We start from the raw sequence: 72,089 nt of genomic DNA, 5'->3' as shown, positions 1-72,089 counted from the left end.
ACGCGCGCCCATGTCAAACCTCATCCGGACACATAATGCAACTTTGCACCGACCCATATCAAGACAGTTAAATGTCTGTTTGGCATTCAGCGGTTTTCATATCAACTGATTGCACGAGACATCCAGGACTTCACAATGGTTTCTCATTGACAGAGAACGACTGGGTCATTTTCATGGAGCAGGACCTGAGGGAATAGCGGAGATGTGAAGGGCTCAACCTTTATGCAGTCTATGCAGTTTTCCTTGACAAACATTTGGAAATATTTCGTTTCAGGGAATCATTTCCTAATGTAGAGCAGTGCGAGTGGAATTCCACGAACAAGTGAGAGGCAGAAAGAAAACGGAAGGGTCAGCGATGGAGAATGTGAACTTGGAACTAGGATTCGACTTGGCAGCAAAGGGAAATAAGTTATGTGTAAGAAAGTAGCAACATTACAGCCGTAGATGTGCCGAGAAAAGGTTAAGTGAGGGCGCTCGGTGTCTCTGAAGCAGATCTTTGATCTCCGACTCGGTGCCGTGAATTAAAATTGCAAATCTATGGAGAAATCGTGGTGACTGCAGAAAGCACGTTGGACTGACAAATCCAGCAAGGACATGATGCGCCGAAAGTCTCCAACTGTGCATTGACCTTTCCACTATTACGTAACCGATTAGGCTGCTGCATGGTGTTAGAAATTGAGTCAAATTTTCTTGTCAATGACATTTCATTGAGGAAGGAAATGTTTGTTGATATTGCAACGGGACCAGAATCACCTCAAGCCCTTCATCAACATTCTCATATTCAGGGCGACCCAAAACATTCGGCACTTTAGTTTTGTGTTCGGAAGCGGACGCAAAGAAGCTACAAAGCTTGGACAAGTTGCTTGACGCATTAATGCATGGCAGATTCAATATATCGTTGATAAATGTGATGGTATCCATTTCGGAGAAGGATGTGAAAGATCAGATATAATGTAAATGTTGCCAGGTTTGGAACCACTGATGTACAAATGTCTCCTGGTGTTCTTGAACACTCGTCAGTGAAGGCCGTTGATAAGACAATGGGTATGTGGACATTCACTGATAGAAGTTTTGTATAGAGGAGCAAAAATATCCGATTACAATCACAGAGCACCAGTGAAATACCGATTTTGTACAGATTGAGTCGCATTATATGAAACAATGGGAACTGCTTTCATCGAACGAATGCAACGACAGTTGACCAGACTGATTGAAGGGATGCTGGACCAGCAGTGTGAAGAGATATCTGGTCTCCAGTGAATTTATTCACGGGTTTCGAGGAACGAGAGGAGACATGGAAATCTACAAAATTCTGGAAGGTCTCGACAGACGATATGCAGGGAGGAGGTGTCGTGTTGCTGAGGAATCTGGAACCAGGGAATGGGTATTGAGAATCAGCGGCGCACCGGCTGCGATGGCGATGATGATGAATGTCTTCTCTCAGAGGTCGATGGATATGCAGGAATCTTCAAGATAGGATGCTGTGAAGACCAAGTGACAGAATATATCTGCGTAGTCATCAGATAGATTACTGGACACAAATGCCTGAATGGTATAGGAACTGAGCCGGAATATACACTGACATCGAGGCCCCAATTACCGAGTCCTGCATTGATTCTCTCGATATTTCCACCTTACTTACTGTCTGTTCAATAAGAGGCTGTGATCAGTCAGCATGTATTTTAGTTTTGGAACTCTTCTCCCCTGCCCAGTGCCTGTTTCAAAACCACATATGTACCGCATCCAATTAATGCCTGATCAGTGGTTTTATTTAAAAGGCTCCCTCACCATCGAGTGAGAGAAAATATAACACAAGAGTTGCGAAGCTATTAAATAGTTAAAGACCATGATACAATCATACGGAATATTGAACTCACAGTATTCAACGTGTATTAGTTTAAGATCCTGAATCATACATAACTTGCTGAACAAATTACAAGCCCAATATCCTGGATTGTATTGCACATGTTTTCGGAACAAGGAACTGAGCAAACCGTTGAAAGGTGGAACACAGGTCGAATTAATTTTGCACAAAGGTAGTGGCGAAACGTTCCCTAGAATCGGAGAGATGGGGCTGCGCCTAGTTCTCATGTTAGAGCCATGCACCAGATACCAGCATTTGGTGTAGAATTGGAGAGAAATGAAGTTAATATTATACTTCACAAGTGGATCAATATGATGCAGCACAAACGCTCTCTCAGGTGCCTGGAAGTAATGTTTATGTTTCTGTATTTCTTTTCTGATCCCATGGGAAGATTCTCCCTAATACATATGAAGCCTGTCTCTGTAATGCGCTGCCAGTAACATTCCAGCACAGAGGACAGAGATCCTCCATCATATTACGCCAGGATGGGAGTTCCACCCAGCGCTTATCCATTTTACCTGCTGCCTCCAATCGTACGGGCAGAGTTAATCTACTTCCCGATTATAATAGCCTTTGGGTTTCCTGGTAAGTTATTACATCGAAGTAGGAAAGTTACGAAACGGCTATTGAAATGTTCCCCGTTATTATCTTGGCAACAGGATGATGTTTAATGTTCTTGACCCGAAAATCAATTGAAAGGCGAAGAGAGCAGTGGGCGTTCATTCCTGATCTACCTACCCGCTTGGTTTACCTGAATATCTGCTTTTTACCTGAAAAATCTTACAATAATTTCGTTTTCTCAAATATTCCAGGAAATTGCGTTTGATTGTAAACCAATGCCGTCTGTAAAAACGGTGATATTCACTTCAATTTCTCCATGTATCAACTGATCACCTGTTCCTTTCCGTTACTCTCGATAATGTCCCGTCAGCCAATCCTCATGTGCAATTTCAAAATTGAACAACTTCCACATGTCTCAGTTGAGGACCTCGCCAGCGCTCATGCCTGCACGCACGCCTGAGAGTCTGGGTCGTCAGGTAAGCGACTGCAGTGCCATTGATCGTCATATCTGACTGTTTTAAAGTGGCGTGCCGAATATCATTCAAAGTCATCCCAAACCCTGCCGACAGTGGGTTTACACTTCGTGGTGGAACAAAGATTCTGAGATCCATCTCCTAAAGGATTATTATACTCCTCTTCACATTTCCCCTTCCGAGCGGTGGCAGACAGCTGCCTTCTGCAACATCCTCTCCAACATACTGCTGCTGACGGTATCAATTGCACAGAGAGAACGATTGAAACATGGCACAGCCTCGCCGTGAACCTATGCTGACATTGTTTCACACATCAATGTGACATCCCTTTCTGATATCTTTCCACCCCATTCTGTCCCACACGTCGAATAAATGCCGGAATTACTCGCTTTACTTCTCACAAACACTTCCATTTTATTATCAGAACCTTGCGGTCTCATACTGGGCCTCCCTCGCTGAATAATTTTCTCCCCCCTGCTTAAATACTGCTCCAAGTAAATGTATTTTAAAATATCCCCAATTACCCGTTCTTCCCAAAGACTCTTCAACTCTGCTTCCCAACCGCGCTTTTCTAAACTGCTTCAATGTTTGCGGAGTTGCTGCCTCAACCACGAATTCAATCTGCCAGATCCCCACTGTCTCTCTGAAGACATTCCAATCCTCCCATTTCCACTGATTTCTGTTTGCTCCTGCAACCTCCGCCGCTTCATATTTGGCAACAAGCTCGAGAAATACATTTGTTTCTCTCACAAGATGTTGTAAAGTTATTTTCACCCTGACGTCCTGAATTCATCGATTCGTTCGTGTCAAACGTTGCGTCTGTCCAGGACGAATCCTTTTCGAGGGGATAATAAAATGGAATTAATGCAGGATTGGTGTGGGTGGGGGCGGCGAAGACACTTGTGGGACAAAGTGTCCGTTGCTCTGCTGGTTGTCTCTATCTTAGTTATCACAACCTGCGGGACAGTGTGTGCACGAAATAGGATCTCCTGTTTGGGTCACATACTGCCCTTACCATCGCGAAGTAACTGTGTAAATGCGACTTTGCCAAATATTTTGATTCAAAGGATGAGGTGAAGTTTCCACGGTTCGTTCGTCAGACCTTACCGGCAAACTAATCACTGGATCCGTTTGTTCATTTTAGCATCAACTCGTGCTAAACTTATGAACACAGAACGTCACCTATCCATGAACAGGCACCTTTGTGCGGTCTCAGACATCACCGAGTTTGGCGCTGATCTGTCCGTTACATTTTCACTCTGAAAACTCTTATTATTCGCCATTCCGAAATTCAGTCTCGGCGGGTACAGTTTTGATTCCTGACTCTTGGTTTGACAACAGGATTCCCCATTTGTCCCTGTCACGAGCCCCGCACGGAGAAAATCACATAAAATGCGAAGCACTTCAACTCCTCACCTTCCATGCCCCTCCACTGCTGCTCACGGATTTAAATCTGCATTCTCCCCTCGGACGACTGCAGTAGCTTCCCCTTTCCCAATGTACTGCTGATGATTTTAATGGTCCTCCATAGTATTTGACAACGGACTGTTTCCTCAAATCTGCTGCGAATTTTCGCGGACTTCACAATAGTTCAGAGACGATATGGGCGAATCACCAAGGAAGTCCCCGGTGCAGCCTTCGTTGCTCTTTGTTCCGATTTACAGTTGATACATTGCATTAAATTTGAGTGTTAAATATTTGCTTCAGTGAGCAGTAGCACCACAAGTAAATGTCCATGTTCAACCCGGATCTTGGAGACAAGTCAGTCATTAAATGACACACTGTGTAACTGACACCATAAATGTGTTCTTATCAGCGTCTCTGATTGTTCCCATCTCACAGCTAACGTGGTGTCGATTGTGATCCTGTCCCGGGGTAAGTGCTGTCTCTCCAGATGTGTCTCTCGCTACCTTGTGGCCATGGCAGCGGCAGACCTGTTGGTCGTTGTCACTGACGTGATACTGTTCGGTACTAATGAATTATATTTCCCAACAAGTTTCCTGTTCATTACCCAAGTGTGCTCCTCCCACAAGGCCATTCATCATGCGGCTGCAGACCTCTCCGTGTGGTTGACACTCTCCTTCACATTTGATCGATATGTGATGATTTTTTGCCAGAAAATGAGGTCTAAATATTGCACCGGGTAACTGCAGCCAGGGTTATAGGAACCGTGTGTCCGCTGTTCTGTTGCAAAATCATCCCCTGGTCCTTCGCAACTCAACCACTAGTTGCAGTACAGAACGTACCATGGGGCTGTGCAATGAAACTAGAATTTTATACTGATCCCGCATGGATAATAACCAGATGGATTCATTACATTCTTACCCCCATTCTCCCAATGTTCCTGATATTGCTGCTCAATGCTCTGACCATTGGGCACATTTTATCGGCCAGTAGAGTTCGCAGGAGGCTGAGAGGCAGCAAGAAGGATGCGAGTCACAATGATGCCGAGATGGCAAACCGAAGGCAGTCCATAACCTTACTCTTTGCTGTATCCGGCATCTTCATATTGCTTTGGTTCTCGTATGTTGTAGTTTTTATGATAATACAAATTATGAAGCGCTTTCAGTCAACCGGTTCGAATGACCCGATTTTTATCGCGGACCACACCAGACACATGCTGCAGTTGCTGAGCTGCTGCACAAACACTTGTATTTATGCAATGACTCAGTACAAATTCAGAGCGCAGCTGAAGAATGGACTAAAATTTCCGCTGATAATGATGTTAAAATGCGTTAAGGAAAGAAAACAACGCAGGGATTCCGGGCTTTAGATCTCAGCAGCATCTCACCTCCCTTTTTCCCTGAGACCAAAGTTCAGATACGTCTCTTGGTAACGTCCGCTGAATCTTGCGTTTTTCCAAAATTTACGTTTCTGAACATGATCGACGATTTCGCCTCAGGTAAATGCGGAGTGACCAAGCTGGTCAGAGAGTTACATCATAAATCAGCTCACCTGGGGAATCAAAGCCTTGTTTTGTAGATAGACAAATATGATAATTCAATATTGTGTTCTCCGTCCGTTAAGGAACAGGAAAGCAGTGGGAAATACTTAACGTCTTTAAAAAGGAAGGGAAGTTCAAACTTGTAGGGATTATGTTCAGCAGATAAAGTACTGATTATGGTACAGGTCACATTTTGACTACACCTTTCCCTTTACTGTCGGTAACTTCGCCGTCAGCAGAAGTGTTTTGATTGGTCACCAGTTCACTCCTGTCTGCGGACGGTGGTTTATTTATTGCGGAGAAACATTGTTTACAACGACCAATTTGTGGCCTTGCCCATCACAACAGTAATTTTATGTTGAGGTGTCTGGGGTGTGACCAGCAACACTGATGTTGCCTGTTATCAGAGGATAGAATGCATCTGTGGACGCGGCTCTTCCTGCAGCAAATGCTCTAGAGAGAGTGGTGACCTGCTATTTTTCAGGTGGTCCGTCTCCTGAGTGCTGTTTTCCCCAACCAGTTCAGCGAACACGATGAAAGTGGCGTCCCGTTTCTATGCTCTGTCGCCGATGAAATCTGTAGTTAAACAGAAATGTAGCGCAAAGGACTACAGATGTTGGAATCTTGACCTACAAGCAATCTCCGGGAGGAAATCAGTGATCGAAACATTTGCGTTGGGAGGACGGGCTGTTGAGATGAATTCTCAAGGTTTCGGGTGGAAAATCTGCATCAGGACTGAGGGCTTAGAGGAAGGATAGGCAGTGTAAAGCGAACAGGAGGAGCGGTGAAACAGGTGCCAGTTGGTGACTGTTGGACTGAAGGTTGGTGAATGGTGACGGGCAGGTGAGGCCAGGCAGGGGAGGGAGAGGGTTGTAATGGGAGACAAAGGCAGGTGGAGGATAGCTGGAGACAGACAGGAAGTGGCAGTTGAAGCCGGGTTGGGGGTGTGAAGGTGGAGACAGCAGAGATGGTGATAAACAGGAACTCAAAGGCGACTAGAGCTGGAATATGACAAGTAAGGAAGGTGAGAATAGGAACCATTCTGGGAGAGGTGAAGGGCAGGTGGAACCAGGACCTGTCGGGGGTGGGGGGAGCTGTGTGTGAAATTTGTGGGTAGGAGTGGACGGAACCAGGCGCGGCTGCGGGATGACAATGAATGATGGCGATCCGCAGAGATGTGGAAAACGGGACCATAAAGGAAGGACAGCGGGATGGTTGGAGAGAGGGTGTGGCGGGCACACGAGATGAGGCTGACATTGGGAGATTCACTGCTTTTACCACCAGCTGGTAGCCTACACAGGCGGGTCACGAGGCGTTGTTCATCTCATAGATTCGACCTTATTCTCGCAGTGGATAAGGCAAAGGATGGACAGATTTGTATGGGAATGGGAATGGGAATTGAAATGGCATGCGACCTCGCTGTTTAGGTCCCTGAATGGTGGTAAAGGAAGAGCTGTGAGAAAACCTGTTGCACCTCCTGCAGTTGTAGTGACAAGTGCCAGGAGTCAGAGAGAGGCGGGTGGGGTGGGCTGAGGGCAAACGACTTGGAAACCCGACTTCCGTCGGTAGAACCTCGCTCTGCCCCGTGACCCTGAGCTCCCAACAGTTCGCTGGATCTTCCCCCCAGTATCCGCCGCCGCCGTTGTCACCACAGACCCCAAATTCTGACCTCCCATATCACCCCTACACCACTCTTTCTCCTCACCCCTTTTACCTCTGCACCCCCTACTTCCATCTCTCCCCGAGTCCGATCTCACATTCAATTCCGTTATCTCCCTCCTGTAACCCCACAGCTTGCGACAGCTCCAACCCCTGGAATGTCTCAACACACCCCCATCCCCGACCACCCCTGCCTGATGCTGGAGTGGTCAGTGCTCAGCCTTAGCCAGCCGAATTCCAGGTTCGTCATGATGTCGAGCTCTTCTTCCGTCGCCTCTGACTCCATGTCCGTTTCTTTGGAAACGATTCCTCACATCCACCGCCCACACCGCGAACCCAATGATGGTCTCATTTGATAATTGTATCCAACAATCCCCTTGGCCACGCTTTCGGGCCTTCTGTCCCCTATAGATCTTTCCATCTTTTATTTCCGTGGCGATATCAACCGCCTCGACTTGTCCACTCCCCTCTCCCACGCCAACCTTTCCTCTGAACGCGTAGCACTCCAGTCACTTTCCGCCAACCTCCACCGAGTCATCAAACCCGCAGGCAAGGTCGCTGCCGTTGTATTCTTCCGGAGAATCCTGCACCTATCAATACCAGACCGCCGATCTCGGATCCCTCTTCATACCTACTCCTGGACCAGGACTCCACCAATAAACACCAGGTTACTGTCTCCCGCATTGTCACAGACCTCAGCACATAGGGAGATCTCCCTCACAAAATCGAGGAAGTTCTTACAGTTCTCCTCTTTCCGCACAAAGATCCAACCACTTGCCCTCCACCAACACTCTCATCCGCCTGGCTGAAATTGTTGTTGCCCTCAACAAATTATCTTTTGACTCTTCGCACTATCTACAAACCAAACGTGCAGCCATGTGCAGTCGCATGGGGCCCAGCTGTTTCTGTGTTTTGTTGGCTCAGTGAAACAATCCTTGTTCCAATCCGTCTCCGGTACCACTCCACAACTCTTTCTCCGCTGCATCAACAACAGCATCGATGCTGTTTCATGAGCTCTGCAGAAATAGATGATTTCATCACCTTCATTCCGAGTGTCAACGCAGGATACAAATGGTCCAGTGACGTTTACTACAAACTCAAAAAATCCCACAGTTAAGTTGACTGGACCTCTTCACACCCTGTCCCTTGGATGCACGTAATTCAATTCTCCCAGTTTCACTCCAGATGAAACATTCCATTCCAGTACATCTGAAATCCGACCCCACCACCCCAAACGCGCACACACACCTCTATTACGGTTGATGGAGCTTTCGCCCGCATTCCCTAATTTCCCGGACTTCAGCTGTCACGCCCCTCCATTCACACAGAACAGATAGACTTCTCTTGTTCGTCACTTTTATCCACACCAGCTTCCTTACACAGTTCTATATCCTTTATCATTTCCGCCAGCTGCAAAGGCATCCCATCACCAGGCACATTCCTTCCTATTTCCGCATTTGGCAGACACCACTCTCTCTGTGATGCCCTGATCCGCCAATCCCTCTAAACCCACCCCTCATGATCCGTGGCACGTTCCCTTGCAACCGCAGGAGGAGCAACACTTGTTCCTGCACCTCCTTCCTCACCAATATCTCAGGATCTAAACAGCTCTTCCAGGTGAGGGAACGCTTGAAATTCACCTCTTCCAAACTCGTCTATTGCAGACGGTGCTCCGGGTGTGACCTCTTCTACATCAGCGACAGCAAGCGTACACCAGGCCATCGGTTCGCAGAGCCCCTGTGCTCTATTCGTAATGGCCATCCCGTTTTCCCAGTTGCACGTCAGCCCAAATCACCTTCCCATTCCAACTATGACCTGTCCGTCCTCGGCCTTCTTGGTTCTACTGAGAGACCAACCGCAAATCTAGAGAACAACACCTCATACTGCGCGTGGTGTATCTCCAGCCCATTTGTATAAACTTTGAATATCCCAGCTGAAGTCCCCTTTACCCCGGCTGCCTCGCCCCTCACTCTCCTTCCTCTCCACTTAGCTCCTCCCACCCTCTTTTATCCACATCCCCTCTAATCTCACGTCCCCAGCTGCTTGTTTTAATTCTTTGTCCATTTCCACCCCTCACCTCCAGTCTTTGTGCGCAGACTCAGCATCTTCCGGTCATCCACCATTCTCCATCAACCTGTCATTCCTCCCCCACTGTATCTGCCGTCTCCCGTGACACATCCGTCCCCTCTCCCATGAAACACATGATATCGTAGTGATGGGAGAGTCGGGCGGTGGGAAATCATCCTTCCTCAATGATCTGGGCGCGCCAGGCGTCAAAGTTCGTTGGCCGTCAGCGGCTGACAAGGAAGGAGGAATGGAGTCGATACAGTGCCAGATCTCGAACGATGATGCAGACAGTATATGGGAGCAGTCTGGGAGCCGGCAAGCAACTTTGAAGCCGATGCCTTCTTGAAGAGTCTAACCTTTCACAAATACAGTCCCATTGCTTTATTGTCCTCAGTGGGGCTCAGTTTGAAGGAAATACACGACAACTGAAAAAGGAACTTCAGGAGCAGAAGAATAAACGTTATGTAGTGCGAAGTAAAATAGACTCTGGAATATGTAGAACAGCGAGAGGAAATCCAGTGCGACGAGAAGAAAGCTCTCGAATATCTCTGGAACCTTTCGACTGAGCACTCCAAGAAGGAGGGACTGGAATCCGTACAAATATTGCTGATATCCAGCCTACATCGAGATAAGTTTGACTTCGGGAAACTACAGCAGGTGCTAAAGGAGCAATTCCTTGCCTTGAAGCGGCGCGTCCGTTTGCAGGTTCTGGAGAACCACGTTTCGTCACTAATCGAGAAGAAGAAAGACTTCTTGCTGGTTGAAACTTGGAAGATTGGTGTCGCGTTGCCATCAGCCAGAGTCGTGGCAATCCCAAGTGCTGGTGTTGTTTGTGACATTCCATTGTTGTCCTATTGCATTTCCTCTTACCGTATCTCCCTTGGATTAGATACCGATACCCTCAAGATGCTTGTGTCAATGGTTGGGAACGAGATCAAGGAGCTAAAGGCTTAAAGAAAGCCGATATTTGCGCAAGAATTTAGCCTCAGCAGCATATGGCAAGAGCTGCTACAGATGGCAGGAGAAGAGATACTGTAGAGCACCAATTCGTGCCGCTGATAGGACCGGGCATATCACCCAGCGCTTCTGCAACACAATCACCGTGTTTTTGGAGAAGGCGCGACAGGATGTGGCGGAAGACAGCAAGAGGAGAATGAAGAAGGTGTTACAGCTGGACTAAGGAGAAGAGCTGAGTCACACCCAGAAGATCATTGTACAAACGACGGGAATACACATAATTAATAGCTCCTTGGAATTCAGCAGGATGTCACAGAATGAATGACTTCCGCTGTACACACAGATGAGTTAAAAGTAATGCCACGTAATGACAGGCAAACGTATTCAAATGTTCGGAAATCCTCTTCCACACTCAGAACACTACAAGTGTGCGCACATCCTCTCAGACACACACAGACACACACACAGACACACACACACATACACACACACACACACACACCAACACAGACAAATAGACTCAAAAAGACACTCACACAGACACACAGACATACACACTCACAAACACAGTCACAAACAGACAGGCACACATACACACAGAAACACAGGCAGACAGAAACACAGAGACATGCACACACATACACAAACAGACACAGACACGCGCACACAGGAACACAAAACGGACACGACAGTCAGAAACGCAAAAACAGACACACGCGCACACACAGACACAGACACACACACACACACACACACAGGTCCACACGCGAACGTACACACACACACAGACACACACAAAGCTGCTTAGCAAAACATTCGCAGAATGATAAATGGAAGAACATAACAACAAGAGCGCAGAACGAAGGGTGTTGCTGACAAACATCAATGACACGGGCAATGCGAATGGAATATAACGGATGCGCTCATTTTTACATTAAAATACTAGTTCATGTGATGAATGCACTTGTTGTATAAAACGATAATTTTAGGTTACCGTGTGTCGCGTATAATTGCTGCTCATATTTTTGATTTAAATGGGTGAACATGGAGATACCTTCCCAGATTTCAATATAAACCGGTTGCATGTTCAAGACGCCATATGTCCGGATTTCCACAAGGTCACTATGGTGAATGGGGAAGTGATTGAACAAAATAAAGCGACACTTAACCCGCAATTGCTACCCTGTCTTTGTTTATGAGAAATATCGGAACTCAGGCAATTGTGCCATCGGGAGCCGCTGACTGGGGAAATAAGACTTCTCCCAAACTCCCGTCGTTCCTCGTAGTTATTGCGTATCTTACAAGGGGAAAGGAGTTCCTTCAACAGCATAATTCGAAAGCGAGTGCTGGCATCTCTGCAAAAATTCCAGGATTTTTTTTATCAATTTGCTCAAGTCTTTCACATTTTCCTGAGGTAAGATACAGTATTCTCGCTGTTACCGAACCATTGGGGTTAGCAAGGTCGATCCTTCCATGTCCTCCTTACCTATCCTCTCGCATACGTTCTTCCGTTGATTTGTGTGTGTTGGAATATTTTGAATTTCAACTTTCCATCAACCATAATGTATTAAAGTGAATAGTATCCACGACATCCACGGTGATTGGTCCTCTATCTGCAATAAACGAAACAGAAAACCTGAAGACAGCACAAATATCCGGCTGATTCAAGAGCTGACGTTCCACATTACAGCTCTGCTCGGGTCTTCTCGGTACAGAGGTAACACGCACTGCCTTCGCATTTGAGTGCCTCTCACGGTGGCCAGAACGACGGTCAATTAAAGTGCAGAATGACTTGATTTGTGGTGGATTTCTGGTGGCCATGATTACACTCCCACTGCAAATTTGCAAACAACACGTGTCCAGTGGAATAGGAGGTGTTGTTCCGCAAACGTTCATTGGGCTTTGTTACAGAAGTGCAGGAGGTCACAGACAGATTGATCAGTGTGGGAGTGGGATGGTGAATTAGTGCTGCGGACAACTGGAGGTTCGGGGTTACTCCGGCGGACTGAAAGCAGGAGCTCTGCAAAGTGATCCATCAATCCGCGTCTGGTTGCTCCAATGCGACCTCCGTATGCAGCGCACTGGATTGGAAGTTTGAATCCCTGCTTCGTCTGAACCGACGATTTGGACCCTTGCCTTTTGAACTATTTGGTGCCCAACCAGAACGAGCTATTAGTCCAAATAGAAGATTTTTCAATTTGGCTGGATTTTCCGAATATTTCTCGCCGCCACACAATCTCCTCCCACTGTCCCGCTGTTCTTTTTTTTTAAATGGATTGTGATACAATTTCCAGGTTTAAATCTGTACTCAGTCCTGGTCCAGTTTCATGTTCTCCGGTGCTGAGCATTCATGCCACCATTGCCGTTCCCCATTGGTCTCCTCATGAGTGCGAACAGTGCCGACAGTCAGGGCCGAAATACCTCAGTTTGGAGAGCGTTAGACTGAAGACCTAAAGGTCCCTGGTTAAATCCCGGGTTTCGGTAGTTTTAATATTTTCTTTTGAATCTCGCTGCCTCACGGCACAATCTACGAGAAAGATTTATCAGTGAGCTGATTACTGGGTTCACAAAGGTACTTTCAAATTCAATGACATGATGGAGGTTTCTATTTTTTCTCAAATCGTAAGCTCCTTCCGTGATCGATTGGAAGTTTCACGGATGGAAAGTCCTTCCCTGCGATTCGACCTGCTGAACGTGCCACACACTCCACCGACATATTCCGGCTTCCCAGCAGCGGCTCCTCCCGACACCACATCGGCACAAAGTGTATCGGTCAGTTGGAACAATGTCCCGTAATCAAATGCGCCTGAACCGCAGACCCTGAGATCGGAAAACTCCAAAGCGTTCACCAGTCCTGATTCATACGACAGAAGGCTGGAACCTGCTCCTCTATTTCGGACTCCACTATTTCCCGCTGGGAGACCTCCTGGTTGTTTCAATCGGAGAAGTTGTGGGAGGGTAAATGTCCTCTTAAGCTTTGCGTCATGCCCCAGGAGGAACGTATTTCATTGTCATTACGGTTGGATGATGTTCCTGAATGTTGCTGTTATGTCGGAAGATGCAACAAACTGCTACCTTCGGTATCACCTAAGCAACTGACCAAGTCCCGTCTGTGCCAATCGATGCTGCTGGAGATGGTGAGAATGAGACGGCCCCAACAGGGAACTTTGTGCGGAGAAATAACGCTGCCGGGTTTCTTCAGCCAATCGGTCTGTCAAAGTCTCATGTGTCACAGAAATTCTCAACGCTTGAAAAGAATAGCGATCCAATGGCTCGTCAAGTTTCCAGGTGGATTCCTGTCAAACAGTGCGGGTCAACAGAACGACATTTTTTGACTTACTGCTTCTCGCCGTCACACAACCGCCACTGAGAATGGAAATGTGCCCGATTTGGTGAACTGATTCTGAGGAGTTCCTCCTCGCCGCTTTGTTTTCCCACATTCCTGTTGACCAGTCACCCCTCCTACTTCCTCATCCCGCCTTCATGACCTGTCGATCTGTTTCCTTCCTGCCGTTTATTACATGGTCTACTCCCCTCTCCTACACGATTGCACCTTCTTCGGTCCTTCGAATCTTTTGCCTGTCACCTCTCAGATTCTTGTATCTCTCCACACCCCCCACCCACCTATCTTCCCCCTCCCGCCTGGGCTTAACTGTCACCTGCCACCCTCGCCCGACCTTTTATCCTGACTTCTGCCTTCTTTTCCTCCAGTCCTGTTGAAGGATCTCGTTCGGTAACGTTGACTATTGATCTCTGCTATTTCCCGCACCTCCGCTATCACCCCCACCGCTCCCAGACCCAATCGGGATTGGAACCCCTTGTCCTCACATTTCAACCCACCAGCCAACGTATCCAACGCATCATTCTCCGCCAATTCCGCCATCTCTAATAGGATGCCACCACAAAGCATATCTTCCCCATTCCACCCCTTTCTGCCTTTCGCAGGGACAACTCTTTCCGCGACTCTCATTTAACACATCTCCCAACGCATCCCGTCTCCACCGAGGAAAATTTCCACTGCCTCCGCCACAGGTGCAACATCTCTTCCTACCCCGCCTCCATCACCTCCATCCAGGGATCCAAACAGTAATTCCAGGTGAGACAGAGATTCACCTTCACATCCCTTAATATCATCTACTGCATTTGGTGCTCCAAGTGTGGACTCCTCTACATTGGTGAGACCGTCTCCCAGAACACATGTGCTCTGTCCGTAACTGCCATATGCATCTTCCCGTTGCCAGTCACCTAAACTCCCAATTCCACACTGACATGTCAATTCACGGCCCCCGCCCCCCGCCCCCCCCCACCCCCCCCCCCCCATTCCGCACAAGGAGAATTCCAAGCGCAAATTGGAGGAACAGCACCACATTTTCCGTCTTGGAACGCTCCAGACTAACGGCATATATTTTGAATCCTCCCACTTTTGGTAATCCCCATACCCCTTCGCCACAACACGCTCCCACTGTGCTTCTTCTCTTCGTCCGTTTTCCAGGCCTTTTTCCCTCTACCTTCTTACATTTTACACATCGCCCGGTGGATCTGATCTTCCCTCCCCGGCACCTGCCAATCACTGTCTCTTACCCGCAACTACCTATCACCTCCCCGTGCCCACCCCGCCTCCCCTCTTTTGTCAACCGTTCACTGTTCTGATTTTCCCTCCAACATATTTTGCATCCCCTTTTTCGGTCCTGAAGAAGGGTTCTGACTCGAAACTTTGACCGCCTGTTTTTCTCTACGGATGATGCCTGGCCTGCAAAGCTCCTGCAGCATCAGCTTGTTTTTCATCTATCAACTGCTGGCTTGTGATTCCCGCCACCCCCTACCATTTTAATCTGGCTTCTGCTCGCTTCCTTTCCAGTCCTGATGAATAATCTCGACCCGTAACGTTTACTATTCATTTACCTCTGTAGATATTGCCAGAACTGCTGAGTTCCTCCAGCATTTTGCATGTGTCGCTCCAGATTCCACCATCTGCAAAATTTCTTCTGACTCGACAGTTATGAAGGTGCTTGAGGAAATTGATTGCAAGCAAGGCATAGACAATAACATTTTGCGAGCGATGAAGGGGCGAGATAATGTTATGATGTCTATGAGGATGGGTGGCTGGAGTACACGCAGCGCAGGATACTGTGGTCGACGCAGACGCCTTTCGATAGGGTGTGTTTAGAACAGATCGGACAGATTTGGTGGAGAGAGTGAGCGGCAGAATGGAGACAAAAACTTAATGTCGGTGAAATGACCGTGACAGGACTCGAACTGACGATCTTCTGATGACGTCACATCAAACACCAAAGTCAAACGCCTTCCCCATTGGGCCACACGATCCTTTCTTGCTCAAGTATTCTGAAGAATGAATTGACAATGATGTCGGGGCCGGCGGTTTTTTAGAAAGTGAGAGAAAGAAGGGCGCATTTTTCAAGCACACGGACAATTAGTCGGTATGAAGTGCTTTGAGACGTCGAATGATTCCGTGACGGAACTGAGAGAACTCGTAGAAGAGGTGGCGTTTTCATTTCCGCTCGAAATTTTTGAAGTTCACTTTCCACCTTTCACCCCTTTCCGCTGACGGATACGAAGGTTACACGCCGGCTCGGTGCGGTGTGTGGGGCGAGCTGTTTCAGTGTCGCAACCAATTGTGAATGAAGCAGACTACCTGAGGCAGACATGACGTTCCCTTCTCTGTGGGTCATCTGAGGCACCACACGGTTTCCCTCATTCACGTCACCAGTGTTATGACGATAACGTACTCAGGGTCCAGGTTCCCGACATGATGATTAAGGACACATTGCATGAGGTGGGATGCTTTCGACACTCCATAATTAACCTGTTATTGTTCCTCTCATTAGCTAACAGCAACCGAGGATAAGTAGTTTACCTTCATCTTTCCTTGACTCCATTGTGGAGGCGAGTTGAATTGACAAATGCCACATACGGAAGTTCGAACAGTGTGCCGATCAGTAAGAATTATTGTCTTTAATTGTCTGCAGTTACATTTTCACAGGACCTGAACTATCGTTTGAAAATTACAGTAAATGAGAACAGTGAAACTCTGGAATTGTCTGCCCCACCTTTTCATTCAGAGATCTGTGGGATACAGGATCCACACCATGAAGGTTCACTCGTAGTACAGCAGTAGCTCCTCGTTGAAACTGTGCAGAGAGATTCCGCCCACAGGGCTACATGTTGAGAGCTGGTAATGAGATTACAATGCAGATACAAGACAATGCAGATGCTGGATTCTGGCAGAGCAGCACATGAAAGGTTGGATGAACGCAGCAGGTCAGGTGGCCTCTATGGAGGGAACACTTCGTCCAGCGTTTTGTGTTCTGCTACTCACATTTCTCGCCACAGATGCTGCCTGACCCCTTGAGTTCCGACAGCGTTTTGTGCGTTGACTGAGATTAAGACAATGAAGCAAAGTCTCGTGCGTCTACATATAACATAAAGCATTTCGTAAATTAATCTGGTAAACGCTCGATAAAGTGGCTACAGCGACTTGCACTCACCCCACTGGATGAACATTCAGTCCCAATTCTGTCAACAACGGGAGTCCGAACGAACAGCAAGAGACCTGTAACAGAGGCAGAACTTTCGGCATCCTACTTGAGCTCCTGGGTCGGGATGATACACTGCTGTACAGATCTAAATGCTATTCACTTTGGGAACATTCTGCTGTTGATATTCACAGCGATATTTAATTTGTTCAATCCATTTTGTTGTCATCGAGAAACAATCATTAAACTGACAGACTAAAAGGAAGACGAAACTGAATGCTTCCATCTGGGAACAAAATGCGAGAGAATCAGCAGTTTAATCTGTCTCCATCACAGCTGTCATGAAATTGTGCGGAACATCCCTTCAGACAGCCTTTCCCATGTTAGTTTCGAAACTGTCCGGCAACGTTTGCTGATCGGTGTTCTTCGGTCCGTATACTGACCAGCTCTTTCGCTGTCGCCTGCATTTCATGATATGGACATTATCAGATCGATCTGCCTTGGGTTGCAAGTCGGCGGCCTCGCACATTGATCTGCTCCGCTCTCTGCTCAATTATTCCTCACGTCCGATCTTCAGGAAGCTTTCAATTGCACCTAATTCACAATATCTATACTTCAGCAGTTGCCCCAGTCGACATTCATTCGGTGTTCACATCCGCGAACATAGAGGGGAAGAAAGGGAGGAAGGGGAAATCCAGTCGTCATCCCATCTTATCTCGACTTTCCTTCTATTCTCATTCCACCAAACTTCGTGAAAAATTCTCGTTGTGAACATTCCTTTTCACGAATCATAAACCGCAACATCTTGCGTTTCGGGGAAAAAACTGTGGTCTCGGAAGTATTCAAATGAACGCGTTGTGAGCTCAATATCCAAAGCAACAGCTGACGAAGACGATGGGATTCCAACCCACGCGTGGAAAGCACAATGATTAGCAGTCCATCGCCTTAACATCTCGGTCACTTCGTCTGTCCCTGAAACATCGTGCATTATTTACAACTCTTACAATCTACTGCCATGTTCCAGACGTTAACTTTCACGTTCTATATTCTATTTGCAATGCACGTATCTTGGTCACCTTTAGCAGAGCTCCAAATCGTTCCCAATACCAAGGCATATTGATCTTTTCCCGCAACGTTTTGAACATTTCAATTGATATAATATAATATATAACTTCTCATGTCAGTCATAGTTTAAACTATTCTCATTTGTGCGTTTGTGCTTTGCGATTCATGTATTACATCTTGGTATGTCCGTTCTCATGAGGTTTAATGAAGTTTCCCAACCTTCCTCAGACAAACTGCCGCTGCTTCCGGCATATCTTCCTTTGCTAAGTTTCTGTCAGAGTCAGCTTCAACCTTCTTTTTCCAGGCGAACGAAGCCTTCTATCCAGGTGAGAATCGTTTCTCAGGTTGGAAGCTGAATGTTGAATACCAGGAGACCTCCAGTCTATGAACTGGGCCATGCACTGTATATTATCTCCCTTTATGCATTGTGCTGAATTGCATCAGGCCACACTTCGCATTGTCTGCAGAACAAACACAACGACTATTCCCAGGTCAGGTTATTGTCGGATGAGGCAAGGCTCGAGGATGCCTGCAGTGAAATGGCGGTCAGAAAGAGACGAGTTTGACCTATGTAAAATGAAAGCAGTGTTATGAATTTGGAAAGTCGACACTGTTGCAAGGGAGAATGGGATTGGCCATATTTCGTTTCAGAAACGGGTTGCGCAATGCGTCATCGGGTGAAGTGCATGGTAAGGGAAGTTTCGATGTATATGGCCCAAACACAGTGTAACTGGACTTGCTTCGGCACCTTAGTACACATGGATGAGTTGGTCTGAATGGTCTATTTCCGTGCTGTATACTTGGTGAGGTCATTGAGTTGTGGAAAGAGCAACAGCTGTGTTTAATTCAATGAGGGTCTGGATTTGTCCGGTTTACGTCACTTAATTACCAGAAAAACGAAGACCACAATGTTTCTACCTAGTTTCGAACCAGGGGCCTTTCGCGTGTTGGGCAAATGTGATAATCACGACACTACAGAAACGCTGTCCATCGCAGCAGCAAATCCGAGAAGCCCAATGCACAACACACAATGCCACATTCCCATGTTTGTCTGTCACCTACGGCTGAAATAGCTGGGGAAAAATGGGTTTTCTGCAGCAAAAAATGATTTAATACGTCGGACTATTTCCACTGACCCCAACACCGGATATAATCCCGCCACTAAAGAAGATGGCTCCCGCTGAATCGACTGGCTCAACTCCGCCTCACATTCCGCTCAGTTACCTCCATCGTTCTTTCGCAGAAGCTGCAAGTCTTCCGTCACGCCACCGGCGAACTCTTCCACTCCTGCACTGTCTGTATTCATCTGGTTTTCCGTCTCTCTGCACCTCACATATCACACAAGCATTCTCATTCCCCAAATGTCTAATCCACCATTCTCCCCTCTGGGTCATGACTGCATTCAACGTTGACATCAGAGGACTGCTGTACATTTATGAAACAACGGATATGGAGGTGAGACGGGAGAGTGAGGAAAGGATTACCAATGATCTTACTGACAGAGTGGGACCAGGTGAAGATCGCGAAGGTCGATAAGCCAGATAAAATAGAATATGGAGACACGCGATCTGAGGAAGGGAAGTATAGTTTCAATGTCAGAAGCGAGGATGGAACGAGGCAAAACATGCGGTAAATGGACGAAATAAGGAAACAAAATGGGAGAGAATCATGATTCAAAATCGTTTACTGTTAGGAGTGGGACTCGAACCCACGCCTCCAGTGGAGACTGCGATCTGAACGCAGAGCCTTATACCGCTCGGCCATCCTGACGACTATCGGTAACTACGTGTTTAATTTCATTATTTCTGCCAATGAAAATATTAAAGTGCATTCATGAGGATCACACAAAAACATTCTGGAGGAACTCTGCAGTCAGGCCGCACTATGGAGCCAAATAAACGGTCGACGTTTCATGCTGAAACCCTTCATCAGAACTGGAAAAAATAGAACATAAAACGAATTAAACGGTTGGGGACGGAGAGGAGCACGAGCTGGCGGGTGACTGGTGGATCCAGGTGAGAGGGGCATGGTAGATAGCCGGGCTAGGGGAGCGTCAAATGACGTGAGAAGCTCGGATGTGAGATCCGGAAGAGGCAAATGATTGACAAAGATGGAATATGTTGGGAGAGCACAGTGGACCATGGAATAAAAGGAAGGAAGTGGGGAAACAGAGGGAAGATGTTATGGCTGCTAGACAGGTTGTGAGGGCGCTGGAGTGGAAAGAGAAAGGGTAACGAGGCCAGCAGGATCAGGCACAATAAAGGGGTGGGCAGAGGGGAGTGGTTACCGGAGGGCAGATAACTCGATGTTGACGCCGACATGTTGGAGACAACGAGACGGTCTATGAGGTGTTGTTCCTCTGATCTGCATCTCGCCTCAACTTGGCAGAAGAGGAGGCCACATACAGACATGTCAGTGAGGGAATGGGAAGTGGAATTAAAATGGCTGGTTACTGGGATATCTTGACTGTAACGGCGGACGGGGCGAAGTTGCACCGTCCGGAATATTCATGATTCCGAGGCTGGAATCGTAGATAGCAATGTCTTCATTTGCAGCCTGGTCTGTGTTTTGGAGGCACGAGCTTTTTTCATGATCACAGGTTCATAGGGGGACTCGGCAACCAAGAGTTCACCAACGCTCTGCTCTCACACCTCTGACTGAACCCCGCCGTCTCCATCTCCATCCGTCCGTCGCCGTCTGTCATCCTCTCTTCAAATGTATCCAAGCTTCCGGAGTTGGAGCAACGGCACCTGGCGCCACCGAACGTGTCGATCAGGCCACGCCCCAGCGTGCGTTTCTGCAGGAAGGAAAACGTGTCTTTAAGATACTACCACGATTGTTAGGCAGGTTCACTGTGGTGTCTCCTCCGCTGCGATCTGACCTGTAGAATGTGCAGCACACTCCGCCTTCCCAGCAGCCGCTGCTCTCGACAGTTTGAGGAACTCCACCCCGATGTTTAAGAGACCGCTTGCAGAAATGCATCACAGACAAGACACATGAGATAAAACGTTAGGTGAAACGAAAAGTCGACATTTCGTTTTGTTGCCCAGAGGGCGGAGTGACCAAGAGAAAACCGGCGCGGGACACTGCTCGAAGCCGAAACGCTGAAAACGCATGTGTTCGAACCATTTGATATGTCTATGGTGGAGGGAGTGAGCGACAGAACAGGAGCAAAACCAGTATTGGTGAAACGACCGTGACAGAACTCGAACCTGCAATCTCCTGATAACATCGCACCAAACACCGAAATCAGACGCCTTATCCATTAGGCCACACGGTTCCACCTCGTTAAAAACGCCAAGAGAAAGCTGAGAAACCTGTTGAGGTCGATGTCGTGCCACAGAGTGAGAATGAGGAAGCCATTTCTCAAGCACAGAGAATTAACCTCTGTCAAGAGTTTTCAAATGTGGAACGTTTCCGCGATGGACCTGAAAGTACTTACACATTGAACAGCCTTTTTTCCCGCTTGAGATATTCGGAAGTTCACTTTCGCTGCCCCGCCCCTTCCTGCTGACAGATACAATACGGTCAAGCTGGTTCAGTGTAATGTATGGAGTGAGCTGTTTCACGGTCGAAATTAATTGTGACTGGGGCGGACTACTTGAGGCAAACACAGCGTTCCCTTCTCCGTGGGTCATCTGCAGCACCACACGGTTCGTCTCATTACCGTCAACAGCGCTGTGTCGCACAGGACGGAGCTGAGGAAGGAACGAGTGAACAGAAGGAGGAAGAATATTTAAAGCTGAGCAGCAGCAAGAACAGTCACGCATCAGGAATCTTTTCTTGCAGAAATAAGAGAAGTAACAAAGGATCAAAATTTGTAGCAGAATAAGTATTATTATTCAACTTTGTTACAAATCCCAAGAACATTGAGAAATGTAAATTGTAACGTTATTAAGGATCTGCACATATCCGTCTCTCGCTTCTCAAACAGAGGGGAAACAACAATTTGAATGCGGTTTATTTCTGCTGGACTTTGGACTATAGAGTCACCATAAAGTCACGGAGCATCACAGAACAGAAAAGGGTCCATTTCATCCATGCCGACCTGTACTTCTGCCTTGTCCTATCTACCTGCACTTGCACCATATCCATACAACCCTCTCCCATCCATGTCCCCATCAAATCTGCTCCTAAATGTAACAACTGAACCCACATCTAGCATTTCCGTTGGGTGCTCGTTCCACACTCGCACCACCCTCTGAGTTTCCGGATATCATTGAATATTTAATTATTTTAGAGGACGAACAAACGACTCTATTCGCAAATGAAACTGATCAAATCTTGCGACGCGTGGTTTGCACACGCACACACACGCAGACACTCACACACACACACACGCACGCACGCACACACACACGCACGCACGCACACACACAGGCACACACACAGGTGGAGTGATGAAATACAACAGACTGCACTGTAAACAAGTTTTTCACTGTCCCTCGGTACAAGTAACAAGAATAAACCAATACCAATACTAACTCGGTTTATGAAAATTATTCCCGAAACAGAGAGATGTTCGAATGACCAGAGATTAAATGGACTGTGTCTACACCTTCTGGAACTCGAGAGGTTTGAGATGATCTCATTATGTTCCGTGCCTTCGGCCAGACTTTGGTGATGATTTGTCGTAAATAGGTCTTATTCGTGAACTAGAATTAGTCTCTTCAGCTGCGCTTGTGCATTCAGGGTCTCTTGTTCGGACCAACAACAGTGGAGCGGTACAGCGTTTCTCAGTTGAATACAAGCAATCAACCGGATGTCTTACAAGGACAACATGAAGCACATCATCGCAGTTTAATAGTGAGTTTGAGAGTCTCTCAGGCACATCTGAAACAACCACCAAAACCACAAGTTCTCTAGGTGAGGCTCGAACTCACATCCTAGGCATTTCTCCACCGCGTACTGTCATATAAGTACGGCGCGCTAACCGATTGCGCCACTACAGCTCCACTGGGTAGACCTGTTGATTTCAGCAGCAGGGAAGGAGGATGCGAAAGAAGCCGTTTCTGATGAAATGTTCGGAGCGCAAATTTTACCTCCAGGCAGGAAGAAGATGCACGTTTGTTTGGCAAGCGTTTGAGGACAAGATTAAAGGAGCAGCAATTACTGGAGCAAGAACCTCCTGGCCGAGAGCGTTAAAATAGTGACAGAGGATTTTTTTCCTATCATCGTGTTTAGGACTGAGGCACACGGCCTGTGCGAGCAGTGGTGACAGAGTCACCTTTAGCGCTGAAAGCGGAGCAGGAAAAGAATCTGGCAGCAAAGCATCTGCAGCGCAGTGGGGAGATGTTGGTGGAGTGGGACCGCCCGTACTCGTTTTACACGTGAATGGTCCGGACAACACGGGAAAACCAGCATCGATCCCAGCTGCAGCCATTCTGTGATTCAATGGAAGGGAAGAGTTCAGTGTCAAGAAGTAGATATCATCAAAAAGTAAAATCCAACTTAAGTCGTCTGATTGGTTCTCCTGCAGAAGATGGATTAACACTATCACTACGGGATATTCCCTGAAGGAAATCGGATCGACCACCTTTCATCAAAGCTGTATATCAGTCCCGGGTCAGGGAGAGAAAATGCAGCAGCGGCCAATCAAAAATGCAAGTCCATACGCCCAAAATTATCCGGATGTGGAAGGAAGGAATATTTGAATGTAACCTTGAGCGAGAGCTGCCCTCGGGCCTGGAGGCAAGATTAAATCAGGCCCTTCCAAGGAATGTTAAAGACTATTAAACTCGTTTGAGGGGAGCCCGGGAATCGGTTAGGTCACTGAATCCAACATCCTGCAGCTGGAAGTTTACAACCGTGTCACGTGTTGACTTCCCACCGACCGTTGGACTGATTGTCCTTCTTTCTCAGAGAGACAAGGGTTCTGACAGGAAGCAGGGCAGGAATGAGGAAATGCAGAATAACCTTACGGGATAAAAGAAAAAGCAACTACGTGCAAATACCTGGGAAAGATTCCTTAAAGAGAGTGTGAACTTTGTGCCGAAATTCACCGTTGAATGAACCGCCTCCTGACTGCCTACTTAGTGGAAGCTTTCTGACCATATGAACCTTCCTTTGAGTCATCAGCCTGCAGTTTATCAGTCACAATCCACTTTTTTGTTCTCATCGAGTTCTACCTGAACGGGACTTTTACTTTAACCATCGATTAACCTCGCCATTAACTGAAATTAGGTTCAGAAAATGGCTTCGTACCTCACAAACAACAAACGACTATGAAGCCTTTATTCTGAAGGCGGAGCTCCTGCCTCACGCTCCGTTTTGTTTTTACAGCGTTATGTCACTCGTGTTGAATTTCCGATTGTTCGCTACCAAATGTCCACGAATTGAATATCCAGTGCCGAGCCTGATCTCGCACCGTCATTTCAGAGAACTGTGAAATGAACGCGGAAGGAGTAAGGGAATGAACAAACTGGAACAACTGCAATGTCCATGTTCGAAACATCATATCGGAAGATGTGGTGTTGTCCATCCGACATGGGAATGAAAGAAAGAACCAGTTGTTTATTGTCGCGTAGTTTAACTTCAAATGTAAGGAGATTATTTTTCAATTATACAGAACGACGCTCTTACCACATCAGCAGCATCGGTTTTAGCGTTGGTCTTCTTATTTCGAGTTTCTCAGATGCCGAATCAGCATCAGAATCAGGTTTAATATCACTGTCATATGTCGTGAAATTTGCTGTCTTGTGACAGCAGTACAGTGCAAGACATAACCATATACAATTAATGTAAGTTGCAAAACGAAGGAATCGTGCAAAAGAAGAATGAAGACGTTGTCTTCATGGGACCTTCAGAAATCTGATGACAGAGGGCAATAAGCTGTCTCTGAAATATTGAGTGTGGGGCTACAGGCTCTTGGACATCTTCCACGATGGCAGTAACGAGAGAAGGGCATGTCCCGGGTGGCGAGGGTTATGAATGCCTCCCTGAGGCACCGCCTTTGGAAGAAGTCCTCTATGGCGGGGAGGGTTGGCCCTTGATGGATATGGCTGAGTACAAAACTCTCTTTAACCTCTTTATGTCTTGCGCATTGAAGCCTCAGTACCAGGCGATGATGCAGCCAGTCAGAATGTTCTCCACTGTATATCTGCAGAAATTTGCAAGAGTCTGTGGTGACTCCGAATAAAGTAGATTCGTTGGCGTGCCTTCTTCATGATTGCATCCAGGCTTTCGGCCCAAGATAGATCCTCTGAGAAGTTGACCCCAGCAACGTGAAACTGCTTATCCTTTCCGCCGCTGACTTCTCCCGACTGGAGGTCCCCAAGATAAACTGACGGATTGGATTTAAGGGGAAATACACGGATTTCAGCATCAGGGCAAGGATGAAATGCAGAAACCCCTTACTGGATAACTGAAAAAGCAACTACGTGCAAATTCCTGGGAGAGTTTCCTCAAACAGAGAGTGAACGTCATGCCGAAATTCATAGTTGAACGAAACGTCTTCTGACTGCCTGTGCAGTGGGAGATTATATTTGCTGACCATGTAACCCTTCCTTTAACTCATCTGCCTGCATATTTACAGTTGCAATCCACTTTTTGTTCACAGTGAGTTATATTTTGCATTGGACTTTTACTTTAACCATCGCTGATCATCGGCATCAGCTGAGAGGATTTTAGAACATTGTCTCGTACCTGTTGAAAAATAAAAGAACGTGATCCATCTATTCTGAAGACCGGACGTATGATTGACCCTCTGTTTAAATTTAGAGCGTTCAGTCACTCTTTCAGAGTTCAGAGTGTTCGCTACCAAATGTCCACTGATTGAATATCCAGGACCGAACCTGATCTCCCACCGTCATTTCAGAGAAATCTGCAATGGATGCGGACGGGATAAGCATGTAACACATAGGAACAACGACAACGTCAATGTTCAAAGTATCATATCAGAAAATGTTTTGCTGTCTGGTGGGTATGGAAACTAAATTTACAAACCGCTATATTTTACATTAGGACAATAGCAAATTCCCGGGAATGCTGAGGGAAACTGGAATCTTTCTGTGTCATTGACCAAGAAAAAAAAACAATGATACAGTTTCACAAATTTCTGGTAAAACGATGTACCGTTATTGTTTTTTGTTGCACTGTCATGTACCAGCAACAAAAGACACAGCGAGTCATGTCGAGTGTTGGAAACTATTTTATTAATATCTACTTATGACAATAAGAAAATAAGGGTAAAAATGTTAGAATGTCAGAGGAAGAAAAAATATTAGATCTGAAGCATTAACCCCAAAAACTAAACTCGAAGTGTGTGTGTGGCAAATTCCCAAACTCCAAATCCATGAGTAGTTCTCAAAGTTCAGTTCCGTTCAGTTCAGCAAGCCATAACGTGAAAAGTTAGCAAAGGTTCATGCAAAACCACCGGTGACTGAAGAGAAAATGTAGATACAATATCGCGAGTAATTACGAAATCCAAATGTTCCACGATGGAACCCATACGACACCTCAATCACTGATGATCTCCATTCCTTTGTTCCGAAGTATCTGCCATCCCGAAAAGCATTCGAGACAAGGTAGTCCACACGAAGACCTGTTTCCTTCTACCAGGTTGACGAAAAAGTGGACTCCACTGGATTATTCCAAACATCCATAAGTGGATTGTTGTGACAGACACAGTTACTGTTTTTCATCCATCGACACAGAGACCAGCAGGCATGGTGTCTCACTCCATCTCTCCCTCTCTTTCTTCTCTGCTGACTGACCGACCTAAAAACATCGTCACGTCCATATCACTTGTTGTTGTCGGAATCACCACACACACACACACACACACACACACACACACACACACACACACACACACACACACACACACACACACACACACACACACACACACACACACACACACACACACACAGAGCTGTGCGATGTCTTAAAGGGACATTCACCAAGAGTAACCTAATCCGTAACAGCACGGGTTGATTTCAAATGTACGGAGAAGATATATCAAGTGCAGGGAGCGAAGCTGGCACCACATCATCAGCGTCGTGTTCAATGACGTTCTCCTTATTTATTTTCGGAGCTGCATGAGTTGGATGTAATTAAGTGGATGCGACCAGACCGATAACGGGAATGAGATGGAACTTTATGCCGAAAGGTTGTCCAGACGGCCGGGTCTCTACTGCAGTTGAGAAAACAGAGGTGGCTTCAATGAAGCATGTAAGATCACGAGGGGTCCTCAGAAGGTGAACACAGAGAGCAAAGTTCATCTGATGGGAGGTTACATCAGTTGGCAGAACGCAAATGCAATGGGCTGTTCGCCTTTCCACTGAAAAACATATTGCACGTATCTACGGGTACACTCTGTTTATGCTCTTAAGAGTGGTTATCGCATTGTTTAACTCGTAATTTGCTTGCCCACCATCTCGCTGTACTTCTGGCAAAGCCGAGAATATGTTCGGATGCAGGCACATTATAATCAGTTTTCTTTTCTTGGCTTCATCTCGGCTGCGTATTTCTGTCTTGTGATTAGCTGACTGGAACAAATCCCTCTGATCATCCCAAGCATACATTTCCTAATATCATCAATATTTCTCAGTTGCTAAAACCAGCAGGGAGTTATGTATGTTATATTCTGGATTTGATTCCCTGACTCTCCTCCTGACTCTCTGATCGTAACTAGGAGCCGATGCTACGGTCAGTGGCACTGACGGTAGCATTGGCCCATTTTGTTGTATCTCTTTTATCCAGGCAGCATCCTGATGAACCTCTTGTGCACCCTCTCCCATGAGTCGGCGGGAGACTTGAGCCAGAGAGATTGGCGAAGTACAGAGAGAACTGGGGGCTGGCTGGTTAAGTTTGTGACTTAAAAATGACGAAACCACCTATGAATGTGATACATAAATCAGTACTTGCAAAGGAAAGTATCACTGGAGATCACATAAAGTGTCGAAAGCAGACAGAAAAGCGGTATGATATATGCGCTGCTCAGAGAAGAACTGTGGGCTTCTGGGTCAAAATCACGAGAGAAAGGTGGTGATGGAGGAGACTCAGAAGATAAAGAGGCCAGATACGTTTATGATGACGACAGGGAGCCGCCCCCCGATGATCTCAGCCAGGATAGAACAAAATGAGCCAAAGCTACCGTTAGTGCCACTAGTTATAGACAGGGTAGATTGTCATAATCTTTTTCAGAGGGTGGAGATGTCATATATTTGAGATCATAAGTTTAAAGTGATACGGGGAAGTGTAAAGGATATGTACGTGGCAAGGTTTTTTACACGGACCGTGGTCGGTGCGTGGAACACGCTGCGAGGTGAAGTAGCAGAAGCAGATACTTCAGAAACGTTTGAGAAGCATTTAGCTGGAAGCATGAACAGGCAGTGAATGGGGATACACAGACCATGTGCAGGCAGGTGTGCAGTTTAAATTGGTACCATGCCCAACAGAGGCGTCCTGGACAGAAAACCCTTTCCTGGATTTCCTCCGAATGTTCCATGTTCTGTAACACGCTGTTTCCCTCTCTTGTCCATGCGGCCATTAATTTTCTATACTTCTTTCAGGTCGCGTGTTATCCAGGGAGAAGGAAAAAACATTCATGTTTCTGCAACCATCCAGAATGCGATTGTAGTCCTATCAGGAAACATTCCGGTGAACCTCGTCTGCACCCCCTGCAATTCTCCAACGCCCTATTGAGCTGCAAAATCACTTTTCCACCTTTGTAATTAATGCGACAGAACAGTGCAAGCACGCTGTTCACCATCTTTATCGTCCTGCCCACTTGTGATGCCACTGTAGTTGAGTTATGGACACGTACCACAAGATCCCTTCTTACATCTGTTCTCCGAAGGATCCCGCGTTCACTGTATAGTTTCTCCTTGCGTTTGATCTTTCAAAACGCACAATCTCACACTTGATTAAACCAAATTTTCAACTCATCAGTTTCTTGCTGTATTATTTGATAATCATCCTCACTATCCACAATTCGATTATTTTTTTGTGTCTAAAACAGATCAGACCATCTACATTTTTATTCGAATCATAAGGCAACTCCCAGCACGGATAATCAGGGAACACAACTGGTCGAAGACTCCCATGAAGAAAACACTTCTCTATGGCAAGCCCCTATCATTTCTGACCATGTGAACTTGATATCTAACTTAACTTACCATGGATAATATTTGACGAATTTTTGGACAGGCATACTATGAGGGACCTTGTCAAATGCTTTACTAAATTTCATGTGTGCAATATCCACTGGCCTGGCTCCATCAATTATCTTCGTCACTTTCTCAAAACCAAAGTCAACTATGTGAACACGAGCACTCCCGCAGGCAGTCGTGCTGACTGTCCTAAATAAGTCTACGTTTTTCAAAATGCGAGTAAATCCGGTCAAAGAAAATTCTCCAAGTATTTCCCAATCACTGATGTCAGGTTCATTGGAATTCCTGAATTATTCCTGTTGCGTTTATTTAACAAAGTTACAACATTCACTATTCTCCAGTTGCGTGAGACCTCGCCCTTGGCGAAAGAGGACATAAGGATCTTTGTCTTGGCTCCATGAAACTCTGTCCTTGCTTCTGTCAATAGGTAGATATATAGTCCCTGCATGTCATCAAAATAACTCAGAACACTCTCAGACTGTCCTTGTCTCTGTCTCTGTCTCTCTGCTTCTGTCTGTCTGCCCGCCCGCCTGTCTCTTTCCCTCCCTCTTTCACACTCTGTCTATCTCTGCCCTTCATTCTCCTCTCTCTCACTCTCTCTCTTCACCTCTTACCCCGGAGAGAAAGAGATAATAGCAGAAGTATTCTTTATACTGCCCCATCAAATTCCCCCATCGTTATGCCTGCAGAATAAAGCCGCCTCATTTCAGTATCAAACATTTGCAGCTCTTGTCAGCCACCGAGAAAATTGCTATCACCGTCTTGGTTTCAACACTTGAAAACAAGGTACGAAGAAAGTCTTTGCGGGAGTAATTATGTGATGTTCCTTCAGGCCCTCACAGGTAGGCACACGGTGGAACTAAACTTTAAGTTACATCCATGCACTTTTGAGTTCAAGGGGACGGATACAACATCGACTCCTTGTCCTGCATTGCGCCCTACAACAAAAGCCAACAAAGATAAAACAGAAGAAATCTCACTTTGTACTGACGCCACAGATATGTCGCAAACTGTGACTCCATCTGCACAAATAGTACATGGATGTGCTCTGCTGTCAGTTCCCAATGTGTCAGGACACCTGCTCTAACCGACACCCTCAAATGCATGGGGACCTCTGGTACTTCTGACCCGTTCTTAATATTCAGGTCGATAAATAAATTCCAAACACAATTGTTTAGTTCTCGCTTAGAGTTCTAAGAGAACACGAATGCATGGATAGATAACTGAATGCAACCGATTTTAATCTTAGCAGACCAACAGTGTCAGGATATTCTGGGACGGGACAAATCAGTGCGTCTTTATGTCACCCGGAACCACATTCAGTGAGATTATTTGAGACAGCTGACAAAAAAACGTGACTTCATTCGGCCTGTCCACTGCTCATCTGCTGCTGAAATCCCTGTCCGTCCTTCTATTACTCCGGGTGTGACCAGTGCAATGAGTTCCTGACTGGGGCCTTGATTATTCTCTTTTAAAATGTCCAACCACAGTGTGACCCGTAACCAGACGCACACCCAGTCTCATGGGGTCAGACAACCACCACGTTCTGCAGCATAGCAACAGACACTTCGCCCCTGACCCCCGCCCGTAACATGCAGAGCATTCCGCCGAATTATTCTGGTACAATAATCTGTATTTGCTCCTTCGCCTTCTTCTGGAAGTTGTCTGCCTCTATCGTATCCTGAGACAGCACCTTACAGATGACAAGCAGCCTTTGGTGCAAAGATATACCAGGCAGATCCATTAAAGCATCCTAATTAATTATCCTATCCTTTTCGGAGACCTGAGTACAAAAGAAAAGGACTCTTACTATCAGCGCCTTCCTGTAATTTTGGGAAGCCCAGCAGGTCACCCCTCGGCCTATTCCGCTCCAGGAAAAACAAATCCAGAGGATCTAATCTCTCTTTATAACGAATTGCTGCATTCTGGGAGGCATTCGACAGAACATCCTATACACCGTCTCCAGAAGAAGCACAACACAATCACACAAACACACACACACACACACACACACACACACACACACACACACACACACACACACACACACACACACACACACACACACACACACACACACTGTCAACATGATTCCATTTTTGGTTTTAAGCAATTCAGGGATTCATAGATTTGGGGACCAAACATCTTTACAATGTTTCCAGTCATGTGATTTGTGGAATTACCTTTTCAAACTGGGTCGATGCATAAAACAGACAGAGAACGGTACTGCACAGAAACATGTCCTTCGTCCCACAATGTCTCCACCTCTCTGAATGGGTAATTCGCCACTGCCATAAATCATTGTCACCGGGTCCTCTTTCCAGTCCCCTGAGTCCCATTGATTCTACCGGTCATGCTCCTCACCCTTGCGTCTGTTCCTCAGACACACTGATCCCAGGGGGAAAAGTGACGCGATGTGAATCTGCAATCATTGCAGTAACTTTCATTGCCGGGTGCAGCGCGTTAGTCAGGCAGCAGGAATACAGTGTCCTCAATATGGGACCGGAATCAAATCTCAGCCCACTTCCGTTGAGAAACGGGACCCAGCAGAGCACTGGGTGTTAGAATAACTCACTGGTCCTTCTTCAGTTACCATGGGCAAGACATGGACCAGCCAGGACAGGATAATGACACGGACTGTTGGAATATTTGGACCAGACACCGCGTTTCTGAACTGTCCAAATCTGAGACGACATGATGTGGATTTTGCTGGGCTTAATTGTGGAGTCATAGGGAGACAGAGCACGAAAACAGTCCTCCAGACCCTCGACTGTGTCCCGGCTATCACTTGTTTACACCTATCCAAACCAAACTCTCTTTATTCTCTGCATATTCCCACCATCTCCCCGAAGATTCTACCGCTCATCCACACACTTGGGATCACCTACAGTGGTCATAAAATACCAACACACACGCCTTTGTGATGTGGGGTAAACCTCAACATCCGGAAAATTCCATCCTTTCCAGAATCAGCGGGATCAGGATGGACCTTTTACCCAGTCCAGAGGAGAAGAAGCTGACACACTTCCCCGCGCCTGATTGCACAAAGCACTGTAATTGGACGTACTTGTGCGTGCGAAATAGACGCTGCAAAGCAAGTCATACCACGGATGTACAATATAATACCCACACATAAAGGTTCATATATACACTCATTTGCAAATGCCAACCACTGAAAGACATCGTCTCACACAGACACAGTCACATAGATGTATGAGTTCACGCTCATCAGCAGACAACTACACTCGCTTTCATACGAACACACGACCATCCACAAACACGCTATCATGCACACGCAGACACATGTCTGAAGACAAACAACCAGACACACGTACATTCCACACACACATATAGACATCAACAGACGCACACACAACAGCGTGATTGAGCGCACTTCCTCTTGTTGTCGTTTACCTTTCTCCCTTCCTCTGTCGGGCCACAGTCGCGGTTCCTCATTTTGAGGGGTTATTTCCACGCACTGCAGTAATTACATACTCGAGACATTGTGGTAACCAGCGGGCTACGTGCTCCACATCTTCACCGGCAGTGTGTGAAGGAGTAGATAATCGTCGATCCATGTTTAACTCTATCGGGGATCGCTCCGACACAGGGGATAATATACAGAACGCCTGTAAGTGAGGGGATTCGGTTGTGTGGCTGTAATTGTGAAACTGCATCTGTCCCGCTTAATGGATATGACAGAGAACACAGGAGTTAATTGGTAAGTAGGGATTCTGTAGGGCTCCAATACCTAAGGGGTGGTGAAATGTGTATGTGTCTCTGTGAATGGAATAGTGGGCTGTGTCCGCACACCTATATTTCTGTGGGATCTGAAAGCTGCAACTGCCAGCCACAGAATTAAGCAGTGTACGGTCAACCTGATAGGTAATTTCAGGTTGTCAAGTGTAATGGGGGAATGGGTGGGCTGAGTGTAAGTTGTGTTAACTAGGGGAAGTCAGAGGCTGCATGTTCCATCAGTGACAGTATCTCCGACATTTATGCTCCGACATGACATCTACGTTTAAGAACAAATTTGTGTCTCTGGATTTTCCATTTTTCCCTTTACACTATCCTGTTTTTTATCAATGGACTTATGGACTTACTGTCATGACAGAGACAGACAGACAGACAGACAGACAGACACACACACACACACACACACACACACAGACATACATACATGCATACACACACGGAAAGAGACACACACTTTCAGAAGGCATTACATGAGAGGTGTTCCAGGGTGACGTAACACCGACAGGTTATCAGTTTGATACTATTCCCAATTCTTCCTGGACAAGGAGAAGTATAAAAACTGACTCTTCAAACAGAGGGTGCGCATTGTCAAACACGAATGTCAACAGGAAGTGAATGCCATGTAATAACTGGAAGTCCTTGTATAGCAGATAAGCGGGATAATTTTAGGTGATCGTCTGTGTCGGAAATGCACGAAAATCATGCTCCTGAAACTGTGGCAAGCTGCGAGTTGTCAGCAAATCTGCGACAGAAAAATCAGAAAGCTGAGGACAAAGCGCTAAGGCAGACAACATTTTTACCGCGGTTCGTTCCTGGATTTGCCTTGACATTACCCTGTAATAACTTAACATTGACCACTATTCGAACATACTTTTTTCGTACATCTCGCACCTTAAATCATCAGCCTTCTGATCCAACCACCTCGTCAGCAGTATCTGCAGATTTGATCCGTGGATCCGACTGCTCGTGACTGTTTTAATAAACGTTCGGAAGTTGCTCCAGGTAATTACCCTCTTGAACCAAATTTAATACAACTTCATACAAACATCAGAATGCAACAACGCCGGACACGCTAATATCCCGAAACCATGAGGTAGCTCCCGCTGCAGCTGACGTATGTCCCATACCAGTCACTTCCTATCACTGCTTGAGTTCTGCTAACAGCAAAACTGATTCGCTGAAACAGTCAAACACCCGCTCTGCTGCGACTCGAACACACAACCTTTGAATTTCTTTTAAGTTCAGCAATGAAGTTCAGCACGTTATCCGTTGAGCCAGAGAAACGTGTCAGCAATTGCTGCTGCTGCATGGCTAACCTAGATTTCCACATTTCAATCTCACCTTTCTTCTTCAGTCTTATCATCCTCCCTAAAAAGAGGATATCAGTCCTTCTTTCCGCCATCCATTGTATTGTGAGGTTGGTCAGAAACATCTTCTGAGCCATTGGACTGTTGTCGTTTCGAAGTTCACATTTTGTTTGAGGAAACTCTCCCAGCTATTTGCACGTAGTTGCTTTTTCAGTCATCCTGCAACAGGTTTCTGCATTTTCTCATTCCCACTATTCTTCCTGTCAGAACTCTTGTCGTCTGAGATAAAAGGATAATCAGTCCACCGGTCGGCGCGAAGTGAAGACGTGACACGAATGTAAACGTGCAGCTGCAGAATGTTGCATTTGGACATCTGACCCAATGCTGGGCTCCGCTTAAACGGGTTTAATGCTCTTCAATATTTTCTGGCAGGGCCTGATTTAGTCTCCCCTCAATGTCCGAGGGCAGCTCTCGCTCAGCGTTACATTCAGATATTACTTCCACATTTGTGTAATTTGGGGCGTCTTGACTTACACTGTTGATTGGGCGCTGCTGTGTATTCTCTCCTTGACCTGACATGGATATTCGGCTGTGGTGAAAGGTGATCGATTGGATTTCTCTCAATCTCTCAGGAAAATATCGCTGCAGATATTTTCCAGCCAGATCCTTGTCCTGCTCCGCATTCAGCGCCGAATGCACGGACCATGCATTTCAGTCCGAAACACCAAGCTGGACGAACAAACATCTTCTGACACCTTAGGTAAAGTTCTCGTTCAGAAAGTGAATGCTCCAATAATTGCTGCACCGTGAAACCCGTCCTCCAAAGTTTACTAAAAAAAAACGTTCACTTTAATCTTTGCTTTAACCAAAATCTGCTTTTATGATACTGAATTCCGTGTTTTTACCCCGAAATGCGTCGGTTTACCCTGTGGAGCTCCAGTGGCGCAATCGGTTAGCGCGCGGTACTTATACGGCAATACGGTGCAGAGGTGCCGAGGCTGTGAGTTCGAGCCTCACCTAGAGCACTTGTGGTTTTTCTGGTTGATTCTGGTGCGACTGTGTGGCTCTCGCACTTACCATCAAACTGAGATGTTCTAATTCCTATTGTCCTTGTTAGACATGCTTTTAACTTCTTGTAATCAACTGAGAAAAGCTGCACCGCTCCACTTTTGTTGTTCTGAGCAAGAGACCGTGAGTTCACAAGCGAACTGAAGATACCCTTCCTTCGTCACGTGCAAGACCTGTTTCCGACAAAGTATCACCAAAGGCTGGCAGAAGGAACGGAGGTAATGAGATCATCTCAAATCTCTCGAACTCCGGTAGGCGCAGCCACAGTCCGTTTCATCTCTGGCCATTCGACCATCTCGCTGTTTCGGGAATCATGTTGACGAACCGGGATAACAATTGGGTTTTTGAACTTTTTACTCACAACTGCCCCTTTTTCTGAAGGTCCTAAACCTGTCCGCAACATTGGAATTCACCTAGTTCCGGTTTATGGCTTTTTTGTTGTTCACTGCCATCACAGCAACGAATTGCCCTGTTTTGTTCTTTCGTTAAACCGGCTTCGCGTCACTTCTTGTTGCTTTAACATGTTGTTTCTTCTCCCGGTTGATTGTTTGTTTATGAAATTAAGTCAGCACTTTTCTTTCCCTCCATCGCAATCCAATTCACGAAAATATTAGGCTGAAAACCGACGTTTCCTAAAACCTTGCTTCAGAAATAACTGACGCAATCTACTTCCTCGTCACCATCGGTTCACCGGACCTGTTGCTTCCAATCATTCCATTGCCAGATCCGGCCATTAAACATTATTTCCTTCGTGGCAAACCAACTGCGAAGCACAGTGACAGATTGCACCAGCAATGCGCTTAAGGCACAACCGAACTTATAAAGAAATGAAACCCAGACTTTACAGTCCTGAATGACACAAACAACCTGATATGCCATACCCACCTTCTTAATTTTTTTCATGAGTCAGCTTTCTCACTCTCGCTCTCACAAACACACACACACACACACACACACACACACACACACACACACACACACACACAAACACACACATACGTACACAGAGAGAGAGAGAGAGAGAGAGAGAGATGTCACTTCTTCAACCGTCCATCACCGTTCTCTATTTGTTTCGTGAACGGAACTTCCATGCATTATGTGGAAAGTGTAGACTCGAGGGCAATGAATTGGACCTGGTCAGTGGTATTGTGGCCGAGTGGTCTAGGGCGCTGGAGTTAGGTTCCAGTCAATGTAGAGACGTGCGTTCGAGTCCCACTACTGCCAAGTTACGAACTTTCACCCGTGCGTTTTGAGATTCTGCTAGCTCACAGATGACTTTCTGCAATCTGACCTCGTAACTGAAATGCCCATCCCTCGGGCTGTTCCAGTAAACCTGTATTGCTTCCAGTGCAGCACAGAAACACAGTGGCAAAAGTTTTGCCGCTGAATTGGATGCATGCTGTCAAGTGGAGCCCCATCAATGTGCGAGACGCCATTATTCCTATCTTGCTTTTGCTCTCAGTACAGCTTTTCCACATTCCCAACACAGTAAATGAAGCTCGCTTCCTTGAAGCCACTAGATATTTTTCCTTCATAAATTCGGCTAATGAGACCTGTCTGACGAGGGAAATCTCTCGGCCCACCATCACTCAACCCTCTTTCAAATTTGGCAGAGGAATTGTTTTAAAATCTCCCCACTTTGCTGCATCGAGCTCTGTTTAATCAGAGATATTTCCCCTTTAATTTCACCCCTTCGTACCTTTTCATGTTTTTTTTTCTTTTCTAGACGTCTTCTCTTCAAACGTTTCAGCTTTAAAGTGAAATGTGAAGAGAGAAATATCTGCCAATGTTCAGCAGGCCAGTGGTGGCTTTCATCGGCTTTCTGAATGAGAAATAAACAATAATAAAGCGGTGCACTGATCCAGTCAGCGTAAATTGAAAACAAAATGGTCATCATTCCATCGCAATGCTGCTTGGGGAATTTATGTTGTACGTCACATTTCAGAACTTATATCTTAGTTTCCACATTGAAAGTTGGAAACCTGCAGTGGGGACGATTCCGTTCCTGTGCAGAACTCTAACTCCCTTCTCCCGTGTCCCATATCATCAGTTTGTTGACTTGCTTCACCATGTCCCCTTTAAAGAGAGAACCTCTCCCTCCATTCCGCTGACAAGCTGAGCTTTGTAAGAAGTTTCCGTTTAGAATCTGTGAGTATTTCAAGGCGGTTTTTGATCTGACAGACACGGTGCTGGTGCAACATGAACAAATTTCTGTTCTCCAATCAGACGCCGGCTTGCGTTACAAATGTGTCACTATAATTTGTATAATATGTTCCTTTTGCTCCAGGCAGTTTAGTTGTAAACAAAAAAATGCCCCTGGTTTGCAGGTGAGTGCCTGAGTCTGGAAGACATTGACTAGAATGTGGAAAGTAAAATGGGATCAATGAAAGGTCTGTGTGATTGTTCATCTGATGGTCAGTGCGGACTCGATGCACCGGAAGGTCTATTTCCATGTCCACTGACTCGAAAACTACCAAAAACGCCCCAACAACGCACACGTCAACAATGCACTAATGGACCAACTGTCTCCTGTTCTGAAGCAGTTGAAATCCTGTGCAGTTAACACAGGATTGCAGTTCTCATTCCAGATGTGTTTACTTGACTTTCTTTTTGTTGTCTTCGGGATGGTTTTGCAATTTTATTTTGGAAGAGAACAGCCTGCCAGGCCGTCTCGGCACAGCTAGGGTAACTATATGGTGAGACTGAAATGACTCTCTTCCAACTCCAGCTAAATGGCCATGCAATTGGGTGTCTTCTTTGTTATTCGAATACATTGAATCTTCTATCACTTTATTGATACAAGCATTCTGCAAGTCATGGATATCTGGTCAAATTTCAATTGTGTTCCCATGTTAATTGTGTCAGGCGTCCAGGGTTACATCATCTAAGGTAGGCAAGACCGACTTGTACGTACAAAGGCAGAATAAAATCTCCAACTGTTGTTGGAAATTATGTTCGTACCCAAATGACTGGAATCAGCTTTACAATGAACAGTCAACAACGGTAACTTGAGAGTATGCATATGCGAATCTCCTACTTCAAAGCAGGTATCAACATTACTTGGTTCAGACTGACTTGAGAAGCGTGGTTGACATATTAAATCCAAAAAAAAATCCTATTCCGTTCGGTTCAAGTCTTCATACCACAGATACAGAATCTACAATTGCACAGCCATGGACGGATAAACCTTTAATTTTGCTTTCGATTTGAATTCAGTTAATATTATGTATGGATGGACATGGGGAGCATGACATTATCTTTTCGATCTTGCTGGTCAACATTATAATTTAATTTCATCACGGGGAGCTTTGTTTCTTCAAGATCTTTATTCCAGGAATGCTGACACTGTACTCATTGGTCCCGTTATTTTGTCTACTCGTTCGGTTTGCTCACAACCAACCTGGTGACGATTTTGGGCCTGTGTCAGGGAAAGTGCGGTCTCTCCAGATGTGTCACCCACTACCTGGTGGGCACGGCAGCGGTGGATCTACTGCTCGATTTCTTTGATCTAATATTGATGCATATTCAGATTGCTCATTCCATGCCTTTTGTGTGGTACATCCCCGCGTGTAATATCCACACCGTGCTGTTTCACGCCGTCACTGACTGTTCGTTCTGAACAACCTCGTGTGTACCATTTGTTGCCAAAAGCTGAAATCAACGCTTTTCGACCGAGAAAAAAGCGGTTATGGTTCTGGAACGGTAACTGAGCTGAGCTGTATGAAGAAAGTTTACTGGTGTTTTATGTGCACACCTTGCTACAAGTTTATGAATACTCCTCTGTTTTGTTACATGTAAGTCGGTTTCAATGACGCCAATGTTCTTTCAAACTCCAGCTCAGCCCCCACGAAAACCAATTTCTTTCTTCTTCACCCGATCCCCTCTGTGAATCACACACTCACTTAACCCACTGGGCGTCGCATTCCTTTCCCCACTAGTCCCACCTGCCCAGTATCTCTCCTGTATCTGATTCCCCTGATGACTTTCCTTAATTATTAGATTCCAGAATTTATAGCAATTTGTCTAGTCAACTTATCACCTTCCAGCCATTGACTCTACCTGCACTCACCTCTCCCCCTACCTGGCTCCATCTACCCATCATCCCACTCATCCCCTAGTTCCAACCATCACCTACCTGCTCTTGCCTTGCACCTCACGCTCAGCGTCATGTACCGGCTACTTCACACAGCTGCATTTTCGGTCCTGATGCAGGGTCTCGGCCCGAAACCTCAATAGTCCTTCCGCCCCCACAGATTTTGCTTGATTCGCTGAATTCCTCCAGTTATTTAGTTTGGCACCAAAATAGATTTAAACTGGGTGTCTGTTGAGACATTTGAGGCGTTGAAAGCAAGGGGCTGTAAGAAAAAACTACCATAAATACCCAAACAGGACATCACCTCGCTCACGCCATGAGAAAAATGAACAGTGCCTTCCCTTGCAAAATTGTTTGCAAAATGTTATCGAGCAATCTGTTGCTGCAGTAGGATGGTAACCGTGGGACTGGTTTTGTCGCTTCTTCAGTGAACGAACGAAAGGGGCCAGTAAATAGTCTGCGTTTGACGGAATGCGATGTTTTCATCAGTAACGTTATCTTTATGACAAAAGGGTGTGACTGTGGTCTCTGTAGCTAAATGCTCAGCGTGTTGGACTTCTAATCATGTGTGACCAAGTAATTCAAAGGCTGTGGGTTCGAGTCCCACCAGAGTCGGTATTTTGCCCGAATTGGTTACAACGATAAACAAGATCCGAATTCTAGTGGGTGATGACGTCATCTGATGGCGATAATCCGGAAATCCAATCCAGGTCTTGGTTTGAAATAATCGAATCGTTCACCTGATGATGGATAGGATGTGATTATTTTCTCTCAGATTGTCCGTTTCGGTGGAACTGTTCGGGTAAAATGCTGCTGGCACTGAGCCTTTGATGATACGTTCACGGGGTTGGCTGGATTTCCTCACAATATGCAAGGACCCCAGTTTATCTGGCACCTAATCCCCGCGTAAAACCCGTTTCGAAACGATCATATTTGTTGCTTATTTAAATTTGCAACCCGAATTCAGAGGCACAGTTTTCGGTGTGGTGCATCTTTTGCTGTTCCCAGAGAAGTCAACGGCGGGTAAACGTTATAAGATCAGAAAGACTTCACAGCAACTTCGGCCAATATTGGACGTTTGTGCACATATCTGTTCGCACACTTCAGAACAGCTATGAATATCTCAGAGAGTGTCCAGAAGAGATTTATCCAGAATCTCTGCCGAGGTGAGTACTTTCATTTGCAATATGAAGCCGCGGAAACTGGGCTTGCTTCATTCAGATGAACAACATTGAGAGGTTGCTGTATGGACATCTTGGTCCACATGCCCAATTGTCGCTGAACGTAACAACATCGGTAGATAGGATGGTGCGGTCACTCTTTCCATCCACTGAAACATATAAATGTAACCCTACAATCCCATGTTGACACTGAGAATATTCGTGAAAATTAGTCCGTGCACTGGCGTCTGGAGAAACCCGTGGTTTGCCACCCTGCCGTCTGATGTGACCACCGTTTACCACTGCTCTCTCCGGTCTGCTTTGAGGAGATATTGGATGGGTTGTGAAACAAGAAGCCGCATCAAGCCTCAAACACTGTATCTGGGACAAAGAGTTTCAAAGCACACACGGAGGGCGCAACACTTTCAAGATTAACATGCTCAACCAATCACACACAGATGGACAGACATGATTGGAAACCATTGATAGTCACGAACAAATTCAGAGGCTGGCACTCTCAATGTCTGTGGTGAAACACTTAAAGGGAGAGTCACATTCAGGAATATTCCTGCAGCTGCACAGACAGACACAGTCAGAGACAGGCAAACTCTACACAGACTGAAAAACCGCAAGATAGAGGTAGGAATACCCTCTGACAGGGTAAGGAACCATCAAACACAGAGACTGTTCAATTCACAAATGGAGACAGGCACACAAGCGCATACTGGCAGGTATTTGCATTCAGAGAGGTAACCACAGGCTTACGTCAGTTCGTAGACAGACAGAGCAGAAAACACAGAGAGGCAGATGGAATGGGAGCGTGAGATGGGGAGAGGCAGAAAAACAAAGTGACGCAGTTCACACAAACAGAATCAAAGCCACCGGTGCACTTGTACACAATCACAGACACAGGCACACACGCACACCTTCACAGACACACGTCCACACACAAACACGATCACAGACACAGGTCCATACACATACACAATCATGTACACAGGTCCACACATACTCAACCACAGACACAGGTCCATACATACATAATCACAGACACAGGTCTACACATACACAATCACAGACACTGGTGCACATATACACAGTAACAGACTCAGATCCACACATACACAATCACAGACACAGGAGCACAGGTGCACAATCAGACACAGGTACACACCTACTCAACCAAAGATACGGGTGCACACGTACACAATCACAGACACAGCTTCACGCTCACACAATCAGACACAGCCTCACAATCACACACACAGCTTCACACATACACAATCATAGACACGGGTACACACATACACAATCGCAGAGGCAGGGACACAGAAGAAGAGGCAGGCACACACTCAGACGAAGAAACATTCTCACTTACAGGCTGGCAAACATATGGAAACAGAGCAGTCACAAAATGAGTCAAACACACAAACAGACAGTGGAAAACACACACACATTCCTATAGGCAGGCAAACACACATAGAAAGAAAGGCAGGAAGACCCACACAGGCAGGATACAGAAAGTCAGGCAGAGACCTGAACAGGCACACAGACATATGCAGGAATATTCGTCGACAAAGGCAGGTATAACTGGCGATAGAAGCAGGGACGTGAATGTACAGAGGCAGGTTGTCACTTCAATGAATACTTCTCAGCTGTGTTACCCGTGGTAAAGGACGTTGCAGTTGGACAATCCAAGGAAGGGAAAAGAGGATTTGTTTGTAAAAATTGCTCTCACAAAGGAGGAGGCGTTAGATGTTCCAGAGGGATTAAAGGTGGATAGATATCCTAGGCTTGAAGAGATGTCTCTCAGGCTGCTGTGGGAAGCATGGGTGGAAATTGCCAGGTTCCAACAGAAATGATAAATTATTTTCTGAAAAAGTGACAGATGGCTGGAGGATGTCAAATGTGGTGCTTTTATTCAAGAAGTCAGCAGGAATAAATCAGGTCATTACAGGCTGCTGAGTTTTACACGAGTGGCTGGAATCGAATTGGAACATTTTGGATGGACAGGCTGAATCTACCCCTGCACAGACAGCAATGCTCAGGGATAGTCTGCATGGTTTTGATCATCAGAATCGCTGTCTGACCAATTTGTTTAATTTTTGAAGAGTTACCGAGCTGTGTTGATAAGGATAATTCTGTTCCTCTGCAATTGCTTCTTTGAGGCCTTTGATGAAGTATCACATGACAGAATAGTTTAAAAGTTAAGGAGGAGTCATAGGTTCCAGGGTCAGTTGTCAAATTTCATCCACAGCAGGCAGGCCTGGTGAATGTTGGCAGAAGTTGTGAATTGTGCAGTGAGTGGAAGTGTAGGTCCACGTTTTAACACACGAATCTGTGCTGGGGTCTTGATGCCTATGATAGACAGTTATAACCTGGATTTTAACCGGACAGGAAACAAGGACACGCTCGCGGAGTGGGCAGGAACACTCTCGGGGATTGGGCAGGAACACTGTCGGGGAGTGGGCAGGAACATTCACAGGCAATGGGTAGGAATGCTTGGAGCCATTCAGAGATGCAGTTGCTCAGAGGCGGAAACAATTGCATACAGAAAGACACGCTAGAGGATATACGCAGTACACTCAGAGACTGAAGAAAGGACACTCACAGGTAAGGTCAAGTTAGCAGAAATAGATAGACTGGTGCACAAGCATACAGAGGTTTGTGGGAGAATGTTGAAAGAGACAGGCACACTGTCAAGCTGATCTGTACACAGGTGGAGTGGGGAACAGGTGGGGAAACATTAAGAGCTGGGCGCAGTGACAGAGAGAAAGAGAATCAGTGGGAGGACCACACAGTCAGAGGTAGGTGCAGTCACTGACAGAGACTGGAATTTCCTCAGAGAGCCAGGTACACTCAGAGACAGTGCTGGTTGCACATACAAATAAGACACAAATACACACACAAGTGCACTGACCCACTGAATGACAGTGGCATGCATACTAAGAGCCTGCTGAAGGCAACAGAATAGACATTGCCAGGTGCAGACATCGTAAGAGAGAAGAGAGAGGCTTGCATACTCAAAGTCAGGTGCAGGAGCTCACAAAGAGGCGGACTGGTACACACATTGACGGGGGAATCACACCCAGACTGGCATGCATACATAAACAGAGAGTTGAGGCAGGGACATGGTCAAAAAGATTTGGACAAAGAAAAGAGAAATAGAAACATTCACAGACAAGAGCAGGTGTCCCCAAGTGAAGTGGGAATTTAATGCACCGACAGAGATTGACACATAATCGTAAATAGACACAAACGCAAGAGCATGAAAAAGAGAGAGTAAAAATATTGGAAAGACATTTTAAATATTATTTCAACTGTATTGAATATTGATTTACAATCCCATCCCATTACTACAATTTTTGGGTTACCGATGATGGATTCTGGGCATTTATCCGATTCTGCTTATCGTCTGATTGCATTTGTTACATTAATGGCCAAGAGATCCATTCTATTTAAATGGAAGCATCCAATACCTTCAACCACATTTCAATGGTTTTCTCAAACTATAACATGTTTAAATTAGAAAAAAAAATTAGGAGTGGTACTGTTGATCCTTTGCTTAAATTTGAGGAAATTTGGAGTCCATTTATTCAGTATTTCCATATGATATAAGCAGACCTTTTTCCAATCCCTTTTAGTAACCTTTTAGGAGCGGAGTTGACGACATAATAATGTTTTTTTGTAAACCGAAGAAATAACAGTCCAGCTTTTTCTTTGAAGTTTTTAATTTGCTTTTGTTTATGTTTCTTTCCAATTTGAGTGTTCTCTTTTCATATAATTAAATTACTTTTGAAATTCTTTTGCATCATGCTCACTTAGTTAGAAGTTGGGAGGTTCTTGATTATATATTTTACTCCTTGTGAGTGCAGATATCAGCTGTTATTATTGTTAGCCCGATCTCTTCGCACCATGTGTATAATCACTAATGTTATGTATAGTATTTGAAATTTAATTTGTAATTTAATAAAAAGATTGAAAAAATAAAGAAAGAAAGAGAGAGAGGTGCAGGAACATACAGAGAGGGAGACAAGTACTCTCAGGGACAGGACAAACACGCACAAGGACAGAGGGAGGTACACTCACTAACAGACAAACAGACAACATTACATATATGGGTAGGCACACAGATACAGAGATACAGGCAGACACATTTTCCGGGGCAGGTGCACTCAGTGTCATTGACTGTCACACTTACCAGCATGGTCAGGCAGGAAGGACATGAAGGGACACTCACAGCAACTGCAGTGCACACACTGTAAGAGGCAGGAGCAAATACATATGAGCAGGCGCACCTGCAGATCGACTCAGGGACCTTCATGGACTGTTCAAGAACACTCTCACACAGAGGTAGCTCCATACACATAGAGAGACTGAGATTATGGCAGACAGAGACACTCGGAGACACTCATAGAAAGACACAGGCAGAGTAACAACCAGGATCAGACACACTCGTGATGAATCCAAATACAGCTGTAGTTCGACTCATTGCAAAGTCCACTCAAGAGGTGGGGCAGGTGCATGCTCACACAAGGACAGGGACAAGTAAACTCATACTGGAGCAAGTACACTCAGGTGCAGAGGGAAATATATTCACACAGATTCCGCCAGGGAGGATTGAAAACACAGCTGAGCACATACACACAGAGGCGGGCACAAATAATTTCGGAGTGAGCTTAATTCAGAGGAGGTCACACAGCAAGACAGGGTCAGGAAATTCAGAAACACATGGCGACACACTGACAAAGGGCAGCAGAGGAATTGTGTGTTGACTGTTCATTGGTCCCCCACTGAACAAGTATGCACACTGGGAAATGTAGTTCAAGTGAGAGACGGAAAGGACAGGCAGATACTGAAAGACAAGAGACAGGAAAGACTCAGTTTACACCAGATCAGATATCCCAAAGCGACATTCAGTCAATGACAGAATTTTTATCTGCATCCAGGACAGAGGGAGCTGCTGCAGACAGTCATGAACCCTGAACAATGTGACAAAAGTTGTCTGCCAATGTCTCTGAATTGCACTTCCTTGCAGAGAATATTTACGTTGGTTAATTTATTTTCAGGGCGGTCTGGAATTCTGAACATAATTAATTGAACTGTTCTGTTTCGCCTGCATGTGTTCTTTCAGTCACTGACATATGGAAACCCAGCTCCCTATGTACATCAATATTTCCCAATCTATCACCAATTGAATAATATCCTGTCTTCCTGTTTTCCCTGCGAGCGTGGTAAGTTCATGCGTATCCATGTGAAACTCTGTCTGTCCACTCACCAATCCACGCAAACAGATTATGCAACAAAGACGCAAGAGGCTGCAGATACTGCAATCTGGAGAAACTAACAATATGCTTGAAGACCTCAGTGGGTTCAGCAGCATCTGTGGGAGAGAAGGAATTCTTGACATTTCGGATGCAAATCCTGCATCAGCACTGAGAGCGGAGAGTGGAGATGGCTGGTATAAAGAGGAGAAGATGACTGGTTGGGAAGCATTGCGGGGTGATTGGTGGACTGAGGAGGAGTGCAACGTGGCAGGCAGGTAGTACCAGGCAGCGGACGTGAGCCCGGGGGATGTGCAAAACAGTGGCAACTGAAGGACTGCCTGTGCACCTGTGTACCTGTGCATACATGTACTTGTGCATATGACAATAACCTCAACTTTGACTTTGCCTTTGGTGTCCAAAATGGAGCTTAACTTTTTGCCCAGGTGAATGTACGGAGAATGCGGATGCTCGGCAACATACCGTGTTCCCGCATGTACAGACTGGAAAGGGAAGTATTCAGTTCAGATGCCAACTGGTTGATGACGATTTTAAATCCGTGCAAAGTTGTGCAAAAGCAGGTTCAGCATGGTCACTGAACTGCAGCCTTTGGAAAGGTTCACGTCAACACAACACCCACCTGCTCAGCATTCAAAGTGCTGCAGTTGCTGCAAATCTGAAAGCGAGCAGAGAGAACACAGGGGGCAGTTTTCAGATGAGGAGCTTTCAGTGTTGATATCAAGAGAATTACAGAATTAAATATTCAGCTCCATAATCTTTCCCCAGGTCATCTCCAACCAGCTCTCACGTTTGATCCCATTGTTTAGATTTACTCGGGACTGAGAGCTCGTTCCCCTCCCTTCCATGGCTCAACCTGAACGGTTGTTCGATGATGTATTCTGCTTTTGTTTATTCTGTAGTATTGCAGATACTGACAATGACTTGGAATATTGGGCAGAGTTTGAAACAAAGACAGGATAAGTAAGGTTCATTTTATGATGCGGTTGGTGGATAAACCTGAAGTGGACAGCTGGAGATATAATAAAGATAAAATAATGGGATGGGACAGAAATGCTGGGAACATGAGGAAACCTTTCTGGAGAGGGTAAAATTAAATAGTCAACGTTCTTATTTACGCCTTTTTGTCGGACGATCATGATCCTTGCATCACAGTTGATGCCAATATTCGCCATATTTAATGCCAACTTAGTTATGTTATAATTTTCTGAAATAAACAGTAAGCGCCCCCTTACAACTGAAGTTAGACCCTGGTGACCCGCCTCTGCAACCACAGTGAATCTTTCTCTCTGGTCTGAGAAACCCCCTCCCTCCCAGGAGGTCAGTCTGACCATATGCGTGCTTCAGGTACTGTCAGCTTTTGCACCAAATTCCAGTTCTTATTGAAGCAGCATTTCTTTTTCTGGTCAAATCTGTTCGAACCTGATTCCACTTATTTCAGTTTCCGATGAGATGAGAGTTTGGAGGGCCACCTGCACTGCGGTTTGATTTTCATTGGAAGAAACACATGAATCCGCCCTCCATCACCGGCACTGACTTTTATTCACTTCATTTCCTGCTGCCCTCAATTGAACTGGAACTATTACCAAGGACAATGTAAGGAGAAGGCGGTTGCTTGGTAAAATATTGTGCGCGCACGCGTCGGCTGCAATCAAAAGTAATCAGTTCAGCTGCCACCCCGTTAATTATGATGTAGGACACGTACAAAGTTGAGAAAAAGCGAGTTAATTGAAGTGCAGCCTTAGCAGAGGTTAAGGGAAAAAAAACTCACCTGCTCAGCACTCAACTGCGGCAGATGCGGCAAATCTGAACACGAGCAGAGAAAACACTGTGGACAGTTTGCAGATGAGGCGTTATCAGTATTGATATCAAGAGCATTACAGAATTTAATATTCAGCTCTGTAATCATTCCCCCAGTCATGACCAACCACCTCTCACGTTTGATCCCATTGTTTGATTTGCTGGGGATCGGGTTCTCATTCCCCTCCCTTCCATGGCTCAACCTGAACGGTTGTTCGATGATGTATTCTGCTTTTGTTTATTCTGTAGTATTGCAGATACTGACAATGACTTGGAATACTGGGCAGAGTTTGAAACAAAGACAGGATAAGTAAGGTTCATTTTATGATGCGGTTGGTGGATAAACCTGAAGTGGACAGCTGGAGATATAATAAACATAAAATAATGGGATGGGACAGAAATGCTGAGAACATGAGGAAACCTTTCTGGATAGGGTAAAATTAAATAGTCAACGTTCTTATTTACGCCTTTTTGTCGGACGATCATGATCCTTGCATCACAGTTGATGCCAATATTCGCCATATTTAATGCCGACTTAGTTATGTTATAATTTTCTGAAATAAACAGTAAGCGCCCCCTTACAACTGAAGTTAGACCCTGGTGACCCGCCTCTGCAACCACAGTGAATCTTTCTCTCTGGTCTGAGAAACCCCCTCCCTCCCAGGAGGTCAGTCTGACCATATGCGTGCTTCAGGTACTGTCAGCTTTTGCACCAAATTCCAGTTCTTATTGAAGCAGCATTTCATTTTCTGGTCACATCTGTTCGAACCTGATTCCACTTATTTCAGTTTCCGATGAGATGAGAGTTTGCAGGGCCACCTGCACTGCGGTTTGATTTTCATTGGAAGAAACACATGAATCCGCCCTCCATCACCGGCACTGACTTTTATTCACTTCATTTCCTGCTGCCCTCAATTGAACTGGAACTATTACCAAGGACAATGTAAGGAGAAGGCGGTTGCTTGGTAAAATATTGTGCGCGCACGCGTCGGCTGCAATCAAAAGTAATCAGTTCAGCTGCCACCCCGTTAATTATGATGTAGGACACGTACAAAGTTGAGGAAAAGCGAGTTAATTGAAGTGCAGCCTTAGCAGAGGTTAAGGGAAAAAAAACTCACCTGCTCAGCACTCAACTGCGGCAGATGCGGCAAATCTGAACACGAGCAGAGAAAACACTGTGGACAGTTTGCAGATGAGGCGTTATCAGTATTGATATCAAGAGCATTACAGAATTTAATATTCAGCTCTGTAATCATTCCCCCAGTCATGACCAACCACCTCTCACGTTTGATCCCATTGTTTGATTTGCTGGGGATCGGGTTCTCATTCCCCTCCCTTCCATGGCTCAATATGAATGGTTCTTCGATACTGTCTTTTGCTTTTGTTTATTCTGCAGTATTGCAGACACTGACAATGACCTGACTCCTGGACACGGAGACTGAGAAAGTAATAAGACGAAAGGAAACAAATGGGAGGTAATTTGAACCAGTTATTTGCATCAGTCTTTGCGAGAGAGGATTCATCAGACAGTCCGTTAGAACTTTTAACATTCTATAACGAGGTATATGGTATTGGATTCATGAATGAGTGTAAAGTTTAAAAAGCCACGCAGAACATCGGCCTCCATCCGTTCTAATCGACGTGGCGACAGAGACAGAACAGAGGACCCACTCTTTGTTTTTTTTTTAAACTTATATCGTACCTGCAGCGTGCCGGCCAATTAAAAAACTCAAAGCGTGACTCGCTTTTATTCACGGAAATAGAAAAAAGCGAAGGGCGAAAGATCAGTTGGATGGAAATCTTCTGTTTGTAATGTACCTGAGTGTGTCATCTGGTAGGAAATGATCGTTCCTGTACTTGGAGAAACTTCATGTCATCAAACTTCTTCAAGGTGGTTTTATGGAAGGACATCGCTCTTGACAATTCTTTTCGAGGATGTAACGTACAGAGTTGAGAGGTGATTTATTTCCTTTAGACATGCAATATATTTGCATCTCCAAAGGAAGCAAATCAACTCTCAACTCTGTATGTCTCAATGTCTAACTCTGTATGCACAAAACATCCATATAAAGGGGCGATGCCTTAGATAAGGGCGCAGAGCACTGAGGATCGTGAATTAGCATGATGTGAAGAGCGGCTTTCGGACAGAATGCAAAAACAAATGAAAGGAATAATCCTTTCCAGCTACGAAGATTGGTGCTCCTTCAGAGCCAAGGCACTCAATTCAGGACCCTGAATAATTCAGTGTACAGTGTTAATTTGGAGGAGAAGGCACCGTGGAGGGTCTGCAAGTTTACTGACGACGGGAAAGTACTTGGAAGACAGGCTGCAAAGAGGATATTTAGACGGCAACTGGATTTGGACAAGTTCGGTGAGTGGCGAAAACTTGTCCAAAGGTTTTTGATGTTGGTTTTTATGAATCTCTGCACTTCGATGGTGTTTTTCATCATATGAATGGAGAAGGATACCAAATCAGTGGAACACAAAAGGGAGGCGGTGTCCTTGTGCATGAAACCACGGAAGGTCAGCAGGCTGGTGCACTAAGAATTTAGGATGGCAAACGGCATATTTTTTGTATTGAAAGGGTTTGGAGATTAGAAATAGAGATATAGTTTAGAATTGTACAGGTTTCTAAGGCCGCCACTGCATCAAAGTACACTTTTTTCACTACTGAATCAATGAAGGACATTGTAGGTCTGGAGACAGTCCAGCAGACCTTGACTAAGCTAATTCTAGGGATAAGAGTGTTTTCCTATCGTGAACAGCTGATGATGTTAAAACCGTTTTCTTTAGAATTTAGAAGAATCAGGGGTGTTCATTTTGAAACATGTCAGGTTCTAAGGGGGTGGGGGATGGTCGATGGAAAATCTACAACAGATAAAGGACAATCAATAACTGAACTGATTCGGAACAGCTCGCAAGTTAGTGAATCACTGGACTCCTCCACGCAGGCAGGCAGTGAAGGCTCAATCACTGGACAATTTACGAAATGTGTGCATTTGTATTTAAAATATCAAGGGAAATGTGTATTTGTGAACCGGCAAAGAAGAGGTGCTGAGAACTGTGGCAAAGCAGCAGTGATCACATTGAATGAAAGACTTTTCAGAGACAGGCAGATTTGTTCCATGTTTTGTCCTTGTGTTCAGATCAGTGAGTCCACTGGATTGCTGATTAGTGTCAAATCAGCAAAATTATTGATGTAGCTCACACCATTAAAAACAGCAATCACATGGCTGCTTTGGACACAGGTTCAAATAAAGCACAAGAACATACACAAAAGGGGAAAGACCCCGGCATTTTGTCACAGAGAACACTCAAGTCACACTCATTGAGACCTTGGCTAATCTTCCACCTGAGCAGCACTTTATTGAGATATTCCCCTCAACATTGTTCTCACATACAATCTACCCGCCGGTGCTTCATTTTAACTCAATGGCTGAACACTCAGGACCCTCGCGGAACATAACTCCAAAGATTCGCCGTCCCCTATATGAAGAAATGTCCCCTTAATTGATTCCTTGGTGGATTATTCCTTATTCTGCAACGTGGGCTTGCTTCTCGAGCACTCAGTCAGCTCAGCGCCCTCTCTCCTTCTGGCACAATGAGCTCTGGAAGAATTTGGTGTCATTCGGTGAGATCTACGTACATTCACAGAACTAACTGCAGAAGGATACCGATTTGGTACACATAGATGAATCCCATATGCAACCCAGAACTTCTGTCGTCAAGTGAAACTTTGGTACATCTACTTTATGAAACGCATTTTTTAAAAAAAATATAGAACAAGAATCAGGCGGGTACACATTTCTCCTGGATCCATCTAACAGAGGCCTTGTACAGAAGTAAAACGACACCTTCAATACTGTACAACAACCCTCTCTCAACTCAGGTCAACGCGCTTTGCCTCCCTCACCATCCAAAGCAGCTGCATGCTTACTTTATTGACTTCTCTAGAAAGGGGGCAACATCGTTTTGAATGTCAACAATATCCATTCACTCGCCATTTAGCACAAAGAGCAAAAGTGTTCAAATGAAGACGAGTTAATTTTGAACCTGTGGCATATGACTGTTAGGTTACACGTGGAGAGAATTTTGAACGTTTAGAACTTCACAATGGTTTCTCATTGACAGAGAACGACTGGGTCATTCCCATGGAGCAGGACCTCAGGGAATAGAGGAGATGTGAAGGCTAAACCTTTGTGAGGTCTCTGAAGTTTTCTTTAACAAACATATGGAAATATTTCGTTTCAGGGAATCATTTTCTAATAAAGAACAGTGCGAGTGGAATTCCACGAACAAGTGAAGAAAGAAAGGAAAGGGAAGGGTCAGCGATGGAGAATGTAAACGTGGAAGTCGGATTCTAATTGTCAGAAAAGGGAAATAAGTTATGTGTCAGGAAGCAGCAGAATTACAGCCGTCGATGTGCTGAGAACAGCTTAAATGAGAGCGCTCGGTTTCTCTGAAACTGATCTTTGTTTTCCGACTCGGTTCCGCGAATTAAAATTACAAAGCTGTGGAGAAAACGTGGTGACTGGAAAAAAGCAAGTTGGTCTGGCAAAGATCCAGCAGGGACATGATGGGCCGAAAATATCTCACTGAGCAATGACTTTTCCATTATTACGTAAGCGATCAGGCAGCATGCATGAAGTTGGAAACTGAGTCACATTTTCTTCTCAATGACTTCCTACTGAGGAAGGAAATGTTTGTTGGCAATACAACGGGACCAGAATCACCTTCCACCCTTCATCAACATTCTCAGGTTTAGATTGACCCAAAAAGTTCAGCACGTTAGTTGTGTGTTCGGAAGCGGACGCAAAGAACCTGCAAATTTTGGACAATTGCGTGACGCATTAATGGATTGGCAGTTTCAATATCTCGTGGATAAATATGAAAGAATACATTTCGGAGAAGGATACGAAAGATCGGATATAATTTAAATGATGCCAGGTTTGGAACCACTGGTGTACAAATGGCTCCTGGTGTTCTTGTACACCCGTCAGGGAAGGCCGTTGATAAGACAATGGGTATGTGGACATTCACTGAAAGAGGTTTTGTATACAGGCGCACGAATATCCGACTACAATCACAAAGCACCAGTGAAACACCGATCCTGCAGGACTGTGTGCAGGTTCAGTCGCATTATCTGAAAACAATGGGAATTGCTGCCATCGAACGAATGCAACGGTGGTTGACCGGACTGATTGAAGGGATGCTGGACCTGCACTGTGAAGAGATATCTGGTCTCCAATGAATTTATTCACGGTATTTACAGGAACGAGAGGAGAAAGGGAAAGGTACAAAATTCCGTAAGGTCTCGACAGACTATATGCAGGGAAGAGGTGTCCCGTGGCTGAGGAATCTGGAACAAGGGAATTTCTATTGAGAATCAGCGGCGCACCGGCTGCGATGGTGATGAGGAAAAATTTCTCCCCTCAGAGCGCGATGGATATGTTGGAATCTTCCTGACAGGAGGCTGTGGAGACCAAGTGGCTGAAAATATTTGCGTAGTCATCAGATAGATTACTGGACACAAAAGCCTGAATGGTATGGGAACTGAGCCAGAATATGCACTGAGATCGACTCCCCAATAATCGAGTCCTGCATTGATGCTCTCGATATATCCACTTCTCTTACTATCTGCTCAGTAAGGGTCTGTGATCACTCAACATGTATTTTAGGTTTTTTTTTAACTCATCTCTCCTGCCCAGTGCCTGTTTCACACCGCATATTTACCTCATCCACTTAATCCCTGAGTAGTGGTTTTATTTCAATGTCTCTCTCACCGTCAAGTAAGTGAAAGTATAACACAAGTGTGGAGAAGCTATTAAGTAGTTAAAGACCATGATACAATCATACGGAATATTGAACTCACAGTATTCAGCGTGTATTAGTTTAAGAGCCTGAATCATTCATAAATTGCTGAACAAATTTCAAGCCTAATCTCCTGGATTGTGTTGCACATGTTTGCAGAACAAGGAACTGAGAAAAACGTTGAAAGGTGGAACACAGGTCGAATTAATTTTGCACAACAGCAATGGCGAAACGTTTCCCAAAATCGGAGAACTGAGGCTGCGCCTGTTTCTCATGTCACAGCCATGCACCAGATACCAGGATTTGGTGTAGAATTGGAGAGAAATGAAGCTAATATTATATACATCACAAGTGGATCAATATGATGCAGCACAAACGTAACTGCCAAAGTTGTTGACGCGCTGCTCAGGTGCCTGGAAGTAATGTTTATGTTTCTGTTTTTTCTTTTCTGATCCCATGGGAAGATTCTCCCTGATACATATGAAGCCTGTCTCTGTAACGCTCAGTTAGTAAGATTCCAGCACAGAGGACAGAGTTCCTCCATCATACCTCCGCCAGGATGGGAATTCCACCAAGCATTTATCCATTTCACCTGCTGCCTCCAATGGTACAGACAGAATTAATCTACTTACCGATTATAGTAGTTTTTGGGTTCCTGGTAAGTTTTTGCATCGAAGTACGAAAGTTTCGAAACGGCTATTGAAATGTTCCCTGGTATTATCTTGGCAACAGTCCGATGTTTAATTTTCTTGACCCGCAAATCAATTGAAAGGCGAAGCGAGCAGTGGGCGTTTGTTCCTGTTCTACCTGTTCGTTTGGTTTACCTGAACATCTACTCTTTTACGGCAAAATTCTTCCAATAATTTTGTTTTCTCAAATATTTCCAGGAAATTGCGTTTGTTTGTAAACCAATGCAGACCGTACAACTGGTGATATTCACTTTATTTTCCCCATGTATCAACTGATCACCCCTTCCTTTCCGTTACTCTCGATAATATCCCGTCAGCAAAACCTCGTCTGCAATTTCAACATTGACCAATTTCCACATGGCTCAGTTGAGGACCTCGCCAGTGCTCATGCCTGCACGTATGCCTGAATGTCTGGGTCGTCAGGAAAGCGACTGCAGTTCCATTGATCATCGTCTCTGAACTGTTTTAAAGTGGAGTGCCGAATGATATTCAACTTCATCCCAAACCCTGCTGACGGTGGGTTTACACTCCGTGGTGGAACAAAGATTCTGAGGCCCATCTCCTAAGGGATTATTCTACTCCTCTTCACATTTCCCCTACCGAGCGGTGGCAGACCGCTGCCTTCTGCAACATCCTCTCCAACATACTGCTGCTGACGGTATCAATTGCAGAGAGAACGATTGAAACATGACAGAGCCTCGCCGTGAAACTACCCTGACATTATTTCACACATCAATGTGACTTCCCTCTTTGATATCTTTCTGCACCATTCTCCTCCCCACGTCGAACAAATGCCGGATTTCTCGCTTTACTTCAGACAAACACTTCCATTTTATGATCAGAATCTTGCGATCTCATACTGGGCCTCCCTCGCTCAACAAACTTCTCCGCCCTGCTTAAATACTGCTCCATGTAAACGTATTTAAAAATTTCCCAATTACCTTCACCCGTTCTTCCCAAAGACTCTTCAACTCCGCTCCCCACCCACGCTTTTCCAATCTGCTTCAATGTTTGCGGAGTTGCTGCCACAACCAGGAACTGAATCTTCCGGATACCCACTGTCTCTCTGAAGACATTTCAATCCTCCCATTTCCACTGATTTCTGCTTACTCTTGCAACCTCTGCCGCTTCATATTTGGCAACAAGTCCAGCTCTAGAAATACATTTGTTTCTCTCACAAGATGTGTAACGTTATTTTCACCCTGACGTCCTGAGTTCATCGATTCGTTCGCGTCACAAGTTGTGTCTTCCTAGGACGAATCCTTTTCGAGGGGAGAATAAAATGGAATTAATGCGGGATTGATGTGGCTAGGGGCCGCGAGGACATCGTGGGACAAAGTGTCCGTTTCTCTACTGGGTGTCTCTATCTTAGTTATCACAACCTGTGGGACAGTGTGTGCATGAAATTGGATCTCATTTTTGGGTCATACACTGCCCATCGCGAAGTAATTGTGTAAGTGCGACTTTGCCAAATATTTTGATTCAAAGGATGAGGTGAATTTTCTGCAGTTTTTTCGTCTGACCTTACCGTAAAACTAATCATTAGATCCGTTTGTTCATTTTGGCGTCAACTGGTCGTAAACGTATGAACACAAAATATCACCTATCCATTAAGAGGCACCTTTGTGCTGTGTCAGACATCAACGAGTTGGGCGCTGATCTGTCCGTTACATTTTCACTCTGAAAACTCTCATTGTTCGGCATTCCGAATTTCAGTCTCGGAGTGTATAGTTTTGACTCCTGACCCATAGTTTGACCACAGGTTTCCCCATTAGTCTATGTCACGAGCCCCACACTGAGAAAATCACATAAAATCCGAAACATCCAGCTCCTCACCTGCCATGTCCCTCCACTGCTGTTCACGGATATTAAACTGAATTCACCCCTCTGACGACTCCAGTGGCTTCATCCTTCCCACTGTAATTCTGCTGATCTTAATGGTCCTCCTTGAGTATTTTTCGACGCAATGTTTCCTCCAATCTGCTGTGAATTTTCGCGAACATCCCAATAGTTTAGCGGCGATGTGGGCGAATCACCAAGGAAGTCCCCCGGTGAAGCCTTTCATTAATCCTTTACACTTTGTTCCGATTTATAATTGGGAAATTGCATTAAATTTGTGTGTTAACTATTTACTTCAGTGAGCAGTAGCACCACAAGTAAATGTCCATGTTCAACACTGATCTAGGAGGAAAGTCAGTCATTAAATGACACACTGTGTAACTGACATCATAAATGTATTCTGAGCAGCGTCTCTGATTATTCCCATCTCACAGCTAACGTGGTGTCGATTGTGAACCTGTCCGAGGGAAAGTGCGGTCTCTCCAAATGTGTCTCTCGCTACCTTGTGGCCATGGCAGCGGCAGACCTGTTGGTCGTTGTCACTGACGTGATACTGTTCCGTATTAATGAATTATATTTCCCAACAAGTTTCCTGTTCATGACCCAAGTATGCTCCTCCCATAAAGCCATTAATCATGCGGCCACAGACCTCTCCGTGTGGTTGACACTCTCCTTCACATTTGATCGATATGTGATGATTTGTTGCCAGAAAATGAGGACTAAATATTGCACCGGGAAAACTGCAGCCATGTTTATAGGAACCGTGTGTCCTCTGTTCAGTTGCAAAATCATCGCCTGGTACTTCGCCAATCAACCTCTTGTGACAGTAGAGAAGGTACTCTGGGGCTGTGCAATGAAACTAGAATTTTATACTGATCCCGCATGGATAATATTCAGATGGATTCATTACATTCTTAACCCCATGCTCCCAATATTGCTGATATTGCCGCTCAATGCTCTGATCATCGGGCACATTGCAGCGGCCAGTAGAGTCCGCAAGAGGCTGAGACGCATCAAGAAGGATGCGAGTCACAATGGTGCCGAGATGGAAAACAGAAGGAAGTCCATAACTTTACTCTTTGCTGTATCCGGCAGCTTCATATTGCTTTGGTTGACGTATGTTGTAGTTTTTATGTCAATGCAAATTGTGAAGCGCTTTCCTGTAACCGTTTTCAGTGACCCGATTTTTATCGCGGACCACGCCAGCTACATGCTGCTTTTGCTGAGCTGCTGCACAAACACTTGTATTTATGCAGTGACTCAGTCCAAATTCAGAACGCAGCTGAAGAACGGACTAAAATTTCCGCTGAGAATGATGTTAAAATGCGTTGAGGAAAGAAAACAACGCAGATATTCCGGGCTTTAGATCTCAGCAGCATCTCACCTCCCATTTTCCCTGAGACCAAACTTCAGATGCGTATCTCAGTAACGTCCGGTGAATCCTGCCTTTTTCCAAAAGTTACGGTTCTGAACAAGATCGACGATTTCGACCCAGGTAAATTCGGAATGACCGAGGTGGTCAGAGAGTTACATCATAATTCAGCACTCCTGGGAAATCAAAGCATTGTTTTGTAGATTCGTTGTTTGTCAGACATTGGAGCACAAGTTCAACGGGAAGTTCTTAAATCTGCAGTTATTCAAAGCTCGAGTCATTCATATAAATATCCACTCTCACCACACGATATCCCCTGCCGCCAGGACGTTTATGTTATCCATGACGAGTCTGACTCCAGGATTTCAGTGGCGGCTCGTTGGTATTCTGGCCTGCCCTCTGCTTATACAAGTGTTTTCCTGATAATTGTATTGCCAAATGCACTGCATTGTCTTCCCTGGAGGATGATAACAGAATTGCCGGTATTTTGGGACAGTGGGGATGCGGCGGCGTAACGCTGGAAGTTGGTGGTGATGAAATGTAACAACGTATGTGATGCACAGTGGTAGTTTGTCACTTCTGGTTGAAGGACTTGGTTTGTAACCTGCCGTGTAACCTGGCCGCAGTGGCCGGAAAGATGGTGTGTGTGGAAAAGTAGAATTCTTGGCCGCCGTGTGAGAAAGAACAATGTCCCTAAAGTACTGCATCTGCCTGTTCCACTGGGAAGGATGGGGTGTGGAATGACGATGGTGGAAGGAACTGTGACAGGGAACCCAAGAACGGGAAAGGAGAAGCTGCTAACGTGCTGTCAAATCAGGTTCCAGTAGGTGATGCTGAGTGAATCTGAGTATCTAACGGTGGGTCCCGCGGAGGTAAAGGACACAATGTCCAACTACTGGAATTGGAATTGGTTTATTATTATCAGATCTTCCACCTGCCTCAGCTGACTGTGCTCTTCAACCTGAGGGCTTCTCAATTCATCGAATGGACCGTACAGCGTCCTCAGGCAAAGTTAAAGGCGGAGGGATCTGCTTCTTAATCAATAACTTGTGGTGCTCGGACGTGACGGTCCTGGCGAGCTCTTGCTCACTCAGCTTGGAATATCTAACGGCGAAGATTCTATCTGCCAAGGGAGTTCACTTCAGCTACTTGATGGCAGTCTACATCCCACCACAGACGGACATGAAACCTGCACTCAATGAGCTCTACTCCGTGGCCAACAACCTTGCGACAGGATACACTGAGGCCCTCTTCATCATCGCGGGGGACTTCAATCAGGCCAACCTCAAGAGTGTGTTACCAAAATACTACCAGCACATCTCCTGCTCCGCCAGGGGCGCTAACACTGTTATACAACCATCAAAGTTCACTTCCGAGCAACCCCTCGTCCTCACTTTCGGAAATCAGACCACCAGGCTGTGCTCCTTCTCCCTGCATACAAACAGCAACTGAAACAGGAGGATCCAGTACAGAGAGTCGTGCAGTGGTGGTCTGAGGAAACAGATGAGCTCCTACGCGACTGCTTTGAGACAACGGACTGGTCCATGTTCAAAGACTCAGCTGCCAGCCTCGATGAGTTTGCGACCACCATCACAGACGTTATCAGCAAGAGTGTTGAGGACTGTGTACCAAAGAGGACAATACGGGTGTTCCCAAACAGGACACCATGCATGAACCGGGAGATCCACTCCTTACTGAAGTCGAGGACGGTTGCACACAAATCTGGTGATCCTGATCTAATGGAATCGAGATATGAATTTCGGAAACCTATCAGGAATGCCAACAGGCAATACCGACTCAACATAGAGTCCCAGACATGCCGTCAGTTATGGCAGGGCTTACATGCCATAACAGGCTACAAGACGAAGACGGGCTGCATAGTTAACAACAGCGCATCCCTTCTTGATGAGCTGAACGCATTCTATGCGCGTTTTGAAGGGAAGGGAAATGGATTGTCACCATCCACCCTGACAGCCTCCAATGTAACTGAACCCGTGATCACCGTTGAGGACGTAAGATCAGTCTTCGGGAGAGTGAACAAGAGGAAAGCATCTGGCTCAGAAGGTGTCCCAGGCTGTGTGCTCAGATCTTGTGCTGATCAGCTGACGGAAGTATTTGCGGACATATTTAACCTCTCCCTGCTTCAATCTCAGGTTCCACTTGTTTTAATAAGACCACCATCATCCAGGTACCGAAGAAAAACAAGGTAACATGTCTCAATGACTACCGACCAATGGCTCCGACATCCACCATCATGAAGTGCTTTGCGAGGTTGGTCATGGCACGCATCAACTGCAGCCTACCAGACAATCTTGACCCACTACAATTCGCCTATCGCCGAAACAGGACGACAGCGGTCGCCATCTCCCTGGCCTTGCATTCAGCTCTGGAGTATATGAACCGTAAAGACACCTACGTTGGACTATTGTTTATTGACTACAGCTCTGCCTTCAATACTCTAAATCTGAGCAAACTTGTCACCGAACTCGAGACCTAGGACTCAACATCTCCCTCTGTAACTGGATCCTTGACTTTCTAACCAACAGACCGCAATCAGTGAGGACAAGCAGAAATACCTCCGGCACGATTATTCTCAACACTGGTGTCCCACAAGGCTTTGTCCTCAGCCCTCTACTCTACTCCATATACAGTCATGACTGTGTGGCCAGATTCTGCTCTAACTCCATCTCCAAGTTTGCAGATGATACCACCGTTGTAGACCGTATCTCAAACGGCGATGTGTCGGAGTACAGGAAGGAGATAGAGAGCTTAGTGGAATGCTGTCATGACAATAACCTTTCCCTCAATGTCAGCAAAACGAAAGAGCTAGTCATTGACTTCAGGAAATGGGGCGGTGTACATGCACCTGTCTACATCAACGGTGCTGAGGTCGAGAGGGTTGAGAGCTTCACGTACCTGGGAGTGTACATCACCAAAAGTGTGTCCTGGTCAAAGCCCGTAGATGACACGGCCAAGAAACCTCACCAGCGCCTCTAATTCCTCAGGAGGCTAAAGAAAATCGGTTTGCCCCCTTTGAATCTTACCAACTTCTATCGGTGCACGATAGAAAGCATCCTATCTGGGTGTATCATGGCTTGGTAAGGCAATTACTCTGCTCAGGACCGCAAGAAACTGCAGAGAGTTCTGGCACGGCCAAGCGCATCACAGACACCAGCCTCCCCTCCTTGGACTCTGTCTTTACTTCTCTCTGTTTTGTTAAAGCAGCCAGCATAATCAAAGACCCCATCCAGTCAGGTCATTCTCCTTATCTCCTCTCCCATCACACTCCTCTGAGGGCTCATACCACCATACTTAAGGACATCTTCGATCCCACTGTGATTAAAGTATTGAACGGTTCCCTTATACGACAAGATGGACTCTGATCTCACAATCAACCTTGTTGTGACATTGCACCTTATTGCACTGCACTTTCTCTGCAGCTGTGACACTTTACTCTGTACTGTTATTGTTTTTACCTGTACTACATCAATTCACTCTGTACTAACCGAATCTAACTGTACTGTGTAATGAATTGACCTGTACGATCGGTATGCAAGACAAGTTTTTTCATTTTACCACGGTACAAGTGACAATAATAAACCAATACCAATACTATCTCTCTTCTGGTTAAAGTGCAACAGTGGGCGATTGCAAACAAGGATTTTAAATTCGGAATACGTGAATGAGGGGGTGATAACGAGCTGATTATGGAGTCTTGGCCACATGCAATTCGTTCTTTCTCGTCGTGTTGGGAACCTGGGCCCTGAGTACATCATCGTCATAACACCGGTGATGTAAATGAGGGAAACCGTGTGGTGCTTCAGATGGCCCAGAGAGAAGAGAAGGTGAAGTCTGCCTCAAGTAGTCCGCTCCACTTACAAGTAGCTTAGACCCTGAAGCAACTCACTCCAGGCATCTCACCGAGTCAGCATGACCGCATTTTGTCTGTCAGCTGGAAAGGAAGAGGCACGACACGTGATCCTTCGAACTTCTGAGCCGTGATGAACATGAGCACCGTCTGCGAATTCTCTTCGTTCCGAGGCGAACTTATTCTACTTATCGAGACACTTCAAACCGCGCAATTCTGTGTGTATTAGAAAAATGCATCCCGTCTTCTCACTTTCTCGCATGGCCCATGCCCCAGTATCATTCCAAATGAGGTTTTTTTTCCTCGGTTCCTCAAAAGAATGGGCTATGTGGCCGAATGGAGAAGGCGTCTGACTTCGGTGTTTGATGTGACGTCATCATAAGTTTGCAGGTTCAAGTCCTGTCCAGATCGTTTTACAGACCTCAAGTGTGTGCATCCATTCTGTCTCTCTTCACATGTGCTGCCAGAATTTTCGGTTTGAAATACTCCTTTGAAGACACAGTGTCACGTGTTCGGCAAAACCTGGAGCCAACCCAAAACAAAAAAAAACAGTGTTTCCGCCCAGGATTGAACTGGGAACCTTTCGCGTGTAAGGCGAACGTGATAACCACTACACCACAGAAACCACGGGAGGCGTACAACACTTCATCTACTTTGCCGCACTGCTGAGCACTGACAGGGGCTGTTGTATCGCCGTGAATTACAATCTCTTCTGCGCCAACAACAAACACAAAGTCTGGCCCATCATCCCTCTCTTTCAGTCGGGGAATGTGGTCTGTGTTGTATAAATAACGCAAGAAATACAACATCTCTGTCACTCTGGCTTCCACCAGTCTCCCCAGGATGACCCTCCACACCTCGCGGATAACTCAGCGGTGTCTCTGAGATTTCTGTCCACAGATTCGAGCGTCGCCAGTCTCCGACAAACTCTTCACTCCCCTCACCGCGGCAACGAATTTAATATAAACGCGTTACTGAGACATGTATCGGGTACATTTGTCAACGACATGGATAGCAGTAGGAGGGTCGACGCGTGAGTTATTAGGGCTTCTTTGGTAGTTGTCGAATCATGGGGCATGGAGCTGGACCACTCGGCCCACTGAGTCTTCAGTGACCATCAGATGAACAATCACATTGAGCTTTCATTGATCCTATTTTATTTTCCACATTCCAATCAATTTCTTCCATACTCAAGCACTCACCTGCAAACCAGGGGCATTATATGGTGGATAATAAAAGGACCTGTAGCAAAAGGAACATCTTATTTCTGGCGACACATTTCGTAAAGTGAGTCAGCTTCTGAAAGAAGAACAGGAAGTTTTGCATGTGGCACCAGCACCGTATCTGTCAGATCTAAACCCGCCATAAAATACTCACCGATTCAAAACGGAAACTTTTTGCAAAACTCAGCATGTCAGCAGAATGGACGGAAACCTCGTGAAGAAAGTCAGTAAATTGATCACATGGGATACGTGAGAAGTGATATATATTTCTGTCCAGGAACAGAATCTTCCCCTCTGCAGGTTTCTGACTTCAGTGTGGAAAGTAACTAAAGCGGTACCCACTTGCAGGTCGTTCGTCGCTCAGCTGATCCACTGCTTCGGTGCCCTGACCTTGTGTTGCATGGGCAGCGGCACTTTCCTGGAGACGTCGGCGAGTTGAACTCACGTTGGGGTCCTGAAAGCTGCGTTTTCATTTTGTCCTCACAGCGTTTGTGGCGCGGCGGCTGCGGAATTCAGCGCACGCTCACCGTTGGTTGGCACATCCCATTTCGCACGGTGTCGTTGGCCAACTGAAAAATTCTCAACACTTGTTGGGATTTTCGTAATATCTGAAAAGCCACGTACAGTACAAAATCCCCAAGGAGCATTGTGATGGAATTATGACCATGTTGGTTTCACTTTACGCGGACTAGATTAGTACACCGCTTTAGAATTGTTTTTTTCTTATCCAGAAAGTCGACGAAAGCCGCCCACTGGCCTGCTGAGCATTGGCAGCAATTCATCTTTTCACATTTCCCTTTAAAGACGGAACATTTGAAGGACGACACAGCGAAGACGTTTGAGAAACGGGAAGGTTACGGAAACATGAAGATATCAAGGGGAGAATTAAAGGAGGAAATGTCTCCGTTCAATGCAGAGCTTCATGCAGCAAAGTGGGCAAACTTTAATACCATTTCTCTTCCATATTTTAAAGAGGGTTGAGTGTCGGTGGGCAGGGAGATTGCCCTCATCAACGAGTCTCATTAGCTGAGTTCATGGATGAAAATCATCGATTAGTTTCAAGGAAGCGAGCACCATTCACTGTGTTGGGAATATGGATGATAAACTGTGCCGAGATCAATCTCAAGACAGGAGGAATAACGTCTAGCACATTGGTGGGGCTCCACAGAACAAACTGCATCCAATCCAGTAGGAAAGGTTGTGCTGTTTTGGAAGCATAACAGGTTTATTGAAACGGTCAGAAGGATGGGGTATTTCAATTACAAGGTCCGATTGGATAAAGTCGCCTGTGACTGTCCGCGCACCGAGCAGCTTCTCAAAAAGCGCATGTGAAAATTCGATGCTTGACAGTGGTGGGATTCGAACCCACATCCCCTCAGAGACTGGAGCCTAAATCCAGCGCCTTAGACCGCTCGGCCACACTACCACAGATCAGCCGAACATATGATCTCCAATTCATTGCGTTCGAGTCTGCATTTTCCACTTAATGCAAGGAATCTCACTTCGAGAAACAAAATGAGTTCTGCAATATACTATTGGAGAACGGAGAGTGAACGAGAAGGAAGAGAAAGAGTCGGGAAAAATGACAAAGAAGGGTACCCGCTCTCTGAGGTTGTACGTGTCATTTCGGATTTCAAGACTGGGTTTCGTTTCTCTCTAAATTCGGCTGTGCTTAAACACATGACTGATGAAAGCTGTCACGATGCTTCGCAGTTGGTCTGCCACAGGGGAAACAAAGCAGGACATTCATCCATGGAAAGAACAGAATCAACAGGGCCGGTGAACCGATGGTGACCAGGAAGTCGGTCGGTCAGCTATTTGTGAAGCGTGGTTTCAGGGAAGGGAGGACTGGCAGCTCAGCGTCTTTGTTAACTGTATTCCAGTGAAGACAGGAACGTAGGAACGTAAAGTATTATCTTAATGAGATAAACAAATAATTATAGCCATGAGACGAAACAAATTATTAAACCAAAAAGAAGTGAAGCCACGCTAATTGAACGTAAGATCAAAGCAGGGCTGCGGTGTTGGCAACAAACAGAAAAAAATATAACCAGAAGCAGTTGAATTCCAAGGAAGTGGACAGCCTTCTGACCTTTGAAAAGAGGAGCAGGCAACAGGCGGAACAACTGCCCGAACAATATCAGATAATATGACATTGTCCGTTTGACATGGAATCTAAATTAAGTGCCACGTTATTTTATTCTTGAACGATTGCAAAACTCCGCTGTGCTGGTAGAACTTGGTATCTTAGTGCGTGATTGATTAAAAAGCACACTGCACAGTTTTACAAATATTCAGCGGAGTGCTGTAACGTTGCTGTTTCTTGTAGAATGATTTGACTTCCAAGGCAGGGAGATTATACATCAAATATGGAGAGCGGCGCTGGCAAGATATCAGCAGCAACATGTTCAATGTTGGCCTCCTTTTTTCCCTTTTCAGAGTTGAAAGAGGTGGACATAATTAAGTGAAGGTTACCAGAAGGATACCGGGAATGGGCGGGATTTTTGTGAAGGAAGGTTATCAGGCCGGCCCCGTATCCCCTGCAGTTAAGAAAACCGAGAGATGTCTTGACTGAAACATGTGTGTTCATGAGGAGTCCTGACAAGGGAAAATCGGGGAGGACGTTTCATCCAATGGGGGATTCTATAGCTTGCACTTACTGGTTCAAAATCAGTGCCACACACTTGTGACAGAGGTGCTTTACCACAGTGTGTTCAGTGTTCCGGCAAGTGGGACTGCCTCAGGTTAGACAACTTGGTCGGCATGGATGAGTTGTACCGAAGGGCCTGCTCTGTGCTCCGAAACTCTCTGATTCAATGACTCTGATTACACTGAGTATATTTTTCACGGAATATCGTTCATACACGGCACAAATCACAAATTTGAGTGCGGGGATTTGGTGAAACGAGGAAGCCTGTTCCGTGATTTCAGTTCTGTTCAGATATGCAGTCAGTCAGGGCGAAGCAGGACATGTTCAACTCGTTGATTTTTCTCCTGCTGCCTGACCTGCTGACCATTTATTGGAATTTCAGCTTTTGATACTAAACCCCGGCTTCAGTGTTCCCATCAGCGTCACAACGTCATACAGCACAGAGACACGTCCTTCGGCCCACCCTGTCACTGCCGACCATCAAGTACCTATCTCCAGCAATTCCATTTGCTTTCACTTGGTCCACATATTGTAATATCGTCCGGATCCAAGTGCGTATTAATTGACTGTTAAATATGAGAGCATTGTTATTCGCTGCTTTCTTTGCCATCATGTACCTGATTTCTACCGCCCTCTGGTGAAAGAAAATCTTCCTCAGATCCCATCCAAAATTCTGACTCCCACTGAAATGGAGTCTGACAATTCTGCCATGGGAGAACATACCTAATATCTCCCCTTTCTTTGCCAATTATAATTTTCATCAAGACTTAGAGCCGTGTAGTGCAGAAACAGGCCATTCGGACCACCATGCATTCCTTCTGTCCTGTTCACTTGACTTTGCGTCTCTTCTGCAACGTTGCTAAATGCATCGTCCAATGTACTGAAAGGGCTCTACAGGCTGGATTTCTGCAGAATGTTTCCCGTAGCTTAACAATCTACAACCAGAGGGACACCGTTAATGATATGACAGGAAAGTTTATCAGTGAAATGAGGAGGAATTCTTTCACTCGGGGGCGTGCAAGCTGCGGAATTCTGAACCACAGAATGCTGCGGTGGTCAAGGTCCTGAATGTATTTCGGAAGTCAGTCAGCACATTGCTGGACACAAAATATATCAAAGGAATGGGGAGCGAGTTGGATTATGGGGGGAGATCTAGGACTCACTTTGGAGCACACAGAATGGCGGAACTGTTCTGCATGCTCCCCCAATCCAGAGAGCGGAGATCCTCCGCTGTTGCTGAGGCCATTCGGTTGGTTCTTCTCTTGCACTCTGCGGGCCCCGGCGGTGAACGGTGTTTCCTTATGGGTGATAAATACCCAGAGAGCCCGTTTACACTCCCATGCCTGCTGATCTGTCAAGAAGGTTTAGTTCCAAATGCACCGCCTGGTTCCTGGTACAATTGTGCGAGTGGAGGTGTGTCCAGGGGAAATCTAGTGGTGACAGCGGAAACTCAACCCCCGGGGAGAAGCAGCTGCCGGAAAATTCAGCAAAGTAAAGCGTTGAATTTGCAAGAGCTGCTGAATGTCAAAAGTATAAACTGCGGCTTTCCGTGACTCGGATTCGAACCGAGGTTGCTGCGGCCACAACGCAGAGTACTAACCACTATACGATCACGGCCACACACTTCAGCTGTGCGCTTCCTGCACTGTCAAACCCTCTGTCAAGGGTGTGCCTCACCTACTGACGCTCCGGTGACCAACAGTGAATCAGCGGCTTGCGCTGCCCAGTTGCGCTTCCACAGGACTCCCTCTCCATTTTATTTCCTTTCCTTGTCTGTTTCAACCTCTCACCCCACCCATCCTCCTTCTCCCAAGTCCATCTGTCAGTCTCCCCACCTGTCCACATCTCTCCATTATCGCTCATTCCGACCAAGTCTTCCGATCACCTGCCGGCCCTGCCTCACCATTTCCTTCTCTCCAGTATACTGACTCTCCTCCCTCTGCTCTGTCAGTCCAGATTCAGGGTGTTAACCCGAAAGTTCGGCCATTCCTTGCCTTCCACATTCGCTGCCTGAACCACTGAGTTAGTCTCACAGTGTGCTTGTTATATGTTCCAGATTCCATTATTCCTTGTGACTCCTGCCTTCCACAGTGAGCTGCTTTCAGGTGTGGATCTGTGAACTGTGTGGATGTTTTTGCACTGCACTGTTGTGAAAGCGGGTAAGGAGGGCACGGGTGATTTTACTCATGATCAAGTGAGAGATTATGCCTTCTTTGAATTCTGACACCTTTGCAGCTCCTTCATTAAAAATTTAATCGTCTTTCGTCCGTCACCAATCTCCCACTTAACTGCTATTTTAGTGGAACAAATAAACAGCGGGAAGAGCTCAGAGGGTCGGCCAGAATCTTCAGGGAAAAGGAACAGTTGAAGATTCGAGTCGAGATCCTGCATCAGGACTGAATTTGTAGTGGGGAGAAGCAGCCGGACCAAAATGGTGAACGGGAGGGATGAGGCGGGAAGTGAAGGAGATAGGTGGAAACAGGTGATGATGCGGATGGTGGGCAGAATGAGCCAAATAGGGAGAGGGATGAGTGGCGGTAGAGTCAGAGGCTTGGAGCTGATAAGTGAACACAACAAAGGCCTGCAATGGAAGCTTTTCAGAGGATTTGGGACGATCAGGAGAGAGAGATGGACACAGGTGGTGCGGGTTACCTGAAATTGGAGAATTCATCGTCCATGACGTTGATCTTAGACCACACAGGAGGAATAAGTTATTGTTCAAGATTGAGTTTGGCCTCGCCCTGGCAGTGGTGAAGGCCGGGGTGGGGTGTGAGGAAGTCAGGTCAGTGTGGGTCGGGAAGGAGAATTGATTTGGCATGCATCTGGAAGCTCAGGATGGCCGGTGAGGACAGAGCGCGGGTGCTCGGCTGAAAGGACGACTAATCTAAGCGTGGTATTGCTGATGTAGGCGAGACCACTTCGGTATCACCGAGTGCAGTACAGGCGGTTGGAGGGTGTGAATGTGAACCTTTGCCTGACCTGGACTGGTGGTTTCGATCCCTGGTTGTTTGTCAGGGAGGTGATGAAGGGATAATGCTTGGGCTTCCGACGATTACAGGGGAAAGTGCCAGTGCACGGGGGCATCTTCTGGGGAATGACAGATGGAGAACTTGGGAGTCACGGAGTGAATGGCCCCTGCGGAAGCCAGGAAGGGCTGGGGAGGGGAATGTATGAGTGGTGGTGCGATCCCGCTGCACCAGGCGGAAATGGCGGAGGTGATATGCTGGATGCGGTGGCTCGTCGGGCGAAAGGTGAGGGAAAATGGAACGCTATTCCTCTTCTGTCTGCTTGGATCCGGATGGAAGCAGAAGCGCGGGATATTGTGGAGATACGGATCAGGACTCTGCAAATCACAAGAGAGGAGAAATCACTCGTACAGATAAATCGTAGTTTCAGATGCCGTGAAACGTAGAAGTCTCATTTCCAGAACAGATACGGCGGAGACAGAGATAGAGATGGCACCCTTACAAGAGATAGGGTGTGAGGAGGGGTACTCGAGGTAGCTGTGACAGTCAGTGAGGTGCAGTAAGTATCGGTGGATAGTTGGTCTCCTGAGATGGAGACAGAGATCCAGAATGGTGGAGAGTTGTCAGAAATGTTCCAACTGAATTAGAGAGCAGGGTGGAAGTTAGCAGCGAAGTTTACAACATTGACGAGTTCGGCATTGGTGGATGAGGCGGCACCAATCGAGTCGTGGATGGAGCGGGGAAAGGCTCGTGCACTGGTGCCACAGTAGGTTTGGAACATGGACTGTGCCATGGAGACGAGGACACGGCAGACGTAGCTCGGGCCCATGCGAGTGCCATGGCTAAGCCAGTCATTTGTAGAAAGTGAGAGGAATGAAAGGCACAATGATCAGGGGAAAACCTGTTCTGGCTGGTGGGAGCTGGTTAGGAGCGTTAATGGTAAAGGACATGCTTAGATATCGTAATATTCCTCAGGCATCTGTGCTGGGAACTCTGCAACTTGTCACACACATACACGCGCGCGGGCGGGCACACACACACACACACACACACACAAACACACACACACACACACACACACACACACACACACACACACACACACACACATACACACACACACACACACACACACGAACATCTAATGGATACAGCGGGATATATAGAAGTTGCAAGCCCGGGTAGAATAATGTTAGGTGGAGTTTGATCCAGCCAAATGTGAGGTGTTGCGCTTTAGGATATCCAATGTAAAAGGACACACACAGTTAACCCAAGGACACTTATCAGTGTTGATGTGCAGAGGGATATTGTTATCCAAGTCCATAGCTCCCTGAAAGTGGCCGCACAAGCCGTTACGGTGGTAATGAAGGTTTGTGACCGGATAAGGGACATTGAAGCGGCTCTTACAAGGTATATGTCAGTACAGTGCATGGACACATACAGAGTATTACAGACAGAAGGGATTAGTTGGGGACAACATCCTGGGCCGAAGGCCTTGTTCCTGTGTTGTGTTGTTCTATGTTCCATGTTGCATATATGTTGCAGAAAGAAGTGGAGGTCTCCAAGTCCTTGTTGATGGTGAATTCAGTTGTAAAGGGCCGCACGTTCATGGTAAAGATGAAGCGGTGGGACCAGGGAATTGGAAGCTGTTAATGTGCTGGAGAACATGTGAGGTAACGCGGATGCAGATTGGATGGGACTGGGCAACTGAGACAAGGTAGACTGGTGGTATGAGGAGTTCAGCTCAACGGGGCAGGAATAGGCAGAAATGATCGGCTGGCAAGGGCAGCATAGTTTGTGGAACTTGGATCTACAGGAAGGCGCGCCAGCGCCTTTAAGTTAGTCGGACGTGAAGGAGGTTGGGATGGTCACCGAACACTCTGACAAACTTCAACAGCCGTACTGTTAAACGTGTCCTGACTGCTTGCATCATGGTCTGGCACGGTAGTTCGAATGAGCAGGGACGCGGGAAGCTTCAGAGAGAAGTGGTCTTAACCCAATACACCACAGACACATCATTCTCCACCACCGGCATTATCTGGAAGAGGTGCTGCCTCACGAACGCAACATCCATCATCAAAGATCCCCCACCATCCGGACCATGCCATCTTCTCGAAGCGACCATCGGGCCGGAGGTACAGAAGCCTGAAGTCCCACACTACCAAGTACAGGAACAGTTGCTTCCTTTCACTCATTCGGTTCTTGAAGCAACCAGCACAAACGTAATTACTGCAACACTTTGATCACTTTGCAGTAATATGGACCGTGCGTTTTTGTTATAATTGTTTATTATTCTTGTAAAATTGGGTGCATGTTTAATTTATGTTTTTATTTCCACATGTGTCTGCATGAACATGTATATGAGAATAAACTCGACTTTGACGTTGAGAGGTGACTTTTTTTTTGGTCTGCGTAAAATGAAATGTTTTCTCGTTGCAGCTTGAATTTATGAGGTCTACTTTTTGCCAGGACACCTGCACATATTGAAATCAATGTTTGTTGATAGGGGAACTGCATGTATCGAAATCTCGGCATCTCTGCCTCACAGCGCCTGAGAATTGGGTTCAATCCTGACCACTGCTGCCTTCTCTGTGGAGTTTGTCCATTCTCCTTGTGACCGTATGGGTTTCCTCCTGGTGCAATCACTTTGCGAACTAATCTGTTGAATTCCTTTGGTTTGATGACTCTTGAGGTTAACGTTTCAACTCATGGCAATATCTGTCAATTTCTGTGTTCAGATTTGCTGCTGAAAACCGGCGTACTGAATAAGATGAGAGCGAAGCGCTTGGGTTGAAATCCTCAGCTGAGGAGACTTGAGGTCAGAGGCCTGGTCATTCTGGCTCTGCATAATTACCCGCCAACTATTTATATGTTGATCCGGAGAATTAATGCGAGCTTGTCGTATTCAGGACTGGATAAAATGCATCATATGATTGTGGACAGAATTGACTTCATATCATTAGATGCGATTATGTTCACATACACCTTCGCGCAATGAATGAATGCATCCCATCCTTCAAACTATGCAGTTACATGTGACCTGCTGACACTGAATTATATTTCCATCAACATGCGCTTCTGAGAAATCCGTGCTGGTTCACCCGTAGCTTGTGGTAAAAACCCTCTAATTACACAGGGATTCCTGTACCTGCATCAGAGGGGAAGGGGGCGGTGAAATTTTGGTCTCCAGACCGTAGCGAGTGGGTGGTGAAGGACGGGACCGGGATCTTAATGGCTTATTTACAGGTTCTGCGGGCAGCAAGTCTTCCAGCGCGCTCAACGTTCTGTAGCATTTGCGCAAGACTTCTGTTTGCTCATCACATTCCTGAACACATTGCAAGTGTAATTACTCTGGAGCACGAATAGATGACTGTGCTCTAAGAACCCTAAACTAACTGAAAGGCACAATCTACACGATTGCGGGGTATGTTTCAAAGTACAATACATTGTAAATAGAGACAGCCTAACTACGCTGTCTCGGCATCTCTATTCCGATGGAAAGTGGAGAGATGGGAACGTGTAGCGAAAGATTAATGCTGGGAAGTGTTTACCTTTCAACGGCATTTGACTAATTTTGCACAAACAGTAAATGGATCTGTCACTACGATCCTCAACTACTCCCTGAACTTCGTCTGTGTCACTGCAGACTGTTCGTGCAGCAACTCAAAAGCTGGAGCATGAAACCTATTTCGGTTACATAACCGGGGAGATAAATTCCAAAATCGGTTGCATACGGAATACACCTTAAACACTGACCATAACAGGATGAAATTATGCCGAGATGACAAACAAACAAATAATGGATTTTCTTCTGCTCTCCTTCTCTCGGTCTCTGGGACTCTCCCCGCTTTTATGACCCCGTCGTCTCCTGCGGGCTCTGATGGCCATTAAAATGTGTCTGACTGCAAAAGCGTTGAAGAGCAGAATGAAAACAAATGGGACCCACGGGGTGAGAATATAATGTCCAGGTCACTGAGGTTATAACACGGGCATCCATGTAACAA

The 72,089-nt window shown here is 45.9% G+C and overlaps 4 non-coding genes across 4 annotated transcripts; 1 reads left to right on the top strand and 3 right to left on the bottom strand.

Annotated features, from left to right (window-relative positions):
- Positions 1-19,771: 19,771 nt before the first annotated feature.
- Positions 19,772-19,854, bottom strand: trnal-cag (transfer RNA leucine (anticodon CAG)). The gene has a single exon. It is a non-coding gene; the product is annotated as a tRNA-Leu (tRNA).
- Positions 19,855-35,197: 15,343 nt separating this feature from the next.
- On the top strand, positions 35,198-35,289 carry trnai-uau (transfer RNA isoleucine (anticodon UAU)). The gene is given in 2 exon segments: positions 35,198-35,235; positions 35,254-35,289. It is a non-coding gene; the product is annotated as a tRNA-Ile (tRNA).
- Positions 35,290-61,798: 26,509 nt separating this feature from the next.
- trnav-uac (transfer RNA valine (anticodon UAC)) lies at positions 61,799-61,871 on the bottom strand. The gene has a single exon. It is a non-coding gene; the product is annotated as a tRNA-Val (tRNA).
- A 1,942-nt stretch (positions 61,872-63,813) lies between these two features.
- Positions 63,814-63,895, bottom strand: trnal-uag (transfer RNA leucine (anticodon UAG)). The gene has a single exon. It is a non-coding gene; the product is annotated as a tRNA-Leu (tRNA).
- Positions 63,896-72,089: the final 8,194 nt, after the last annotated feature.

The sequence above is a fragment of the Pristis pectinata genome, chromosome 14, assembly GCF_009764475.1.
Source record: "Pristis pectinata isolate sPriPec2 chromosome 14, sPriPec2.1.pri, whole genome shotgun sequence".
Taxonomy (NCBI): domain Eukaryota; kingdom Metazoa; phylum Chordata; class Chondrichthyes; order Rhinopristiformes; family Pristidae; genus Pristis; species Pristis pectinata.
The sequence above is the reverse complement of the archived record's forward strand: the minus strand, read 5'-3'. Positions and strand labels throughout refer to the sequence as shown.